This window comes from Zea mays, chromosome 9 (genome assembly GCF_902167145.1).
Source record: "Zea mays cultivar B73 chromosome 9, Zm-B73-REFERENCE-NAM-5.0, whole genome shotgun sequence".
Taxonomy (NCBI): Eukaryota; Viridiplantae; Streptophyta; class Magnoliopsida; order Poales; family Poaceae; genus Zea; species Zea mays.
The window spans coordinates 25,624,006-25,695,070 of record NC_050104.1 but is presented as its reverse complement, the minus strand read 5'-3'; the positions used below and the strand labels follow the sequence as shown (position 1 = coordinate 25,695,070).

General features: G+C 48.7%; 3 protein-coding genes across 5 annotated transcripts; 1 reads left to right on the top strand and 2 right to left on the bottom strand.

The window, feature by feature from the left end:
- The first annotated feature begins 37,908 nt into the window (after nt 1-37,908).
- LOC100273963 (BBR/BPC transcription factor) lies at nt 37,909-43,391 on the top strand. 3 transcript variants are annotated; one of them, XM_035962155.1, is made up of 3 exons: nt 37,909-38,205; nt 40,510-40,631; nt 41,952-43,391. In XM_035962155.1, exons 2-3 carry the CDS (start codon nt 40,563-40,565, stop codon nt 42,873-42,875), a joined length of 993 nt encoding a protein of 330 aa, XP_035818048.1. In that variant the 5' UTR covers nt 37,909-38,205; nt 40,510-40,562; the 3' UTR covers nt 42,876-43,391. The 3 variants fall into 3 exon arrangements, with proteins under 3 accessions (XP_035818048.1, XP_008658294.1, NP_001141822.1); XM_008660072.4 differs by having other exon boundaries at nt 37,921-38,083; NM_001148350.1 differs by having other exon boundaries at nt 37,999-38,153; nt 41,952-43,258.
- On the bottom strand, nt 43,383-44,303 carry LOC100280578 (uncharacterized). The gene is made up of 3 exons (NM_001153497.2): nt 44,231-44,303; nt 43,902-44,138; nt 43,383-43,800 (listed from the first exon to the last, which is right to left on the bottom strand). The coding sequence occupies exons 1-3, from the start codon at nt 44,231-44,233 to the stop codon at nt 43,558-43,560; spliced, it is 483 nt and encodes a 160-aa protein (NP_001146969.2). The 5' UTR covers nt 44,234-44,303; the 3' UTR covers nt 43,383-43,557.
- A 14,903-nt stretch (nt 44,304-59,206) lies between these two features.
- Nucleotides 59,207-60,237, bottom strand: LOC103638137 (histone H3.3). Its single transcript, XM_008661118.4, has 2 exons — nt 59,919-60,237; nt 59,207-59,817 (listed from the first exon to the last, which is right to left on the bottom strand). The coding sequence occupies exons 1-2, from the start codon at nt 59,988-59,990 to the stop codon at nt 59,479-59,481; spliced, it is 411 nt and encodes a 136-aa protein (XP_008659340.1). The 5' UTR covers nt 59,991-60,237; the 3' UTR covers nt 59,207-59,478.
- Between the last annotated feature and the right edge of the window lie 10,828 nt (nt 60,238-71,065).

Below are 71,065 nucleotides of genomic sequence, written 5' to 3'. Positions count from 1 at the left end.
GGTAGACCCGGTTTATGGCTTGGCAAGCCGTGCTCACGGCTTCCGTCCAAAACCGTTCGGGCGTCTTGAATTCACCAAGCATCGTCCTTGCCATGTCTAGTAGCGTCCTGTTCTTCCTCTCTACCACACCATTTTGCTGTGGTGTGTAGGGAGCGGAGAACTCGTGCTTGATTCCTTCCTCCTCAAGATACTCCTCCACTTGAAGGTTCTTGAACTCGGACCCATTGTCGCTCCTTATCTTCTTCACTTTGAGCTCAAACTCGTTTTGGGCTCTCCTTAGGAAGCGCTTGAGGGTCCCTTGGGTTTCAGATTTATCCTGCAAAAAGAATACCCAAGTGAAGCGGGAAAAATCATCAACTATAACAAGACCATACTTACTTCCTCCTATACTTAGATAGGCGACGGGTCCGAAGAGGTCCATGTGAAGTAACTCCAGGGGTCTTGATGTTGTCATCACATTTTTGGCATGATGAGAGCTTCCCACCTGTTTACCTGCTTGACAAGCTGCACAAGGTCTATCTTTTTCGAAAGTTACATTAGTTAGACCTATCACGTGTTCCCCCTTTAGAAGCTTGTGAAGGTTCTTCATCCCCACATGTGCTAAACGGCGATGCCACAGCCAGCCCATGCTAGTCTTAACAATTAAGCATGCATCTAGACCGGCCTCCTCTTTTGCAAAATCAACTAAATACAGTTTGTCGTCTAGTACACCCTTAAAAGCTAATGAACCATCACTTCGTCTAAAGACAGACACATCTACATTTGTGAATAAACAATTATATCCCATATTACAAAGTTGACTCACAGACAACAAGTTATATCCAAGCGACTCAACTAAGAATACATTAGAAATAGAGTGCACGGATGAAATAGCAATTTTTCCTAACCCTTTCACCTTGCCTTGGTTCCCATCACCGAATATAATTGAATCTTGGGGATCCTTGCTCTTGACGTAGGAAGAGAACATCCTCTTTTCCCCTGTCATGTGGTTTGTGCATTCGTTGTCGATAATCCAGCTTGAGCCCCCGGATGCATAAACCTGCAAGGCAAATTTAGGCTTGGGTCTTAGGTACCCAACTCATGTTGGGTCCTACAAGGTTAGTTACAATAGTCTTAGGGACCCAAATGCAAGTCTTGTCTCCCTTACATTTGGCCCCTAATTTTCTAGCAATTACCTTCTTATCCTTTCTACAAATAGCAAAGGAAGCATTGCAAGCATAATAAATTGTAGAAGGTTCATTCATTACTTTCCTAGGAACATGAACAATATTTCTTCTAGGCATATGATGAACAACATTTTTCCTAGCCAAATTTCTATCATGCATAATCGAGGAACTTGAAGCAAACATTGCATTTGAATCACAAGCATGTGAACCAATATCATTGCAACTTCTATCATGATGAACATTCCTAGAATATCTCCTATCATGGTACATGAAAGCATTGTCGGCGTTTCGAAACCCGGGGGTCCCTGGACCGACGAGTAAACTGTCGCCGCGTGGCCCAGCCCAGATGGGTCGGCGCGAGACGGAGCGCGAAGGGGGGAGGCAGCCGGAGAGGAGACGGGCGTGAGAGGTGGAAATCCCGCGGCCTTCGTGTTTGTCCCGCGCCCAGGTCGGGTGCGCTTGCAGTAGGGGGTTACAAGCGTCCACGCGGGAGGGAGCGAGCGGCCTCACGCGAGCGCCCATCCCGTCCTTCCCCGCGCGGCCAACCCTCTGTAAGAGGGCCCTGGTCCTTCCTTTTATAGGCGCAAGGAGAGGATCCAGGTGTACAATGGGGCGTGTAGCAGTGTGCTAACGTGTCTAGCGGAGGAGAGCTAGCGCCCTAAGTACATGCCATCGTGGAAGCCGAAGAGGTTTTGGCACCCGGTTCGTGTGGTGTCGTGGCCGTCGGAGGAGCACCGGAGCCTGACGGAAAGACAGCTGTCGGGGCTGTCGAGTCCTTGCTGACGTCCTCTTGCTTCCGTAAGGGGGCTGAGAGCCGCCGTCGTCATAGAGCGTGCGGGGCGCCATCATTACTTGTCTGGCGGAGCGAGCCAGATGGGACGCCGGTCTTGTTCCCCGTAGCCTGAGTCAGCTTGGGGTAGGGTAATGATGGCGCCTCCTGTTGACGTGGTCGGTCTGTGCCCTGGGTTGGGCGATGTGGAGGCTCCTCCGAGGTCGAGGTCGAGTCTGTCTTCCGAGGCCGAGGTCGAGACCGAGCCCCTGGGTCAGGCAAGGCGGAGACCGTCGGCTAAGGCCAGGGCTGAGTCCGAGCCCTGGGGTCGGGCGAAGCGGAGTTCGTCGTCTTCCGGGGCTGAGCCCGAGTCCGAGCCCTGGGGTCGGGCGAAGCAGAGTTCATCGTCTTCCGGGGCTGAGCCCGAGTCCGAGCCCTAGGGTCGGGCGAAGCGAAGTTCGTCATCTTCCGGGGCTGAGCCCGAGTCCGAGCCCTGGGGTCGGGCGAAGCGGAGTTTCCTATGGCGCCTGAGGCCGGGCCTGGCTGCTGTCAGCCTCACTCTGTCGAGCGGCACAGCAGGCGGAGCAGTGCAGGCGGCGCTGTCCTTTTGTCAGACCGGTCAGTGGAGCGGCGAAGTGACTACGGTCACTTCGGCTCTGTCGACTGGAGGGCGTGCGTCAGGATAAAGGTGTCAGGCCACCTTCGCATTAAATGCCCCTGCGATTTGGTCGGTTGGCGCGGCGATTTGGCCAAGGTTGCTTCTTGGTGAAGGTGGGCCTCAGGCGAGCCAAAAGTATGTCCGTTGCTGGAGGGGGCCTCGGGCGAGACGTAGATCCTCCGGGGTCGGCTGCCCTTGCCCGAGGCTGGGCTCGGGCGAGGCGTGATCGAGTCCCTCGAATGGACCGATCCTTGACTTAGTCGCACCCATCAGGCCTTCGCAGCTTTGTGCTGATGGGGGTTACCAGCTGAGAATTAGGAGCCTTGAGGGTACCCCTAATTATGGTCCCCGACAGTAGCCCCCGAGCCTCGAAGGGAGTGTTAATACTCGCTTGGAGGCTTTTGTCGCACTTTTTTGCAAGGGGACCAGCCTTTCTCAGTTGCGTTTTGTTCCGGTGGGTGCGCGCGAGCGCACCCGCCGGGTGTAGCCCCCGAGGCCTCGGAGGAGTGGTTTGACTCCTCCGAGGTCTTAATGCCTCGCGCAATGCTTCGGCTGGTCTGGTCGTTCCCTCATGCGAGCTGGCCGTAGCCCGGGTGCACGGTCGGGTCCCAAGTTCTCGGACTGGTATGTTGACACTGTCAACGGTTTGGCCGGAGCCGGGTTTGCGAGAGCAGCCCCCGAGCCTATGCACAGGGCGAGAGGACAGTCAAGGACAGACTCGACTTTTTTACATACGCCCCTGCGTCGCCTTTCCGCAAGGAGGAGGGGGGAAAGCGCCATGTTGCCCTCGGAGGGCGCCGAACATGGTGTCTCCGGTGAGCTGCTGGCGGGTAATCCGAGTGGACGCTCGTGCCCCATTTGTTAGGGGTCGGCTAGAGGCCCGGAGGCGCGCTCAAAAGTACCTGCGGGTGATCTGCCGGACCCGGTCCCCTTTCGACGGGGTCCGAGGGCTCGATGCCTCCCTCTGATGGGATTCCGTTACAAGATCGTTCCCTCTGGTCTCGGAAATGTCCTAGGGTACCTCGGGAGCGTAGCCCGAGCCTTGGTTATGTATCGAACGTACCCAGGGTCATCCCTCGCTCTGTGTCTGAGGCGGCTGTGAACCCTTCGAGGGCCAGCCTACGAACCCCTGATCAGTAGTGGGCGCGGAGCCCGAGTGGCCTGAGGTGGCCGTTGAACCCTTCCGAGGGGTCGGCCTTCGAACCTCTAACCAGTAGTGGGTGCGGTGCCCACGCGCTCTGAGGCGGCTGTTGTTTCTTTCACGGAGAAGTATCCTTTTCGGGGTATCCCCCTTTCCCGGTCCCTATTGCAAGAGAGAGAAAGAGGAAAAGGAAAAGGATACGAAATCGAATGACGTGGCGTACCTTTTTTGACGCGGACCTTATGGCGAAGGTGAAGCGTCGCTCGCTTCCCCTGCCAGAGGCGCCAACTGTCCCGTCGCGGAGTTAATGCGACGGGGCGAGCGGTTCGCAGGGCGGCCGTTGCGCATGCGCGAGCCGTTCGAGGAACGGTCGTTTCGCTTTGAGTTTTTGAATTCCGCGGCGGGTCCGAGCGAAACGTTGAACGGGTCTCGCCTTGGTCTTTATATACTTGGGGGAGGGTCTGGTGATGGTTCTTTGCTCCGCTTCCCGCCTCCTTCTTAGGTTTTCGCAACCTGAGAGATTTAGCCAGAGAAAAGGAAACCGCCCACCCAGTCCTTTCCGCCGCCACCCCTTTTGCTCGGTGATGGCCGACCGGGTGACCATTGTCTCGCCGCGCGACCCATGGCCTTTCTCCACAGTCACCGGATGACCTGGAGGATCTTGTTGCTGAGGGTTTACTTCACCCTCTCTCTGATGAGAGGCAGCCGGAGTGGATTCCCCCCACGAGCAGAGCCGCTCCGTCCCCGCCGTCGGGGTACGTCGTGAGCTTCGTCTCCTTCCACGAGCGGGGATTCGGTGTGCCGGCAAGCCACTTCATGCGGGCGATCCTGCACAACTATGGGGTGGAGTTGCACAACCTCAGCCCCAACTCCATCTCGCAAGCCGCCATCTTCGTAGCGGTGTGCGAAGGATACTTGGGGATCGCCCCCCACTAGGACTTGTGGACTCATTTCTTTTCCGTGGAGCTTTTTGCTTCACCGACGGGGGAGAGAAGGGTCCGCGCGGCAGTGCGGGCCGGCGGCTGCATCCTCCAGCTGAGGCAGTCGCGGGTGTCGCAGTATATTCCCGTCGTTCTTGCGTCCTCGAATAAAGGGTGGCAGCGCCGGTGGTTCTACCTCCAGAATGACGGTGAGATGCTCCCGCCGTTTTCTCAGCGAGTGGTCACCGTCGCCACCGATGCTTGGCGCTACGAGACCCCGCACGACAGACAGAAGAATCTCGAGCCCCTTTTCAAGGCCCTGGAGGCGTTGCAGAAAGGAGGGCTCACCGCCGAGGGAGTGATTGCCGCCATTCACCGCCGGAGGGTGCTTCCCTTGGCGGAGCGGCGGTTGCCGCTTTGGGAGATGACGCCGAAGGCTGACTTGGAGGGCTCGCGGATGTCCTCGGATCCCCTTCCCATCGACGTTCTCCACGGGCGGGTGGCCGTCGCGTTGGGAAAGTCGGACGCCAGCGCCTTCTCTCAGCCCCTGATGCGCCCCGACCACGGGTGTGTGACCCTGGTGAGTGTCCGCTCCTTCTTTCTCCTTGCGTCGGATTGCCCTTGGTCCTTACGGTCGAGACTTTTCATCTGTCTCCAGGAGGTAGGGTGGCACAAGCCTTCCCGGCCACGGGTCCCGGAGGACGCGGTGGACCGAGCAGCGCGGCGGGTTGCCGCGGAGGAGAAGAAGAAGAAGGACGCGGAGAAGGCTCGGGCCCACGAGTGGACGCGAGCCCGAGACGCCTTGGAAAAGCTCCGTCGTCGGCAGGAGAGGGATGGACTCCCGAGGGAGCCGTCGCCGGAAACGCCTGACGACGACGACGATGATGAAGACGATGACGAGGATGACGACATGGCTGCCCGCCTCGGCCTCAGTCCGGGTTTGAGGCTAGGCCAGGAGTCGTCAAGCCAGCCCCCGAGCGGGCTGGCACCGTCAGTTCCCGGAGTCGGGACGCCGAGGTCTCGGCCCAAAGAGCGGGGGCAGACCGAGGGGGTACTCGACCCCTCGGCTGGGGAAGTTGAGGTGACCCCGGGGAGTCAGGCCGAGGCGCCTGTTCCTCGAGAGCCGTCGGCCACGCCGGTAGCGCAGGAGAGCGACCCTCAGGTCGCCGTGGCACCGCCTGGGCAGTCCGTCTCCCGGGCGTCCAAGGTGCCCAAGGCGAGGATGGTACCGAAGCTGGTGGCGAGGCGGACCTCGGCGGTACCTTCGGGGGTCGAGATCCGAGAGACCTCTCCTCAGGCACGGTTGATCATGGCCCGGAGCGGGTAAGTACCTTGGAACGTCTTCGTCCTGGCTCCTCATTCGTATGTCCCGACCGCGACTTTCCTTTCCTCCTCAGCAAGCGAAGCCATGGCCTGACCGATCTGGCTCCCCGAAAAGCCCTTAAGATGGCATCGGCTTCCGCAGCCGGTGCCGCGCCGGGCCTCGCCGTTCAGCTGACCTTCTCGCAAGGCGCTCCACAGCGGGGGGCTCAGGCGGCACCAGTCGCCGTGGAGCGAGTTCCCGAGGCCGGCTCTTCTGTCGAGGTGGCCGTCGCGCTGGGGGAGGCGGCTGGCGCGGACGTGGCGTCGGGCCCACCAGACATGCCGCCGGCGCTGGCGCCAGCTGCTGCTGAAGCCGCTGTCGTCCCAGTCGGGGAGCGACCTATCGCTGCCGACGCTGAGATGGCCGAGGCGTCGGCGCTCGGTGCCTCGAAGGAGGGGGGCGTGGAGACGCGATCCGTCCCGCTAAGCGGCAGCCTTGTCCCTGCGCGGCGGAGCTCCGAGAGGCGGTGCCAGTTGCTCCGGTTCCGGACCCGTGAGGCTTTGGATCCCTTCTTCGTTCTTGACGATGAGCGGGAGGAGCAGTCTTGGGACGAGCTCCGCGAATGTGCCAAAGCAACGGTGGGGTCGCTCCGGTCATCCTTGGAGGTCTTTTGCAGGGACGTCCCCAAGATCCTCCAGGTAATGATTTCAGGCATACCTTTTTTTTGTGACCAAGGCATCTTTTGTGACGCCCCGCTTCCTTCCCTCAGGATCTGACGGATCTGAGCGCCGCCAAGTCGTCGTTCATCCACCACGAGGTCGATATCTGGGGCTCGCTGCGATCCCTGAGGACCTCGCTCGTTGGGGCTACTGCGCGCCTCTCCCAGCAGGGCGCCGAGGTGGCGGACCTTCGGTTGCTCTGCGCCGATCTGAGAGCAGAGGCGGCAGCGGCACGCGTAGAGGTGCAGCGACGGCAGTCGGAGTTCGACCAGGTCGTCGATGAGCGAGATCAATCTCGGGGCCGGGCTGCCGAGGCCGAAAGCTGGGCCGGAGCCCTTGCAGCAGACCTAGCCGTAGCCAAGGCCGCAGCCTCGGAGCAGTGTGCCCGAGCCGGAGTTATGTCCTGGCTATTTTCGGTTTTTGTTTCAGCTTGTTTCCTCCACTTGTGTTTGAGGCTTTGCGCTCTGGCTGCTCGCAGAGCTCGAGTCTGCCCTTGATGAGTCCGCCAGGGCGCTCGCCCAGGCGGCCGAGCAGAGGGAGGCCGACCACGCGGCCATGTCCGAGGCCATCTCGGACTTCTGTCGGGTCTTCGGCTTCGGCGACATCCCCTCAGGAAGCTCCCCTCAAAGTCGCCTGCAGGCCTTGGGTGACCACGTGCGCGATAGACTCCGCGAGGCGCTACACCACGGCGTCAGGCGGGCCTTCGCCGTGCTCGCTTCCCACTACGTCGTGGATCTGGAGCGGGTCAGCGAGGGGTATTGCCTCCCTGACGAAGATGAAGCCGCCCTGGATGAAGTCCAGAGGCTCGACGCGGCCGCCGCGGGCCCAGGCGCAGAGCTGGTGACCACCTTCGAGGCAGAGATCCTCCCGCCTGCGCCGTCGTCCGAAGCCGGGGTGGATTCTGCCGAAGGCGGGGACAAAGCCGAAGGCGCGGCTCCTTCCCCGGGCGACGTCTGATTCTGCCGGAGCAGTTTCCTTTGAATGCACGTGTGTCTTTTGCGGCCGCTGAGGCCCAAAACACTTTATTATCGTAGCATAAATTCGTGCCCCTTTTCCTTTCATTTTGCGTGCCCGGCCCCGTTCGTCAGTAGCAGGGTGGCTTGCCCAAGGAGGAGTCATTTTTCGTGGTAGGTGACGAGTGAGGTATCCGTAACCCAGAGGCGTAGGAGTCCCTCGGCTCAGTCAGCCTTGCCACTTACATGCACCCGCGTTCGCTTCTTGGGGTCCTGCTACCGACATAGCCGGGGGGATGCGGAAGCCTTTTTGATTGAAAATTTTGACGCAGAGAGGGTTCCCCCCTTTTAGCCCCCGAGGGAGGGTCGGGCTTTGCCGAGGCAAGGCTGACCCTTCCTTGATGACCAAATTTTGCGTGGGAACGAGGTATACGAACAACTTGAAAACATCTTAAGGGTAGAAGCGACGTAGCTGTTGGATGTTCCAAGCGTTGCTGTAGACCTCGCCTTGACTGTCGGCCAGCTTGTTCGTTCCGGGCTTCAGAACTTTGGTGATGACGAACGGCCCTTCCCAGGGGTGCGTGTAGCCCCTGGGTGCCTTCTGCAAGGGGCCGACGAGGTCCAGACCCCACACGGCAAAAGGCCAAGTGACGGGTATCGTCTGCAGGGCCTGAGCGGGCAGGTGGGTCTGCCTTGCATAGAACTGACACCCTTCGCAGGTGCGGACAATTCTAGTGGCGTCGGCCACCGCCGTCGGCCAGTAGAAACCTTGTCAGAAGGCGTTTCCAACAAGGGCTCGAGGTGCTGCGTGATGGCCGCAAGCCCCCGAGTGTATCTCTTGTAGGAGCTCCTGGCCTTCGGCGATGGAAATGCATCGCTGGAGGGCGCCTGAGGGGCTACGGTGGTAGAGTTCCTTCCCGTCCCCCACCAAGACAAACGACTTGGCGCGCCGCGCCAATCGACGAGCTTCGGCTCGGTCGAGGGGTAGCTCTCCTCGGTGGAGATATTGCAGGTACGGGGTCTGCCAGTTTCGATTAGGCGTGACCCCGCTCCGCTCCTCCTCGACGCGCAGTGCCTCACCCTCGGGGGCCGAGGGTACCTCGGGCCGAGCTGAGGGTGCCTCGGGCTGAGCCGAGGGTGCCTCGGGCCGAGCCGAGGGGACCTCGGACCGTGTCGAGGCCTTCTTGGGCTCGGGCGTGTCGTCGGTCTTGACGGAGGGTTGATGCAAGTCTCGGGAGAAGACGTCCGGGGGAAACGTTGTTCGCCCCGAGGCTATCTTAGCCAGCTCGTCCGCAGTCTCGTTGTAGCGTCGGGCGATGTGGTTGAGCTCGAGCCCGTAGAACTTGTCTTCCAGGCGCCGAACCTCATCGCAGTAGGCTTCCATCTTCGGGTCGCGGCAGTGGGAGTTCTTCATGACTTGGTAGATGACGAGCTGCGAGTCACCGCGAGCGTCGAGGCGTCGGACCCCTAGCTCGATGGCGATGCGCAAACCGTTGACCAGAGCCTCATACTCAGCCACATTGTTGGACGCCGGGAAATGGAGGCGTAGCACGTAGCGTAGGTGCTTTCCGAGGGGCGAGGTGAAGAGCAGGCCTGCGCCTGCTCCTGTCTTCATCAGCGACCCATCGAAGAACATGGTCTAGAGTTCCGGTTGGATCGGAGCTACTGGGAGCTGGGTGTCGACCCATTCAGCCACGAAGTCCGCCAAGACCTGGGACTTGATGGCCTTCCGAGGGGCGAACGAGATCGTTTCGCCCATGATTTCCACCGCCCACTTTGCAATTCTACCCGAGGCCTCTCGGCACTGGATGATCTCCCCCAGGGGGAAGGATGACACCACAGTTACCGGATGAGACTCGAAGTAGTGTCGCAACTTCCGCCGCGTCAGGATCACCGCGTATAGCAGCTTCTGAATTTGTGGGTAGCGGATCTTGGTCTCGGACAGTACCTCTCTGATGAAGTAGACTGGCCTCTGGACGAGCAATGCATGCCCCTCTTCTCGTCTCTCAACCACAATCGTGGCGCTAACCACCTGAGTGGTCGCGGCGACGTAGATCAAGAGGGCTTCTCCGGCAGCGGGGGGCACCAAGATGGGCGCGTTTGTGAGGAGCGCCTTCAGGTTCCTGAGGGCTTCCTCGGCCTCAGGGGTCCAAGTGAAGCACTCGGCCTTCCTTAAGAGGTGGTACAGAGGCAGGCCTCTTTCGCCGAGGCGCGAGATGAAGCGGCTCAGAGCCGCGAGGCATCCCGTGACTCTCTGTACGCCTTTCAAGTCCTTGATGGGTCCCATGCTGGTGATGGCCGCGATCTTCTCCGGGTTGGCCTCGATGCCCCGCTCGGAGACGATGAACCCCAAGAGCATGCCTCGGGGAACTCCGAAGACACACTTCTCGGGATTAAGCTTCACGCCTTTCGCCTTGAGACATCGGAATGTCACTTCAAGGTCGGAAAGGAGGTCAGAGGCTTTCCTCGTCTTGACTACGATGTCATCGACGTAGGCCTCGACCGTTCGGCCAATGTGTTCGCCGAACACATGGTTCATGCACCGTTGGTACGTTGCACCCGCATTCCTCAAGCCGAACGACATGGTGACATAGCAGTACATGCTGAAGGGTGTGATGAAAGAAGTCGCGAGCTGGTCGGACTCTTTCATCCTGATTTGGTGATACCCTGAGTAGGCATCGAGGAAAGACAGGGTTTCGCACCCAGTAGTGGAGTCCACGATTTGGTCGATGCGAGGCAGAGGGTAGGGAACCTTCGGACATGCTTTGTTTAGACCAGTGTAGTCTACACACATCCGCCATTTCCCTCCTTTCTTTCTCACAAGCACAGGGTTGGCAAGCCATTCGAGATGGAATACCTCTTTGATGAACCCTGCCTCCATTAGCTTGTGGATCTCCTCGCCTATGGCTCTGCACTTTTCTTCGTCGAATCGGCGCAGAGGCTGCTTCACGGGTCAGGCTCCAGCTCGGATATCCAGCGAGTGCTCGGCGACATCCCTCGGTATGCCGGGCATGTCCAAGGGACTCCACGCGAAAACGTCGGCGTTCGCGCGGAGAAAGTCGACGAGCACTGCTTCCTATTTGGGATCGAGCTCGGAGCCGATCCGGACCTGCTTGGAGGCGTCGCTGCTGGGGTCGAGGGGGACGGATTTAACCGTCTCCGCTGGCTCGAAGTTGCCGGCGTGGCGCTTCACGTCTGGCACCTCCTTAGAGAGGCTCTCCAGGTCGGCGATGAGGGCCTCAGATTCGGCGAGGGCCTCGGCATACTCCACGCACTCCACGTCGCATTCGAACGCGTGTCGGTACGTAGGGCCGACGGTGATGACCCCGTTGGGGCCCGGCATCTTGAGCTTGAGGTAGGTGTAGTTGGGGACGGCCATGAACTTCGCGTAGCATGGCCTCCCCAGTACTGCATGGTAGGTTCCTCGGAACCCGACCACCTCGAACGTGAGGGTCTCCCTTCGGAAGTTGGAGGGTGTCCCAAAGCAGATGGGAAGATCGAGTTGTCCGAGGGGCTGGACGCGCTTCCTGGGGATGATCCCGTGGAAACGCGCAGCGCCTGCCCGGACCGAGGACGGATCAACGCACAGGAGCCCGAGGGTCTCGGCGTAGATGATGTTGAGGCTGCTGCCTCCGTCCATGAGGACCTTGGTGAGCCTGACGTCGCCGATGACGGGGTCGACAACGAGCGGGTATTTCCCTGGGCTCGGCACGCGGACGGGGTGGTCGGCTTGGTCGAAGGTGATGGGCTTGTCGGACCAGTCTAGGTAGACTGGCGCTGCCACCTTTACCGAACAGACCTCCCGACGCTCTTGCTTGCGTTGCCGAGCCGAGGCGTTCGCCGCTTGCCCACCGTAGATCATGAAGCAGTCGCGGACCTCGGGGAACTCTCCTGCCTGGTGATCTTCCTTCTTGTCGTCGTCGCGAGCACTGCCACCCTCCGCGGGTGGCCCAGCCCTGTGGAAGTGGCGCCGAAGCATGGCACACTCCTCAAGGGTGTGCTTAACGGCCCCTGATGATAGGGGCACGGCTCCTTGAGCATCTTGTCAAAAAGGTTGGCACCTCCGGGGGGTTTCCGAGGGTTCTTGTACTCGGCAGCGGCGACAAGGTCCGCGTCAGCGGCGTCGCGTTTCGCTTGCGACTTCTTCTTGCCTTTCTTCTTGGCGCCACACTGAGTTGACGCCTCAGGGGCATCTTCCGGTGGGCGGCCCTGGGGCTGCTTGTCCTTCCGGAAGATAGCCTCACCCGCCTCCTGGCTAGAGGCGAACTTGGTGGCGATGTCCATCAGCTCGCTCGCCCTGGTGGGGGTCTTTCGACCCAGCTTGCTCACCAGGTCGCGGCAGGTGGTGCCGGCGAGGAAAGCGCCAATGACATCTGAATCGGTGATGTTGGGCAGCTCGGTGCGCTGCTTCGAGAATCGTCGGATGTAGTCCCGGAGAGACTCTCCCGGCTGCTATCGGCAGCTCCGGAGATCCCAGGAGTTCCCAGGGCGCACGTACGTGCCCTGGAAATTGCCGGCGAAGGCTTGGACCAGGTCGTCCTAGTTGGAGATCTGCCCCAGAGGCAGGTGCTCCAACCAGGCGCGAGTGGTGTCGGAGAGGAACAGGGGGAGGTTGCGGATGATGAGGTTGTCATCGTCCGTTCCACCCAGTTGGCAGGCCAGCCGGTAATCCGCGAGCCACAGTTCTGGTCTTGTCTCCCCCGAATACTTTGTGATAGTAGTCGGGGTTCGGAACCGGGTCGGGAACGGCGCCCGTCGTATGGTGCGGCTGAAAGCCTGCGGACCGGGTGGTTCGGGCGAGGGACTCCGATCCTCCCCGCTGTCGTAGCGTCCCCCACGCCTGGGGTGGTAGCCTCGGCGCACCCTCTCGTCGAGGTGGGCCCGACGGTTGCGGTGATGGTGCTCGTTGCCGAGGCGACCTGGGGCCGCAGGCGCTATGTTGCGCGTGCGCCCGGTGTGGACCGAGGCTTCCCGCATGGATCGGGAAGTCGCGGCGCGATGTTCCGAGGGGTACCCCTGCCTTCGGGAGGCGGAGCTTTCGGCCCGTCGGACCGCGGCGTCCTCCAGGAGATTCTTGAGCTCTTCCTGAATTCGCCGCCCCTCGGTGGTTGATGGCTCCGGCATCGCACGGAGAAGTATTGCTGCTGCAGCCAGGTTCTGGCCGACTCCACTGGAAGTGGGTGGCGGCCTCACCCTGACATCGTCGGCGATGCGGTGCTGGAAACCCTGGGGGAGATGACGTACTTCTCCGGCCGGAGGTTGGCCCGCCCATTCCTGCCCGACGTCCCGGCGGATCGGCTCAAGTGTTCCTGCTCCCTCGTCGAGCCTGGCCTGCACCCCGCGGATTTGCTCGAGCAGTGGGTCATGACCCCCCGCCGGAACGGGGACCACAGCTAGCTCCCGTAGGATGTCAACGCGAGGCACAGGCCTAGGGAGGTCACCGTTCTCCGGCATACCAAGATGGTTGCCTTCATTGGGACCCCCTAGATCGACGTGGAAACACTCACGACTTGGGCCGCAGTCCTCGTCGCCGAGGCTGCGGCTACCGTCAGAACAATCGGAAAGGCAGTAGTCGCATGCGGTCATGAAGTCTCGCATGGCACTGGGGTTACCAAGTCCGGAGAAATCCCAACAGAAGTCGGGCTCGTCATCTTCCTCGGACCCCGAGGGCCCATAGGTCGAGACGTCCGTCAGCCGGTCCCAGGGTGACCGCACACGATACCCCAGAGGGTTTGGACTCGTCTCTACGAGATCGCCCGCCAAAGCGAAGCCGCTTGGCGGGTCGAGGCTGAATCCAAAAGGCGTGAGATGGGAATCGGTTGGTACCTCTTGGTCGACGGGCGGTGACGAAGTCACGTCAGGGACTGACTGCACCGTCGTCTCAGGTACGAGGGTGACACCCAGCAAGTCCTTCGCGAGCGTGCTGGCGTCGTCCGTTTGCTTGGGATTGGCTTGTCACGGGGAGACGACGCTCGTCTTCGTCTCAGACGCGAGGTTGAGGCCCGACGTGCCCCCCGTTGGGGAGCCAGCGTCGTCGACTCGCTCGACAGCCGACGAGGTGCCGCCTCCTGCTTGGCCTTGGTTGCCCCGCCTCCTCCTCCGTCGGCGGGGGAGGGGACAGGGTGAGTTCGAATGTTGTTCTTCCACCACGCGGGGAAGACGTCGTCGATTCCGCCGCCGGTGGGCGGGCTGTTGGCCGCCATTGTCGCTGTCGCACGGCGGGGGAAGGAGTATCATGCCGTAGCTGCCGTCGAGGGACATGAACTCAAGACTCCCGAAACGGAGCACCGTCCCAGGCTGGAAAGGTTGCTGGAGACTGCTCATCTGGAGCTTGACGGGAAGCTGTTCGTCAACACGCAGCAGGCCCCTACCTGGCGCGCCAACTGTCGGCGTTTCGAAACCCGGGGGTCCCTGGACCAACGAGTAAACTGTCGCCACGTGCCCCAGCCCAGATGGGTCGGCGCGAGACGGAGCGCGAAGGGGGGAGGCAGCCGGAGAGGAGACGGGCGTGAGAGGTGGAAATCCCGCGGCCTTCGTGTTTGTCCCGCGCCCAGGTCGGGTGCGCTTGCAGTAGGGGGTTACAAGCGTCCACGCGGGAGGGAGCGAGCGGCCTCACGCGAGCTCCCGTCCCGTCCTTCCCCGCGCGGCCAACCCTCTGTAAGAGGGCCCTGGTCCTTCCTTTTATAGGCGCAAGGAGAGGATCCAGTTGTACAATGGGGGTGTAGCAGTGTGCTAACGTGTCTAGCAGAGGAGAGCTAGCGCCCTAAGTACATGCCATCGTGGCAGCCGGAGAGGTTTTGGCACCCGGTTCATGTGGTGTCGTGGCCGTCGGAGGAGCGCCGGAGCCTGACGGAAGGACAGCTGTCGGGGCTGTCGAGTCCTTGCTGACGTCCTCTTGCTTCCGTAAGGGGGCTGAGAGCCGCCGTCGTCATAGAGCGTGCGGGGCGCCATCATTACTTGTCTGGCGGAGCGAGCCAGATGGGACGCCGGTCTTGTTCCCCATAGCCTGAGTCAGCTTGGGGTAGGGTAATGATGGCGCCTCCTGTTGACGTGGTCGGTCCGTGCCCTGGGTTGGGCGATGTGGAGGCTCCTCCGAGGTTGAGGTCGAGTCTGTCTTCCGAGGCCGAGGTCGAGTCCGAGCCCCTGGGTCGGGCAAGGCGGAGACCGTCGGCTAAGGCCAGGGCTGAGTCCGAGCCCTGGGGTCGGGCGAAGCAGAGTTCGTCGTCTTCCGAGGCTGAGCCCAAGTCCGAGCCCTGGGGTCGGGTGAAGCGGAGTTCATCGTCTTCCGGGGCTGAGCCCGAGTCCGAGCCCTGGGGTCGGGCGAAGCAGAGTTCGTCGTCTTCCGGGGCTGAGCCCGAGTCCGAGCCCTGGGGTCGGGCGAAGCGGAGTTTCCTATGGCGCCTGAGGCCGGGCCTGGCTGCTGTCAGCCTCACTCTGTCGAGCGGCATAGCAGTCGGAGCGGCGCAGGCGGCGCTGTCCTCTTGTTAGACCGGTCAGTGGAGCGGCGAAGTGACTGTGACACCCCAGTGTCACCTAGGGTTTCTCTTAAAAAGCCAAACCAAGAACCATTATTTCATGTGAACCAAAGTAAGCATGAGCATCAAAATAACTTAAGTAAGAAAGAATTCACCAAGTATATGCTTAAAAGTGTCATGATCAAGACAATTGAGTCTCTTAAAGGATAAGAATGTGCAACCCTAATTAAGAACCCTAAGTGAACCCCATGAACAAAATTCAAGAAAATAAGCAAAAGGGAATGAAAAGTTTAAAATTTTGAGTTGAGCCAATTATATAAGTTAAAGTATATTTGATAAGCAATAAGATAGATTGAGAAAGCTTAGCCAAAATAATTCAAGAAAACCCCCAAATCAAGCTTCTTTTGTTAGGACTCATTGGGAATTCTGAATTTCAGAATTCTGAAATTCAGACCTTGAGCCAAAGATCAGGGATGTTCACCTTGATCCCTAACTCGAATCCTAATGGCCCCATTGACAAAATTGTGTCTAACTAACCCCTCTGTCGTGTGCCAGAAGATGGCATTGGGACGCGAGCCCTAGACACGACAAAACTTGGGATTTGCCTCGGGTTTGGGCAGGGAGACATACCAGATTTTCTGGCTCCATATCTCTGCAACCAGTAGGCAAAATCCTACGACCTCCACACAAGAATGGTAGCTTGTAGGGAGGAGAAGAGGTTTTGTGCACTGACCAAGGCGAGAGCAGGCTCGGATGAGCGACCACACGCGCCAGAGCTTGGGCAGAACGCACGGGCACACGTGTTCGACCCTGGTCGGCACGCCAGAGCTCGCCCAACCCGCGCGCGCGCTCGCCCCGGCGTCCGGTCAAGTCCGCCGCGCGCCCACGCCCTCGGCCGTGCCCGCCCGCGCCTATAAAGCCTCCCCGGGCGCACCTCTCTTCGCCCCGCACTCACCCTCACCGGCCAGCCACTTTCCCTTAGCTCCGGCGAGCTCATTTCTGCCCGCCATTGCCGCCAGAGCTACGGCCGCCGTGGCCAGCCCACTCCAGCCACCCTCCAGCCCAACCAGTGCTTCGGCTAGCTCCGCCAGTAGCCCGTGAAGCTTGCCAAGCCCTCGGACCCGACCGGACTTCACCGGAGGCCCGAGATCAACCTCACCGGACTTCGGTCTTCCGCCGCCGCGCGTGGACCGAGCTATCCAGTGAGTCTCCGCCCGATTCCTTTCGCTCATGTCTTCTCTGGCATCCCGTGGACCTCCCTGACCTATTTGATTGAACTATCTCGCCGTGACCAGGCCGGTCTCCTCGCCGCCGACGAGCATCCCCGCCTGCGCGCGTGGACCGACCGACTCCGGCCACCTCCGACGGTGTTCCGCACACCGTTGTGATCCCCGCGACCTCCCCTTCACCCTCGACCACTTCACCGGAACAGTCTCGCCGCCGGTAAGCCCCTCCGCCCTTTTCTTCGCCGCGGCTACTGTTTAAGGTAGAAGAAGGACCTCGGGTTAGGTTCTGTAGAACCCGAGGGGTTTTTCGTAATGTCAGCGACTCATGTGAATAGTAACCTAAGGACTGAATTGCGAGGAAAACTTAGAAAACCGCCAGGGACCCCAGTGCAAAGTGGATTTCCATTTAATCAATTTTGTTATTTCTTTTTAAAATGACCAGAGAACTTAGAAAATCCATAACTTGATGAAATCTTAATGAAAAGCTCTCAAACCAATTTTGCTAGCTCTGGAATTTTATGACCTATCATTTAAAAATAGTGAACCATATGCTTTCTGTTCTAAATTTTAGAGTTTAAAATTAAAAACAGAAACCCCCTAAACCTTGTTTAATTAAGGAAAATTAGTTTTTCTTGTGTGCTGAACTTAAGAAAATTTGTAGATGCTTATACCTTAATTAGACACTGTTTAAAAATAGTAGGAGCCTCAGCATTAGAGATTATGATGTAGTTATTCATTTAAAGCCATTTTGTCCAAAACTTAGAGAAAATCAGAAAGGCCTTAGAGATTAATGAACAGTGATTAGTAATATTTTTCCTAGATTACTTATGCAACAGAGAACCTAGGAAAAATGCAGAGACCATTAATTTGGACCAGTTTCTAATTAAGATGCTTTAATTAGCATTATGTAGACTGAAAATCAATTATTAGAATTGCAAAACTATAACCAAAGTGGTTAACAAAAATCCAGTGAACTTATAACCACCAGAGCCCCACTACAAAAATACAGAGCACCCCAGCCTAACTTTTTAAGTAGGGAAAATAAATACAGAATGATAATAAGGCATTTTCCCACTAAATCATGAGCAACCCCAAATAATGTGATAATAGGCAACCAAAATTTTGCCAAGTCCATGATGAGATAAACCACCAGAGAAAAATACAAACCCATGAAAAAGAAGTGAACCCATGCCTTTTGCTAGTAAGTTGTGAGAAAGGCCATTTAGCTCAAATAATGCAAACCACCCCTTCCCTTAGGCAAAAGGTAGCCAAACTCCAGAATGATTGCTCTTGCACAAAATGCTAGCTAAGAAAAATAAGAACTCTGTTGTTTGATGTTTTTCAAGTACAGTGGTAGTAGAAAGCACCCCTTTGGCTAGAAACCTTAAGAAAATCTTAGGGAAAGAATTAAAGGGTATTAAAGACTAAAAATTTGTATCAAGTCATGTTATAACACCTAAAAGCCAGCAAAAATAAGTTTTTGAGAATTACCCACTATTAAACAATAGTTGTAGTTCAAAGTACCCTTTCTGCCCTAAAATTTGGTAATTTTGTCCAGAGAAAACCCTTCACTTTCTGAACCCCAAATTTTGAGACAGAGAATCATACACCAGTAACAAGCCACTGTAATTTTTGCAGAATTTTTGGAATTTTATAAGAGCAACTTGTAGTTCAAACCTACTCCAAAACATTAAAGAGAATAAAAGAAAAGAGAAGAAGAAATAAACCTCATCCCAATAAGACTAACCCAATTTACCAAGTATACCACTAAAGGGTTTTACATAAGTAAAGTTAACTGGTTTTAACTCAAAAGATCATACATCTTTAAAGTTATAAATTCTAAAGCACATATCATATCATGCATATATCTTACGCATTGCATTCATTAGATTGTAATCTTGCCGACGGAGAGTACGTGCTCATCCCCGAGCAAGGACCTATCCAAGGGGAGGACCAGGAGCAGGCTTCAGAGGCTGCTATTGAGGATCTCCCCGCAGCCCCAGCAATTGAAGGCAAGCCCCGGTTTTATGCATAACCATGTTATTATATGCTACTTTACTACACTTAATGCTTGTAGGATTGCAATGTGCACTTAAGTGTAGGAGTTGCTTGAAACCTCTAGCTGCATGAACTTAGGATTCCTTTTTGAGATGAATACTAGTATGCTAGGTCGAGTAGCTGCTTGCTAATCAGGATCTCGGTAGAAGTCGAGTGATTTTTCTAGCACTCGCGCGAGGTCAGGAATTGATTGTATTCATCTTGATAACGGGATTTATGTTGGTCTATGGACTTGGATCTAGGGAGGATGCCATGTCCATGAGACGGGAAAAAAATGAATTAAGGATTAATGTGTGGATACCTGAGTCAAGCTTTTGAACGTACTAAGCACATGCCGGGAAAAATGGTAACCGGTAAACCTAGTACCTGAGTGAAGCCGGGCGCGGACTTTATCCCTCATGCGACCTGAGACAGGGTCTCCCATGCTAGCTATGGTGGGTACAAGTGCGGCCACTGCACGACGGCAGTCGGGGTCAGTGGAGCATTGTATGCCAAGGCGGTGAGGCCTGGACGCGAACGGGGAATCGATGGGGACGGTTGTCATGTGTGGGGTCGGAGTACCCTGACATGCCGTGTGTTTAGGTTTACCTTGCAAGGTTTAAAAACTCGATTCGAATCGTCTGCTTCTCGCAGCTAATGAGACTGCTTGATTCCTTGTACTGCATCGAGTAAGAAGTGAAATGTGGATTATATGAGATAACTTGTTGATTGAACTAATTGATTGTTACCATGTATGCTTAGAAGGAGCAAATCTAGCTAAGTTAATGATGGTAGAATTTGAAAAGCTAAAAGTTGAATTTAGAAACAGCTAGTGCTTTTGGCAAACCAAACCCCTCAGCCAAACAGCTGCATAGTCTAGAGGTAGAGGAGTAGACTCCTCACACCGGTTAAGTCTAGCTGAGTATTAGTATACTCAGCCTTGCTTGTGGCACCATTTTTGCAGGAACCATGCAGGATGTAGTTGATGGTGTGACTTGGCCTACCACCCTGCCACCGGGTTGGACGGTCGAGTGGGATGTTGCTCCGGCAGGAGAGGAGCATGAGGAGTAGTGGGCTAGGCCTTGCCCATTTCCTCATTACCGACGACATCGATTATCCGCTGCACTTTAATTTATGAACTTTATTCGCTACTCAAAAACTCCGATTTATGTAATAACTCAGTACTTAATTTGAGGTTTCCTGTTTTATTGTGTTTCTTCTGTGACTCACCTTCGAGTGAGATTGTGGGATTTGATCCTGGTTAAGTGGCTTCATCAGACTAGATCTGAGGGACTGACGGGTTATTCCGATTTAAGTGTGTTACGGCCCCTGAGGCGTGACTTAGGCACTTAAGCTGGAATAATTCGGGCGGTTCTGCCACAGCTGGTATCGGAGCAAATTCCGCCACAGAGAAGGGCAATAAACCAAGAATACCAATTTTCAAAATCTAAAACCTGCCTAGAAGCTGCTACAGATCGTCAGGACTAGACCGCTAGACCTAGGACGAAAGGCCTTAGGCATAGAGGGAGAAATAGGTGGCTAACTAATTAGGCCCTGTGGGCCAATACTTATATTTTAGGATGCCCTAAAAAGGGACCCTGTTTTCCTTTTGAGAGGCAACGTTTCTTTCCGCATGCATGCATTATAAAAAAAACAAGGAGGAATTAAAATTTGAGCTAACCCCTTTTCTTCGAACCATCCGGCTCTCTTTTTATTTTTCCTTCCACCGTAATCTTTATCTTTGATTCCCTTCCGCAGATGAATTCACCCACCCCCGCCAGTGGAGGAGACTCTCGTTTCAGTTCTGACTTCCTTTCTCGCGATGGCTTCCCTTCCATTTTGTGGGAAGTGCTTAATTCCGCCGGTTACCCTACGCCCCCTTTGTACACGGTGCAGTTGTATGAGGAGCATCGGGTACCTCGTTGTCGGGTCTGGCTAACTTTGGAGGCTCATCCCCTTCAGCCGGGTTGGCGTTCTCTTGACTCTGAGACGATTGGACTCAGGACGGACGACACCGTTGAGGCAGCAGCCATGAAGACTCTCACGACTTTTTGTGGCTACCACCCCCTGGAGATGGTGATGCACCCCTTGGGACTCTTCCCCGCTGAGAAGAAGGATGATCCCATGTGGTGTAACCGCGTGAGCCATGTGAAGGATGTGTGGGCAATGTATCCTGACTTGGTTGGGAGGGTCACTGTTCAGTGCATGAGTGCGCTGTACCGCCTTCAGGCCCTTCAGAGCGATGCTATGACACTTCTTGCTAACACCGCTCAGGCTGCCAAGCTCACCCTCGATAGTCGGGAAGATTTTTTGGTCGACCTATCCACAGAGTTGGTGGAAAAGGATCTGCAGGTGGAGAGGCTGAACCAGCGTATTACCACCCTGGAGCAGCAAGTGGAGATCCGAGATAACACTATTGATGTCTTGGAGAACCAGCTTCACGACGTGCAGAGGGAACTCGAGGAAGCAAATGACCACTTGGACATGCACCACCTGGAGATAGAGGCCAATGAAGCAGGAAGCGAGGGAGAAGAGGCTCCCGAGGAGCTAGGACCAGCCCCTGGTGCCAATGGGACTACCTCCGCGATACCTCCTTCACCCGTATCCAGTGTCGCTTCCACCGCTCAGGGTTAAGCAGTCGCTTTGACATTTTTAGGCGGATAGAAACCTATGCGAGCTTAGTGGTATCACATTTTGGACTAGGCTTGTGGGTACCTTCCCCTGATTAATGTAACCCTGTAAACTTTTGATATCTGTGGGATCCTTGTCACCATGTTATCTTCATTCGAACCTAATATTATGATTATGGCATTTTCCTTCCATATGAGATGATATCTTGTCGTTCGGAAATATGAATTGGGATAACAATGGCGACAATCTCTGTTTTCAGATGGCAGCGAGGCAGCGTCGCGGGCAAAATGAGCAAGCTCCCCCGCCACCTCCTCCAGCTCCCACAGTGCAGGAGCTGATGGCCCAGCAGAATGAGATTCTGCGACAGCTCTTGCAGCGCCAGCCCCACCAACAGCATCATGGTGGAGGCCAGCATCAGCGACCTCCGGCTATGGCAACATACCAGGAGTTTCTGAGCACGCAGCCGCCCTTGTTCACCAAGGCAGAGGATCCGTTGGACGCCAACGTGTGGCTTCGCGTCGTCGAGTCCAAGTTTCCCCTCCTCACAGGAGACTGCCCTGATGAGGCCAAGGCTCGCTTCGCCGCACAGCAGCTTCGCGGCCCTGCTCGGACTTGGTGGGATCACTTCCGTGCTATGCTCCCCGATGATCGTGAAGTATCTTGGGAAGAATTCAAGACTGCCTTCAGAGGGCACCACATTCCAGCTGGCATTCTTGATCGGAAGTTGAACGAATTCCTGGCCCTCAATCAAGGAACCCGCACGGTACTGCAGTATGCGCAAGCCTTCAACGACTTATGCCAGTATGCAGGTTATCATGCTGATTCTGATGAAAAGAAGAGGGATCGCTTCCGCAGGGGTCTCAATACCAAGCTGCGGGAACGACTCAACACTGTCCGGGCCGATAGCTTCAATGAGTTGGTCAACATGGCCATCTCTCAGGAGGATTGCATTGTTGCTCACCGGGCAGAGAAGAAGAGAAAGGCACCAATGGCAGCACCATCCGCTCAGGCTCAGAGGTTCCGGATTGTTTCTCACAATCAGAGCAGGGGTTTTCAGCAGCAGGCAGGCAGATGGGTGATCAGGCCACCTCAGCAGCAGCAGCAGCCGGCACCCAACCGCTATCCAGCTCTCGCCCCAAGAAACAATCAGCCTCCGCAGCAGCAGCAGTTCCGCCAGGGCAATGGGAACAAGTGTTTCACTTGTGGCAATGTGGGCCACTATGCCAAGAATTGTCCCAGGAACCAGCAGAGGCAGATGCCAGCACCAAATCAAGACAAGGGAAGAAAGCAGAAGGTGCAAGTCAGGCAAGGGAAGCTCAACTTCACTGCTCTAGAGGAAGTGCCAGAAGGAGCTCCTATCATGACCGGTACCTTTTCAGTTTATAATCAACCTGCTTTAATTCTGTTTGATTCTGGTGCATCTCATAGTTTCATTAGCCAAAAGTTCAGTGCTAATTGCAAACTGCCATTCTTTCACTCAAAAGGGTCATTCATGATAGTCACACCTGGGGGTAAAATTGCAACTAATCAATTAAACCAAAGTGTGCCTATTCAACTGGGAAGCCACATTATCAAAACCACTCTTCTTGTGTTGGGATTGGAAAATGTGGACATTATTCTAGGAGCAAATTGGATGACCTTGCACCAAGTTGTGCTCGACGTAGCCAGTCGTACCGTGGAAGTTAATTCTCCCTTCTGCGGGAATTTCACTTTGATTCTGCCTAGTCAGGGTTCTTCTCAGTCATGTGCTTTCTCTATGACGGAATTACCCCTGAAGAAGATCCCAGTGGTCTGTGAGTATGCAGATGTCTTTCCTGATGAATTGCCAGGAATGCCACCGGACCGGGATATTGAGTTCGCCATCGAGTTGCAACCGGGAACGGCCCCAATTTCCAAGAGGCCCTACCGAATGCCACCCGCTGAGTTGGCAGAGTTGAAGAAGCAGTTGCAAGAGTTGCTGGATAAGGGATTTATTCGCCCAAGCACTTCGCCTTGGGGCTGTCCAGCACTGTTTGTGAAGAAGAAGGATGAAAGCTTGAGGTTGTGTATAGATTACCGCCCTCTTAATGCGGTAACTATCAAGAACAAGTATCCTTTGCCTCGTATTGATGTTCTCTTTGACCAGTTGGTCGGGGCCAAGGTGTTTTCCAAGATAGACCTTCGCTCTGGCTACCATCAGATCAAAATACGAGCAAGTGATATTCCGAAGACGGCATTCTCAACCAGATATGGGCTATATGAATTCTTGGTGATGTCATTCGGGCTGACGAATGCACCAGCATATTTCATGTATCTGATGAATTCTGTTTTCATGCCAGAATTGGACAAGTTCGTGGTGGTTTTCATCGATGATATTCTGGTGTACTCAAGGAACGAAGAAGAACATGCCGGGCATTTGCATGTAGTACTTCAACGTCTGCGAGATCACCACCTTTATGCCAAGTTATCCAAATGTGATTTTTGGCTAAAGGAAATCAAATTCTTGGGTCACACTATCTCTCAGGCTGGAATAGCTGTTGATCCTGATAAAGTGCAAGAGGTGATGAACTGGAGGCCACCAACGACTGTTCGCCAAATTCGGAGTTTTCTGGGATTGGCTGGTTATTACCGAAGATTTATTCCGGACTTCTCTCGAATTGCGAAGCCTATTACTGAGTTGCTGAAGAAAGAAGTCAAATTTGTGTGGAGTCAGAAGTGCGAAGATGCCTTCCATGCATTAAGGCAGCATCTGACCACAGCACCAGTATTGGCGCAACCCGACAGCAGCAAGCCTTTTGATGTATATTGTGATGCCTCTGGCACCGGGCTAGGTTGTGTCTTGATGCAAGACAACCGAGTCATTGCTTATGCCTCAAGAGCACTCAGGCCTCATGAGCAGAATTATCCCACTCATGACCTTGAGTTAGCAGCAGTGGTTCATGCATTGAAGATGTGGAGGCACTATCTAATGGGAACCCACTGCAACATCTTCACTGATCATAAGAGCCTTAAGTACATTTTTACTCAGGCTGATCTCAACATGAGGCAGAGAAGATGGCTAGAGCTGATCAAGGATTATGACCTGGAGGTACATTATCACCCAGGGAAAGCTAATGTGGTAGCAGATGCCTTGAGTCGGAAGTTGCAGTGCAACTGTATTCTGATGGATTCTCGTGTTAACACCTTGTGTGATGAGTTGAGCAAGATGCAAATTGAAGTGATTCCTTCTGGTTCTTTGTCTCACATTGTTGTTGAGCCAGCTTTGCAAGACCAGATCATCATGGCCCAGCTCAGTGACAAGGGAGTACAAATTATCAAGAAGAATCTCCATCAGAAGGTTGAGAAGTATAATTGTTTCCGCCAGGATGAGAAGGGTGTGTTATGGTTCAAAAGCAGATTGGTAATTCCTAAGGACCAGGATCTCAAGAAGAAAATTTTGGATGAGGCTCATCTCTCCAAATTCTCTATGCATCCGGGAAGCACCAAGATGTACCATGATTTGAAGCTTTTGTACTGGTGGAACAGAATGAAGAGGGAGATAGCCCAGTATGTATCAGAGTGTGACACCTGTCAGAGGATAAAGGCAAGCCACTTGAAGTCCGCTGGAGCTTTGCAACCACTGTCCGTACCTTCGTGGAAGTGGGACGACATCAGCATGGATTTCATTGTGGGTCTACCCAACACCTCTCGTCATCATGATTCGATTTGGGTTATTGTGGACCGATTGACGAAAGTGGCACATTTCCTTCCTGTGCACACCACTGATAAGGCTCAGAAGTATGCAGAATTGTATATCGACCGGATCGTGTGTTTGCATGGATTACCTCGGACCATTGTTTCTGACCGAGGAGCCCAATTTGTTGCCAGATTTTGGGAACAATTGCAAGAGTCTTTGGGAACTAAGCTAATCAGGAGTTCAGTTTACCACCCACAGACTGATGGTCAGACGGAAAGAGTAAACCAGATTCTGGAGGATATGCTGAGAGCTTGTGCGATCGATTGTGGCAAGAACTGGGATAAGCACCTCTCCTTGGCAGAGTTTGCTTATAACAATAGTTACCAATCCAGCCTAAAGATGGCACCTTTTGAAGCTCTCTATGGAAGAAGGTGCAGGACACCACTCAATTGGTCTCAGCCTGGTGAAAGAGAAGTTTTTGGACCTGATTTGGTGACTGAAGCCGAAAGGAGGGTCAAGTCAATCAGGAAGAATCTAGAAGCTGCTCAGGCCAGGCAGAAGAGCTATCATGATAGAAGAAGGAAACCTCTCCAGTTCGAGGTGGGAAGTTTCGTATACCTCAAGGTATCACCCACCAAGGGAGTGCAGAGGTTTGGGATCAAAGGCAAGCTAGCCCCTCGTTACATTGGACCTTATGAGATCATAGAAACATGTGGACCCGTGGCATACAAGTTGAAGTTACCTTCAAAGATGTCTGCCATTCACAGTGTATTCCATGTATCTCAGCTGAAGAAGTGTGTTCGATTGCCGACTGAGATCATAGCAGAGCCAGAATTGGAGATAGAGCCAGATCTCTCGTACCAAGAGTACCCCTCCAAGATTCTGGACTGCAAGGAGAGATCAACTCGGGCTAAATCAATCAAGATGTTCAAGGTCCAGTGGAGTAATCACTCAGAGGAGGAAGCTACTTGGGAAACCGAGGAATTCTTAAGATCCAACTTCCCCGATTGCCTACCTAAGGAAGCTGGTATGTAATCACCCCCAACCCCTCCTCCTGCCTTTCGAATCTAATTTCCAAAAATATGATCTTAATTCAGAATGAAGTAACTATAAAGTAAAACTTAAAAGGACTTCCTTCTGAAGTTGCAAAGAGAATGACATTCGAAGAGCAGTTTTGCCCTAATAATAACAATCCCCACCCTTTTCCTATCAGTCTCACCCTTCGCTTCACCTCGAAAGGACTCTGGCCCGAATCTCGGGACGAGATTCCCTTAAGGGGGGAAGGCTGTGACACCCCAGTGTCACCTAGGGTTTCTCTTAAAAAGCCAAACCAAGAACCATTATTTCATGTGAACCAAAGTAAGCATGAGCATCAAAATAACTTAAGTAAGAAAGAATTCACCAAGTATATGCTTAAAAGTGTCATGATCAAGACAATTGAGTCTCTTAAAGGATAAGAATGTGCAACCCTAATTAAGAACCCTAAGTGAACCCCATGAACAAAATTCAAGAAAATAAGCAAAAGGGAATGAAAAGTTTAAAATTTTGAGTTGAGCCAATTATATAAGTTAAAGTATATTTGATAAGCAATAAGATAGATTGAGAAAGCTTAGCCAAAATAATTCAAGAAAACCCCCAAATCAAGCTTCTTTTGTTGGGACTCATTGGGAATTCTGAATTTCAGAATTCTGAAATTCAGACCTTGAGCCAAAGATCAGGGATGTTCACCTTGATCCCTAACTCGAATCCTAATGGCCCCATTGACAAAATTGTGTCTAACTAACCCCTCTGTCGTGTGCCAGAAGATGGCATTGGGACGCGAGCCCTAGACACGACAAAACTTGGGATTTGCCTCGGGTTTGGGCAGGGAGACAGACCAGATTTCCTGGCTCCATATCTCTGCAACCAGTAGGCAAAATCCTATGACCTCCACACAAGAATGGTAGCTTGTAGGGAGGAGAAGAGGTTTTGTGCACTGACCAAGGCGAGAGCAGGCTCGGATGAGCGACCACACGCGCCAGAGCTTGGGCAGAACGCACGGGCACACGTGTTCGACCCTGGTCGGCACGCCAGAGCTCGCCCAACCCGCGCGCGCGCTCGCCCCGGCGTCCGGTCAAGTCCGCCGCGCGCCCACGCCCTCGGCCGTGCCCGCCCGCGCCTATAAAGCCTCCCCGGGCGCACCTCTCTTCGCCCCGCACTCACCCTCACCGGCCAGCCACTTTCCCTTAGCTCCGGCGAGCTCATTTCTGCCCGCCATTGCCGCCAGAGCTACGGCCGCCGTGGCCAGCTCACTCCAGCCACCCTCCAGCCCAACCAGTGCTTCGGCTAGCTCCGCCAGTAGCCCGTGAAGCTTGCCAAGCCCTCGGACCCGACCGGACTTCACCGGAGGCCCGAGATCAACCTCACCGGACTTCGGTCTTCCGCCGCCGCGCGTGGACCGAGCTATCCAGTGAGTCTCCGCCCGATTCCTTTCGCTCATGTCTTCTCTGGCATCCCGTGGACCTCCCTGACCTATTTGATTGAACTATCTCGCCGTGACCAGGCCGGTCTCCTCGCCGCCGACGAGCATCCCCGCCTGCGCGCGTGGACCGACCGACTCTGGCCACCTCCGACGGTGTTCCGCACACCGTTGTGATCCCCGCGACCTCCCCTTCACCCTCGACCACTTCACCGGAACAGTCTCGCCGCCGGTAAGCCCCTCCGCCCTTTTCTTCGCCGCGGCTACTGTTTAAGGTAGAAGAAGGACCTCGGGTTAGGTTCTGTAGAACCCGAGGGGTTTTTCGTAATGTCAGCGACTCATGTGAATAGTAACCTAAGGACTGAATTGCGAGGAAAACTTAGAAAACCGCCAGGGACCCCAGTGCAAAGTGGATTTCCATTTAATCAATTTTGTTATTTCTTTTTAAAATGACCAGAGAACTTAGAAAATCCATAACTTGATGAAATCTTAATGAAAAGCTCTCAAACCAATTTTGCTAGCTCTGGAATTTTATGACCTATCATTTAAAAATAGTGAACCATATGCTTTCTGTTCTAAATTTTAGAGTTTAAAATTAAAAACAGAAACCCCCTAAACCTTGTTTAATTAAGGAAAATTAGTTTTTCTTGTGTGCTGAACTTAAGAAAATTTGTAGATGCTTATACCTTAATTAGACACTGTTTAAAAATAGTAGGAGCCCCAGCATTAGAGATTATGATGTAGTTATTCATTTAAAGCCATTTTGTCCAAAACTTAGAGAAAATCAGAAAGGCCTTAGAGATTAATGAACAGTGATTAGTAATATTTTTCCTAGATTACTTATGCAACAGAGAACCTAGGAAAAATGCAGAGACCATTAATTTGGACCAGTTTCTAATTAAGATGCTTTAATTAGCATTATGTAGACTGAAAATCAATTATTAGAATTGCAAAACTATAACCAAAGTGGTTAACAAAAATCCAGTGAACTTATAACCACCAGAGCCCCACTACAAAAATACAGAGCACCCCAGCCTAACTTTTTAAGTAGGGAAAATAAATACAGAATGATAATAAGGCATTTTCCCACTAAATCATGAGCAACCCCAAATAATGTGATAATAGGCAACCAAAATTTTGCCAAGTCCATGATGAGATAAACCACCAGAGAAAAATACAAACCCATGAAAAAGAAGTGAACCCATGCCTTTTGCTAGTAAGTTGTGAGAAAGGCCATTTAGCTCAAATAATGCAAACCACCCCTTCCCTTAGGCAAAAGGTAGCCAAACTCCAGAATGATTGCTCTTGCACAAAATGCTAGCTAAGAAAAATAAGAACTCTGTTGTTTGATGTTTTTCAAGTACAGTGGTAGTAGAAAGCACCCCTTTGGCTAGAAACCTTAAGAAAATCTTAGGGAAAGAATTAAAGGGTATTAAAGACTAAAAATTTGTATCAAGTCATGTTATAACACCTAAAAGCCAGCAAAAATAAGTTTTTGAGAATTACCCACTATTAAACAATAGTTGTAGTTCAAAGTACCCTTTCTGCCCTAAAATTTGGTAATTTTGTCCAGAGAAAACCCTTCACTTTCTGAACCCCAAATTTTGAGACAGAGAATCATACACCAGTAACAAGCCACTGTAATTTTTGCAGAATTTTTGGAATTTTATAAGAGCAACTTGTAGTTCAAACCTACTCCAAAACATTAAAGAGAATAAAAGAAAAGAGAAGAAGAAATAAACTTCATCCCAATAAGACTAACCCAATTTACCAAGTATACCACTAAAGGGTTTTACATAAGTAAAGTTAACTGGTTTTAACTCAAAAGATCATACATCTTTAAAGTTATAAATTCTAAAGCACATATCATATCATGCATATATCTTACGCATTGCATTCATTAGATTGTAATCTTGCCGACGGAGAGTACGTGCTCATCCCCGAGCAAGGACCTATCCAAGAGGAGGACCAGGAGCAGGCTTCAGAGGCTGCTATTGAGGATCTCCCCGCAGCCCCAGCAATTGAAGGCAAGCACCGGTTTTATGCATAACCATGTTATTATATGCTACTTTACTACACTTAATGCTTGTAGGATTGCAATGTGCACTTAAGTGTAGGACTTGCTTGAAACCTCTAGCTGCATGAACTTAGGATTCCTTTTTGAGATGAATACTAGTATGCTAGGTCGAGTAGCTGCTTGCTAATCAGGATCTCGGTAGAAGTCGAGTGATTTTTCTAGCACTCGCGCGAGGTCAGGAATTGATTGTATTCATCTTGATAACGGGATTTATGTTGGTCTATGGACTTGGATCTAGGGAGGATGCCATGTCCATGAGACGGGAAAAAAATGAATTAAGGATTAATGTGTGGATACCTGAGTCAAGCTTTTGAACGTACTAAGCACATGCCGGGAAAAATGGTAACCGGTAAACCTAGTACCTGAGTGAAGCCGGGCGCGGACTTTATCCCTCATGCGACCTGAGACAGGGTCTCCCATGCTAGCTATGGTGGGTACAAGTGCGGCCACTGCACGACGGCAGTCAGGGTCAGTGGAGCATTGTATGCCAAGGCGGTGAGGCCTGGACGCGAACGGGGAATCGATGGGGACGGTTGTCATGTGTGGGGTCGGAGTACCCTGACATGTCGTGTGTTTAGGTTTACCTTGCAAGGTTTAAAAACTCGATTCGAATCGTCTGCTTCTCGCAGCTAATGAGACTGCTTGATTCCTTGTACTGCATCGAGTAAGAAGTGAAATGTGGATTATATGAGATAACTTGTTGATTGAACTAATTGATTGTTACCATGTATGCTTAGAAGGAGCAAATCTAGCTAAGTTAATGATGGTAGAATTTGAAAAGCTAAAAGTTGAATTTAGAAACAGCTAGTGCTTTTGGCAAACCAAACCCCTCAGCCAAACAGCTGCATAGTCTAGAGGTAGAGGAGTAGACTCCTCACACCGGTTAAGTCTAGCTGAGTATTAGTATACTCAGCCTTGCTTGTGGCACCATTTTTGCAGGAACCATGCAGGATGTAGTTGATGGTGTGACTTGGCCTACCACCCTGCCACCGGGTTGGACGGTCGAGTGGGATGTTGCTCCGGCAGGAGAGGAGCATGAGGAGTAGTGGGCTAGGCCTTGCCCATTTCCTCATTACCGACGACATCGATTATCCGCTGCACTTTAATTTATGAACTTTATTCGCTACTCAAAAACTCTGATTTATGTAATAACTCAGTACTTAATTTGAGGTTTCCTGTTTTATTGTGTTTCTTCTGTGACTCACCTTCGAGTGAGATTGTGGGATTTGATCCTGGTTAAGTGGCTTCATCAGACTAGATCTGAGGGACTGACGGGTTATTCCGATTTAAGTGTGTTACGGCCCCTGAGGCGTGACTTAGGCACTTAAGCTGGAATAATTCGGGCGGTTCTGCCACAGTGACTACGGTCACTTCGGCTCTGTCGACTGGAGGGCGTGCGTCAGGATAAAGGTGTCAGGCCACCTTCGCATTAAATGCCCCTGCGATTTGGTCGGTTGGCGCGGCGATTTGGCCAAGGTTGCTTCTTGGTGAAGGCTAGGCCTCGGGCGAGCCGAAAGTATGTCCGTTGCTGGAGGGGGCCTCGGGCGAGACGTAGATCCTCTGGGGTCGGCTGCCCTTGCCCGAGGCTGGGCTCGGGCGAGGCGTGATCGAGTCCCTCGAATGGACCGATCCTTGACTTAGTCGCACCCATCAGGCCTTCGCAGCTTTGTGCTGATGGGGGTTACCAGCTGAGAATTAGGAGCCTTGAGGGTACCCCTAATTATGGTCCCCGACAAGCATGGTTCTTTTGAACACTACTAGTCATAGGGGCCTTCCCTTTCTCCTTGGCGGAGAAGGAAGCCTTATGGCTTGTTAAGTTCTTGACTTCCCTCTTGAAGCCAAGACCATCCTTAATTGAGGGGTGTCTACCAATCGTGTAGGCATCCCTTGCAAATTTTAGTTTGTCAAATTCACTCTTGCTAGTCTTAAGTTGGGCATTAAGACTAGCCACTTCATCATTCAAATTAGAAATTGAAACTAGATGTTCACTACAAGCATCAACATTAAAATCTTTACACCTATTGCAAATTGCAACATGTTCTACACAAGATGTTGATTTATTAGTTATTTCTAACTTAGCATTCAAATCATCATTTATGCTATTTAAGCTAGAAATAGAGTCATGGCATGTAGACAACTCACAAGAAAGCATTTCATTTCTTTTAATTTCTAAAGCAAGGGATATGCCTCTACAAATTTATCATGTTCTTCATACAAAAGGTCCTCTTGCTTTTCTAATAACCTATTTTTATCATTCAAGGCATCAATTAATTCATTAATCTTATCAACCTTAGTTCTATCTAGGCCCTTGAATAAACATGAATAGTCTATTTCATCATCGCTAGATTCTTCATCACTTGAGGAAGCGTATGTACTAGTATCACGATTGCTTACCTTCCTTTCCCTTGCCATGAGGCAGGTGTGATGCTCGTTGGGGAAGAGGGCCGACTTGTTGAAGGCGGTGGCGGCGAGTCCTTCGTTGTCGGAGTCGAACGATGAACAATCAGAGTCCCACTCCTTTCCAAGGTGTGCCTCGCCCTTAGCCTTCTTGTAAGCCTTCTTCTTTTCCCTCTTGTTCCTGGTCACTATCATTATCGGGACAGTTAGCGATAAAATGACCAATCTTACCACATTTGAAGCATGAGCGCTTCCCCTTCGTCTTGGTCTTGTTTGGATGCTCCTTGCGACCCCTTAGCGTCGTCTTGAAACACTTGATGATGAGGGCCATTTCTTCATCATTAAGCCCGGCCGCCTTAATTTGTGCCACCTTGCTAGGTAGCGCCTCCTTGCTCCTTGTTGCTTTGAGAGCAATGGTTTGAGGCTCTTGGATTGGGCCATTCAACGCATCGTCAACGTATCTTGCCTCCTTGATCATCATCCGCCCGCTTACGAACTTTCCAAGGATCTCCTCGGGCGTCATCTTGGTGTACCTAGGATTCTCACGAATATTGTTCACAAGATGTGGATCAAGGACAGTAAAAGACCTTAGCATTAGGCGGACGATGTCGTGGTCCGTCCATCGAGTGCTTCCATAGCTCCTTATTTTGTTGACGAGGGTCTTGAGCCGGTTGTACGTTTGGGTTGGCTCCTCGCCCCTGATCATTGCGAATCTCCCAAGTTCACCCTCCACCAACTCCATCTTGGTGAGCATGGTGACATCGTTCCCCTCATGTGAGATTTTGAGGGTGTCCCAAATCTGCTTGGCGTTATCCAAGCCGCTCACCTTATGGTATTCATCCCTGCACAATGAAGCTAGAAGAACAGTAGTAGCTTGTGCATTTTTGTGAATTTGCTCATTAATGAACATGGGACTATCCATACTATCAAAGTGCATTCCATTTTCTACTATCTCCCATATACTTGGATGGAGAGAGAACAAGTGGCTACGCATTTTGTGACTCCAAAATCCGTGGTCCTCTCCATCAAAGTGGGGAGGTTTACCGAGGGGAATGGAAAGCAAGTGAGCATTGGAACTTTGCGGAATACGAGAATAATCAAAGGAAAAGTTTGAATTAACCGTCTTCTTTTTCTCGTAGTCGTTGTCGTCGTCCTTTTGGGAAGAAGAAGATTCGTCGCTGTCGTAGTAGACTATCTCCTTGATGCGCCTTGTTTTCTTCTTCCTCTCGTCTTTTCTTTTGTGGCCCGAGCCTGAGTCAGTAGGCTTGTCATCCTTTGGATCATTGACGAAGGACTCCTTCTCCTTATCATTGACCACCATCCCCTTGCCCTTAGGATCCATCTCTTCGGGCGATTAGTCCCTTTCTTGAAGAGAACAGTTCTGATACCAATTGAGAGCACCGAGAGGGGGGGTGAATAGGTGATCCTGTAAAACTTAAAACTTAACACCACAAACTTGATTAAGAGTTAGAACAATGAAATCAAGTGAGTAGAGAGGAGAGCTCTTGTGAAGCACAATAGACACAATAAGGACAAGCACAAGAGACACGAGGATTTATCCCGTGGTTCGGCCAAGTACAACACTTGCCTACTCCATGTTGTGGCGTCCCAACGGACGAGAGTTGCACTCAACTCCTCTCAAGTGATCCAATGATCAACTTGAATACCACGGTGTTCTTCTTTACTTTACTCTTTCCCGTTTGCGAGGAATCTCCACAGCTTGGAGTCTCTCGCCCTTACAATAAGAATCACAATGAAGCACTAGAGTAAGGAAGGGAAGCAACACACTCAAATCCACAGCAAATACGCACACACAAGATCAAGACTTGAGCTCAAAAGAGTATCACAAGGTTCTCACTAGAACGGAGCTCAAATCACTAAGAATGTCAAAAAAGTGTGCAAGAATGAAGTGTGAATGATCAACAATGCTCAAAGGTTGCTTGGTGTCTTCTTCCATGCGCCTAGGGGTCCCTTTTATAGCCCCAAGGCAGCTAGGAGCCGTTGAGAGCATTTCAAGAAGGCAATTCTTGCCTTCTGTCGCCTGGCGCACCAGACAGTCCGGTGCGGATTTCTTTCCTTCTTTGGCGAAGCCGACCGTTGGCGCTTTGGAGCCGTTGGCGCACCGGACAGTTCGGTGCCCCTTCTGACCGTTGGCTCTTGCCACGCGTCGCGCGCGGATTATGCGGCCGACCATTGGCCCGGCTGACTGTTGGCTCACCAGACAGTCCGGTGCACCACTGGACAGTCCGGTGATTTATAGCCGTACGCCGTTAATTGCTTCCCGAGAGCAGCCAGTTGACAGACACCGGCCTGGCGCACCGGACACTGTCCGGTGCACCACCGGACAGTCCGGTGCACCCAGACCGAGCTGTCTTTGGCTGAACAAAGCCATCTCTTTTCCAACTTGATTTCTCCTGTTTCCAGCACTTAGACACAATACATTAGTCTCCAAAATAATGTACTAAGTCTTAGAAACATACCTTTTCACTTGATTTGCACTTTGTCCATCACTTTGCCTAGATTAACATAAGTCCACTTGTGTTGGCACTCAATCACCAAAATACTTAGAAATGGCCCAAGGGCACATTTCCCTTTCAGTACTGCGCTTCCTTGGGGCCGCCGCAGAAGACATAGAAGGTAATTTTTCAAACCAATGCAGCGGTATCGAGGTGCCTCCCGCGTGGCCCGGTGAAACCATCATGCGTGGGGGTCGTGGGTCAGTCAGCCGCGGGGACAGACGTGGCAGTTGGCGTGACCGAAGGCGGACTGGCAATGATTACGTCAGCAAATGCACGGAAGCGGTGCGCCAATCGCCAGTCAAGTTTTGCCCCCATCTGCAGGCTCGTATTCTCCCTGAGGTGGGCCCGGGGGCCACTGTCGGTATCCTGAAATAGGGGTACCCCTTACTACAGTATGAAGGCACGGTGTCCATGCGGCTATCTCTAGTCGCGTGGCAAATAGCACCCGACTCCACCACACGGACGGCTCCGGGGCTGCCACGTGGCCAGAGAAGACGATATGCTCCAAGGCATCAACAGTGGGTCCGGACCCCCATGGGAAAGTGTCGGACCCCTGTATATACGGACCGGACCTCCAGGTAAGGTCCAGGACCTCCACGGGCGCGAACCGGACCCCTCTGTGTGGGGTCCGGGCCACTCACAACAGGGTCCCGGGATTCTGGGGCAAAGAGTACCCGGACCTTAATCAAGACCAGGCGGGGGTCCGGAGCCGACACATGTCCGGACCACGCCGTGTACGCTTCTGCTCCCCGCTTAGGCGGAGACCCGATGCTACCATGAGGCCCACTGCCCGTGACGTAAGCCAGCGGGCGGAGCCTGACATAAGGCCTCTGGGCCGCGCGGCCTCTGCATTTATTGCGGATAAGCCGCGCCGCCTGTCCACTCCACTGGCAGGCGATGTGCCGCCTTAGCATTTAATGAGTCCTGTCCACTCCACTGGCAGGCGATATGCCGCCTCAGCATTTAATGTGCCCTGTCCACTCTGCTGACGGGCGGCGACCAGCCATCCTGTAGGCGACGTGCCTGTCCATTCCGTTGGCAGGCAGTACGCCCGTGCTGCGGCATACACTATGCTCATCATCACTCGCGCGTTACCAAGGAAGCTGCGGCGACATATCGACACTTTATGCGCTACGGACATTATGGCGCTCGGAGTTCACCCTGGCGTTACAGGCATTAGTTGCTTCCTTCCATTTGTCCCTGGGCCCACATGTCGGGGCTCAGTATCCTTGTATGTGCCCCTTGATCTATAAAAGGGAGGGCACACGACGTTACAAGGCAGGCTCACTCAGATCCAACTTAGACTCTCACACACACTTACAAGCTCTCAAGCTCAATACAGCACACAGTGGAGTAGGGTATTACGCTCCGGCGGTCCGAACCACTCTAAACCCTCATGTGTTCTTATGTTCTTCCTGATTCCATCTAGCAGGCAAAACGCTTAGGCCCCTCCTCATCTTAGAATTTAGGGCGGATGCATTCCGCCACCCGGCCGAAGAATTCCCTCTCCGACAGTACTCATGAACTAAATGTTTGAATATTTTTTAGTAGGAAAAGGAAACCACGGAAGAACACCACCAAAAATTGGATTCCGAAAGAGTTGCATACTTCTTCTTCACATACAGTACCTGAACAGCCAGAGCTAGAAGAGCTTGAAGAGCCAGAAGGGGTACTACAAATATACAGTAGAAGGGGTACTACTACATCACAGCCAGAGCTTTCAGAGCCAGAAGAATTTTGGGCAACTGCATCACAGCCACAGCCAAAACAATTGGGTCTTCTACTCGGTGAGCCAGTCGGTGCACAAATCACTTCACAAGTGGCTGATGCAACAGCCCAACAGACTCCACCAACTTCTCCACCACCAATAAGGAAATGGCTCGTTAAGAAGATCAACCCCAAGAAGAGACTGAGGATTAGTGTTCACAAGAACCAGCATTAATTCACTATGTTGTACTGTACTAGTCAGTTTGGTCAGTTAGTTTCAGTCTTTGTACTGTACCAGTTAGTTTCAGTCTGTTAAGAAGAACCAGTCTGTTGTACTGTACCAGTTAGTTTCTGTTTCTATTGTTGCCTGAACAAGTGTACCACTTAGTTCATTTCTGTTTTTGTTGACCAAACCAGATGTTTCTGTTTCTGTTGTCGCCAAACCGAATGAACTAAGTTTGTTTCTGTTGACCGAATGAACAAACTTCTGTTGTCGCCTGAACAATTCTGTTGACCGAATGAACTAAGTTCATTTCTGTTTCTGTTGTCGCCAACCTAGTTTCAGTCTGTTGTCGCCAACCTAGTTTGTGTTAGGTCCTGACCGAATGAACTAAGTTGTTGTCGCCAACAGAAAAGAGAATAATGTTTGGTCACCAGACATAATTCTTTTGGTCACTAGACAGGACCACCACCAGAGAGAATAGACAAACAGAACCACCAGACAGACATAAACACCAGACAGAACAGACAAATGGCAATTCGAGATTAGAACAGACAAAATATATTACATAGAACAGACAAAACTGCATTTTGGTTCTACATAATACATTTGGAGCTCCAGACAAATAACGCTACTGTTTCATTACAACAACGGTTCTACATAGTACATTTGGAGCATTGCATACAAAATACCTTCATCCAAACCAAACAGGAGCTCACAAGTACATGGTACGATCATATATCTCTTTGAACCTGTAGTTTATGACACGATAATGCTCATCAAATGAGACATTAGCTTTATTCTCTTCCCACTTCAGGTCATCAAAAACAATTTCTCATAGCTCTGGATCTTCTGTACTGTAGCCATCACGAAGTTCATCATCATCTAAAGGATGTTCATCATCTACGGAAGGGTTGTCATAAAGGTCCCAACTCGGATTCTTTGTTTCCAAATCTTGTTCACAGACAATTGAAGTATTCTCTAGCATCTTGCACACATGTTCCAGATGGCCACAAACCTTTCCTATCTTGCCACCTTCTACTTCTGGGATAGTGGAACACATTTTATTAACCGAATGCAACAATGTAGATTGCCTCCTCATTTCTTGAATAGCGTATCTCAATGAATTCTTGATGTTCACATGATACTTGAAATCGATATTTTCCTGTTCAACAACCAGATGATGAAGTTAAAAAGGACATGGCAGAAGGTGATAACCCTGAACCCTAAACCCCTGCAAATCCACGCGAGACAGTTCTTGTACCCTATCTAGCAACAAAAAACACAGCGTACAAACATAGGAGTGCATGAGTTTGATAATACGTACGACATTTGATGAGACCTTAACTGCTTCGACCTTATCGACAACAATGGCGGTGAACTGAACCGCAACGCTGGCCTCCTTCTCTACAATAATGGCCGCGCATCGCGCCTCCGAAGCCGCGACGGTAGCAGCACGAGCCGCTTCAACAGCATCGGCAACCACTTAGCTCAGAGGAAGATCCATTCGCAGAGGAGCAGAGAGACGGCGGCTAGGGTTTCTAGATTGGGGAAGACGGACAAGTACCCCGCGTGAGCAAGAAACGGCGGCGCCAGGTTTTTGACGGCGTGAGCACGGAGAGAATTAAATGGTGTCCGCAGACGCAAATGACTGATTGTTGTCCATATCAGTCATAGTCTGTCGGTTGTGTCTCCAAAAGATCGAAGACATCGACAACGGCTCCATTTAGTCGAAACATGTATATCTTGTTCCATAATGGCAATTCTCTAGATTGGCAGGGTGCATTTTCCATCTCCCATTCTACACATCTACCCCTGACTAGTGGGCCATCCCGTCCCCACGCACGGACGCACAATTTCCTCCGACTCTACACGGACCGCAAGTCCGCACTGCACTCCGCCACTCCCCCAATCCCCAGCAGCCTCCTCCAACCCACGAGGCCACGAGAGAGAGAGAGAGAGGCAGAGGCAGCCGCTGCCCCGGAGCCACGCCTCCCCTCGCCTCAGACCCGCGGCTGGTGCTCGCTCGCCGGCGGCGGAGCGCCGGGGCAGGTAAGCCGGCCCCCCCGTGCCCGTCCTTCGGAAGTGTCTCTGCAGCAGAGGAGGACACGCTGCTGACAGTGTGCGTAACCTCCCCCCACCCCCGTCCAACCCCATGACCGATTTATGATCCGGTGAGCAGCAGCGATTGCTACCGATTTCTTCAGCGTCGCGCGGGGGAGGCCGCATTGGATTAGCGCTCCCCCTCCCCCCCTCGCGGCGTTTGGGCCGGCCGATTGAGATGTTGTAGGGTTTACCGCTTCATCTGATTCGTGCCTCTGAGGTTCCGTTCCGTTACTGATGCGGCCTCCTGGCCTGATTTGAGGAGGCAGGGATGGGGGCAATTGAGGTCCTCGTCGTCTGTGGGTACCCTGAGCCTGCGGTGTGACTATGAGTGAGGTTTTTGGATGGTGCAGTGGCAGCAGACCAGTAGTGCCGCCGGTATCTGCTGCTGCTGCTGGAGCCGGTACTCGGTAGGATTGGGATTCGGTGCTTGAGTAGTCAGAGCTAGAGCCGCTGCAGCTCCCCGAGCCTAGCTGGGTTGTTGTCCCAATGGCGTTCGGTTAGTGTAGTATCAGCATGAGCATTGACTGGTTTGAGGCTTGACTGTCTGTTGGGGTTGTCGGTTAGCGCCGACTGGAGACCTTGCGGCGCTTTAGGTCTGTGAGAGGTTCAGTTCAGAGTCATGCCGATTGTTCTTCCACAGATAACAGTTGTTCACAAGTTCATCACTTTTAAACTTGGCCAGTTCTCTTGTGATAAAACATGTTTATCGGTTTCGCCTTGTTGACAGGTGTCCGGTAAACCTGCATGCCATTAGTTTGAGTGCACGCATACCGTATGTGGCCAGTGCATCTATGAATTGCATTTTGAATATTATGGCACTCCCCAAAGCCAGTTGCCGCTGCGATAGGATTTGCAAAAAGCTTCTACGTCTTTCAGTTGCTCTTATTCATTTAGCCATGCTATGGACATGGTGTATGATCTACTTAGCCACTGGAATTCCTGGTGAACATTTGGAACAAGAACCCTTTTAGACATTGCATGCTGTTTTACTGTTGGGATTTGGGAGTACGCATTACATACCTCCTGTTGCAAAGTGTATGCAACTGATGTTAGGTACTTCCGTACTAGCATATTCTGCTTCAAAACTTTTGTGACCATCCAGATTGAGCATGGGTGGACCCAGCCTTAGGCCATATAGGACTAGGCCTACCCTATATTTTGGCCAAAATTGTTAATACCGGTTAGTTTTAGAAGGTCCAAACTAAAAATGCCCAACGTCTTTAAGTACTCCAGTCTGTAGACCATCCATCCCTTGACCTCGTGGTACCTTGTGCTTAGTCTCCACCAGGTTCAGATCACATCTTGGATAATACCATATTTGAATGTGAGATATTTTTGCTAGTCATGTCTAGGTTCAAATTTTGGGTCCTCCACTGATCGAGGTCATGTTTCAGATAATAGAGTTTTTGATCCAGTACATATTAATTCCAAACATGTTTTAATAGTATAGTATGTGCATTGGTTGATAAGACACTTGACTGTCTGGCAGGGTTGTCATGCCCCACACTGAACCATCTGTAAATGATTGAAAGCACATGGTGATTGTTTGACATTGCTTCAGCTGGAGAATTTTCTGTACTTTAGACCTGTGAAAGTTCAGATTCAGACTCGATATCTATAATGCTAGCTCATACAGCCATCGTTCACAAGTTAATGGCTTTGTTAACAGATGTTTGGTTAACCTTTATGCCATTAGTCTGAGTGTACACTTACCATATGTGGTCGATGCATGCATGGATCGCTTTTGCTGGCACTGCATCTGCATAAACCCAGTTGCTGTTTAGTTAGTTTTGTTGTGAATATGACGAGTGATATACACCTGGTGACATTTGGAACAAGCCCTTCTAGATAATGCTCACTATTTTACTATTGTGGGGAGTACACTATACATGCATTTGTTCATGCCTCCTGTCACTAAGAGTATACAACTGATGTCAGGGACTAGTATATTTTGTGTCTTTTTTTGCCGCAGTCCCATTGAACTCTTGATCCGGAGTCAATCCATAGCTATGATCTTCTATTTTTTGTAGTCATAACTCAATAATTAACATGATATAAATGTTTTCTCATTCACCCATTGATCTATACCATGCCATACCCACTGGTGATAGGTGGGCCTAGATCCATACACGTGTAGTTTCTTGTTTGCCCATATCCCCAATTTTGCTGTGGCCTTCTGTTCTCACAAATTTCCTTTTTTGAAGTTTGAACTTGCTACCTTTGAGATAATATGTTCTTTATTCCTTTGTGCATTTCCTATCGTCCTTGTTCCAGATTTTCTGGAGCTATAAACTTCCGACAAGATAATCTAGCTACGTTTTGGTTTGGAAAATTCTTTTTTGTCGTTAATTTTTGTTACTTGTATTTTGCAGGTGATCCACTGCTATCATTACTGCCCTATTTTGCTGGCTGCAGGCTTGTGATAATGGACAACCTTGGGCATAGAGAAAATGGCAGGCAAAGGCCTGAGCAATATAAAGCGCTTCATACTCAGGTTTGTGTAATTCGCCATCTAGAACTTATGCAGCATTTCAGAAAAACAGACTAAATGTGGCATTGGCATCTATTTCAACTGTTATCACTAAACACTACTGGATGTTTTGGTGCATTGAACCTTGATTTTGAGGATGTGTCCCAAACATTTCTATGAACAACCAAAAAGTGTAATGCCTTTTCTGCATAAAAGCATATAATTCTAACTTTATTTGATAGCTTATGGTCTGATTATACTAAAACAGAGGAAGATAAAGGATTAACGACTGGTCTAGCAGTTCATCTTTATTGACCTATTAACTAAGGTTAACAAGTCTAAGAGGTTTTTGGGAGGAGTCAAACACTACAGAATTATATAATTGAAATGTTCATATGTTGCATTTTTTACATAGGGAAGCTTGTTATGATGGTGCATTTTTGGTTGCTTTTATTGTTCTTTCTGTATAGCTAAGGGCTTGTTTGGATCCCAGGAGCTAAAGCAAAAGTGACTAAAGTTTAGTCACTTAGGAGCTAAACATCCAAATAGAAAGAGCTAAAAGTGACTAAATTGATACCTTTTATCATTTTAGTCACTTTTAGCTCTTCTTGTTTGGATCTTTAGCTCTTGGGATCCAAAAATGCCCTAATTATAGGCTCAGATTTCTTGTGAGTATGAGGTTGCATCTGGGCCAATGTATCCAGTTAGTTCTGTCATATCTTTGCTGACTATATCTGGTAAGTTGTTTTGCAAGTTACTGTGTCAAAATCTGTAATGCATTTGCTGTTCCTCATTTTGGAATGAATTATTAGAGATGCAATCATGCAACTACCTGTGCCTTAATATTGATGGAGGGAAGTCAGAACTTGCAAACACTGATCATGCATTTTCTCTCAGTCATGTGGATTAGGCTTGGTCTAGTAATAGTTTCTTTCTGCCAGTCATATTCTATTGTCTTTGGCTTCTTTTTTGTTGGGAGCGCCTTTATCATGAGCCACATTTATTGTAACAATGAATACACGTTGGGAGTGCCTTTTATCGTCTGCCCATTTATGTAACTAACAACGAATACTCAGCCTCGATAGTGTGAGTTTTTATATAATCTAAATTTTGAAGTTATTTTGTGACAAGCAGTAACACCTTTTTTTTGTTTCTTTCATAAAATGTTTGGTTTCTTGTGCTATGTATTACTGTGTAACAATTATTAGGACTAAATTTGCAGTGTGGAACTTTGAGTTAATTTCAACATGCATGACTATTGGTAACCTGCTAGCTATTTTTGTCTGATGCAAGCATATTTTCCCTAAAGATCATGGAGCTTATAATTTTTGTTCTGTGTTTCAGTGGATGATACCTCAAAGGCAGCTAAAAGACCATCAAAGTATGAATCTCCTGGCACTGATGAATGAGAAGGACAGTGCCATCCGAGAAAGGGACCATGCTCTCGCTGAGAAGAAAGCAGCTATAGCTGAGCGAGATATGGCATTCGCCCAGCGGGATGCTGCAATGGCTGAACGGAATGCTGCAATAGTGGAGAGGGACAACGCCCTAGCTGCACTCGAACTCGCCCGTACAAATGGGTTTAATATGAATAGTGGGAATGGATTTCACCAAGGACCTCCTCTCAATGGAACAAAGAACATCCATCACCATGACCATCTGTCTCATGTCCAAACATCCCCGCTGCAGCTGGCCAATTCTCCATATGACCATGTCAGGGAGATGCACATATCAGAAGCATACCCTATCGCAACAGCTCCCGCAAGTGTTGGGAAGGCTAAGAAGCCAAGGAAGAGCAATTCTCAAGCTTCTCCATCGAAGAGGCCATCAGGTGTACTCCGAAAAACCAAGAAAGCAACCAGCGACTGGAAGAATGCGGGGACTACTGGTGGAGCAGGAGATTCAGCCCGCGCTTCTGTGATGAAGAACGAGTGGAAGGACCAGGATCTCGGCCTGAACCAGGTGGTGTTCGACGAGTCAACCATGCCCGCGCCTGCCTGCTCATGCACAGGGGAGCTCCACCAATGCTACAAATGGGGCAGTGGTGGGTGGCAGTCGTCTTGCTGCACCATGAACATGTCCATGCACCCGCTCCCGGTGATGCCCAACAGGCGCCACGCTCGCATGGGGGGAAGGAAGATGAGCGGGGGCGCGTTCGCGAAGCTGCTCAGCCGGCTGGCAGCAGAAGGTCATGACCTCTCGACTCCGGTGGACCTCAAGGACCACTGGGCCAAGCATGGCACGAACCGGTACATCACCATCCGGTAGCCAGCCGGCGGCCACGTTGAAGCCTGAGCCTGGAAGGGGGGAGAGATCACACAAACGTCGCCTTGCCCTGCATCCCCTAAACCCTCTCTTTTGCTATGCTCTGTAATGCCATTGGTTTGTAGTGGATGGAGCACTTCTGCGTTCATGAAACCACAGCGTTGTAGGTTCTCCCCTCCATTGTGCTGGACTAGTAAACTGTGCTCGCGAGCTGGAGTGCTGAAGTCCGCGAGAATCCATGTGTAATTGTAGCTCAGAAGTATTCGTCGCGTGATAGCTGTACAGTTTGACATCTGGATTCGAGTCGAGTGGTGGTAGTTGAAGGTCTACTGTATATAGTTGGCTTCAGTATCATGGCCGCCGTTGATCTGAAGCCGACGTTCCAGAAATCCAGACAGATACACAAAAAAGGTGGTGTCTGCTGCTGAATTATTCGCAGAACTATAGTCTCTAGGATACCCAGAAACAGAACTCGCAAATCTGAAGTTGTTCAGAAATGAGAATCTAAAGTTTTTTTTAGAGCTCTACAACTACAAGTGTTTAGAGAGCTACAGATCCATGTTTCAAAATCAATCAAAAGTGTCCTCGCGAAATTACTCTCCTCATCCTGATTTCCATGAGTAATAATAGTAATTAATAAGGCCACGGGACAGGACTGCAGGAGCAGGTGGAAGGCAGTAGTAGTTCAGAGGGCTAGCGGGTTGGCGTGGATGGTGACGCGGTTGAGCCTGATCTCGGCGAGCGGCCTGTCCCCGGGGCCGGTCTGCGCCTTCTCCATGAGGTCGAGGACCTCGAAGCCGTGGATGACCTTGGCGAAGACGGTGTAGTGGCCGTTGAGGTGCGGCTGCTTGGCGTAGGTGATGAAGAACTGGCTGCCGTTGGTGTTGGGCCCGTTGTTGGCCATCGACATGATCCCCCGTGCGTTGTGCTGCACCACCCAGCAAAACAAAAATTCGTTTCGTCGTCAGACACAGAGCAGAGGGCAGAAAGACCCAACCAAATCATCAACCGAAAAGAAGACCAACCAACCTTGAGGGACTCCCTGAACTCGTCCGCGAACTTGGTGCCCCAGATGGAGGAGCCGCCCTTGCCGGAGCCGGTGGGGTCGCCGCCCTGGATCATGAAGCCCTTGATGTTTCGGTGGAACACGGTGCCGTCGTAGTAGCCGCTGGCGCAGAGGGCCAGGAAGTTCTCCGCCGTGCGGGGCACCTGGTCGCAGAACACCTCGCACTTGATGTCGCCCAGGTTCGTGTGCAGCGTCACCGACTGCCACAGCCATCCGCGCGTCGACGCCGTCAGTACGGGATACGAATAGGATAGGATAGCACACAGGTCGGGCGGCGGGAGAGAAGGCTCACCATGGCTACGGGCGGCGGGTGGGAGGACGCGCGCAGCAAGGCTGGTGAGTGGTGACTTGGTGAGCGGGACGCAGCGGGTGGGTGGGCGATGTGCTTCCGGTCTGTGCTGTGCGACCCTAAGCAATTTTCCAGGGAGAAGGCGTAGACGAATCTTCTGGAAGGCGGGTATGGGCCGTGTTGGTCCCACAGGCTGTTGGGCCACGCTTTAGTGGACCCGACTGAACCCTAAAAACTCAGCCAAACATTTGTGTAATTAAGTAGAATTCCCGAGTAATTATGCAGGCCGTATGAGTTATTTTCTCGGTTAAAATAATTCCTTTGCCGTTCATCTTATTTAAATACTAGGTCAGTATCGGTGTGTTGCAACGGGGACATATAATATCTCAATAACTTATATATGCACATATGTGTTATATAATTATGAGATAAAGGATGACATATATGAGCTGTCCGAGATGACATCGAAGAGAAACTCGGGCCTGTGACGCACGTGCACTCACCTAGTGTATTATATAAGATAGGTCAGTGTCCATGCATTGCATCTGGAACATATAATATCTCGATAACTTATATATACAAATATGTGTTATACGATTATGAGATGGATGACAATATCCACAAGCCATCCGGAATGATATCAAAGAGAAACTCAGGCCTGTAACGCACGGACACTCACCTGATAGTGTATTATATAAAATTTAACAAGAAGATTTAATGGCAAAAATTCAAAATCAATAAATATAAAATAAACATAAGCATAACTATCTATTTCATCTAGTTTTTTCCATAATACGATCAAGGTACTCTTGTATATTTCCAGGACTGTTAAATCGAAGTGTTCCTCTCGTATGTCAACAGATCAATAAATAAATTCCTACGCAGAGTCGCACCATCATGTAAAGAAATGTTATAAGTAATATTATCCTTAACTACAAATTACATATATGCTATTATTCTCACCATACTAAGTTGCGCTCTTAAACCACTGTCCCACCACTCCATAATGTGCAGAGCAAAATGACCAGTATTAAGACTGAAAAAGTTGCCAACTTTGTTATATTATGAAATTATAAACATAACATCTATATATATGACATAATAATTTTAAGTAATTACCCTTTTAATTCGATTGGAGCATCAGATCGAATTGAATGTCACCACATATAAATGTCATGTGACCATCCAATACGTTTGACACCGTATGTAACCTTATATTTCTTCGAAATAAGAAGAATAGTTTCCCAAAATCTTTTTAGTGGTATATCTTTGCACCATTCTGGAGTAGGTGTGAAATTAAACACAGACACAAATTTGTTTGCATGATTAATACGAAAAGTACATAGCCTGTAGAGTATCTCCATGGCATAAGAACCTGCAAACCATGAGACATTAGAATTATATGTTTGCACAATTTATTTAACTATATAGATCAAAGGAATTCTGACTTACAAATTTACAAAGTGTGATGTAATAATTCATTTGAGGCCAATTATTTTATGTTTTTATCAACTCTATCGCGCTAGGATCCTTATATGACTTCGCTTCTTCGTCAAAACCACACATTTCCTAGAGAAAACATAATAATATAATAGAGAAGTGCCCGTGCGTTGCAACGGAACATATAATACCATGATAACATATAATAACACGATAACTCATGTAAAAATATGTGTTATACCATTATAAGAAAATGTTTCGTAATCCATTTGTGATCCTAGTCATACATAAATTTTGTTATTTTAATTGTTATTTCACCACTATATTGCAATATCATACAAACTTCTATATATGACAGTACAATACTCGTGTGTTGCAACAACATACAAATATTGGATGAAATGTTAGGATGCAACGATAAATAAACAATACATATACTATCATCAACCTCAATGTGTGTAAGTGTGTTATATGCAAAGGAAGCATTGCTCAATCCAGGCCCAAAGAAATGTAGGAAGGTCTGATTTTATTTTTGATAACAATAAACCTATAATTTCAGATGATATGCGATTATATTTTATAATAAACCTATCTTATGTCTCCTTTTTAGATGAATTAGATCCTTTATTCTTTATTTTTTCTATTTATTAGGCTTTGGTAACGAGAGTCATATACTCATATCGATGCCTTTATCGATTAATTCACAGATACACAAAAGATGGAAATAAGAAAAATAAAAGTACTCATGTAATCAAGCCACAAAATTGCATGAAGACTCCATCCGATGGGGTACAATATATTGCAAAAAAAAGTGCAAGAGTGCGGGGCTGCACCAACAAAATAACAACTGTGTGAAAGAGGAGCCACCTAAAGATAAATCTTGTACAAGAAATATGAAAATTCAATCATAGACCAACTAATAGAATAATCATATAAAAATAACTTTCGCCAGCAAGCAATGTTCTTAATTAAATATCCTGATGTTTGCAGCCATATCATTTAACATTATGACCAGATAAGAAGTGACTCAGTACCAGCAGTGGTGAGGTCACACGTTTCTCAATGGCGAGAACAACACCATCCTTCGTCTTCAACCCAATTGCAGTGGATCCCAACTGTATTAGCAAAACAAACAGCAACATAAGCATCACTTCGTCATGAACCCCCATATGAATCCTGCAACTAAAAGGGCCTAGCATTTTAATACAAGTACTTGTCCTTGAGCTATTCTCTACTTAATGCTAGTGGCACACAACAACCTGACTGACAAGGGATAAAAACTAAAAAAACTTGGCATTACATCTCAGATGACATAGTACCAAACTAACGAGACACACAACCATAAAACATTGCAAATCACAAACTTAAATTAGTAAGAACAAGTGAGACATCTCTAGAGTCCAGACTTCATCATACAACACCATCCATTCATAAATCACAATAATTTGTTAATCATAAGAAACCCACCTACTCCTTTTCAGGTTTTGCACTCACACAACTGCCAAACCCCCAAATCTGCCCCATCCAGCCACAAAAACACATAACTTCTGCTAACACACAACAAACCCACACACTGTCAGTCGACATCTTGGCATCCTCGTTGCTCAGATTCAATCGAGCGCCTAAACAGCAAACAACGGAAACCTATTCACTTTAGACCAATAGGCCATAAATAGCCCTGCAAACAGTCGACACAGACAATGTGGACGACGCACTAGGCAGTGTAACCAACGATCTAGAAACGAAGTGTTTTAGAGTTCTTGGAAATTTAATCACAAACCAAAGCAGCAAGCGAGGAGGCGAAAGGGCGCGTTGAAGGGATACCAGCTTGGTCGTCTCGGGTAGCACGAGCCACTGTGAATACAACACATCAACGATGGAGTTCTCACGAAGCGCGCCCGGGGCAAGCTCCACCAGCTGTAGCAGCTCCGGATGCAGCGCTGCCGCGTTCCTCCTCATCGGTCCCTGAAAAGGGGTGGAGGACTGAAAGGGAATTAGGCTTACACCTAGTTCCTAATTAATTTTGGTGGTTGAATTGCCCAACACAAATATTTGGACTAACTAGTTTGCTCTAGATTATATGTTCTACAGGTGTCAAAGGTTCATCTACAACTATACTAAATCGACTGTCCGGAATACCGTAGATTATTCCGGATAGGAGAAGCTTTTTGGAAAAACAGGCCAAGCGCGGACCGTCCGGGCCCTTGCGGCGGACCGTCCGCAACACCAGGATGACACTCGGACAAAACCAATGCAAAAATCCAAGTATGCACTACGGACCGTCCGAAGGAAAAGCAAGGACCGTCCGAGACCGTGCGCGGACCGTCCGGGCTCAGGCGCGGACCGTCCGGTAGGTGAGAAACCGAAAAACCCGAAGGTAACGGGTTCAGAAAAATGAATTATAGCGGCCTCGCGGACCGTCCGGGGTGCACGAAGGACCGTCCGCGACTAGGTCTGTCTGACATCTGACGACGCATTAAATGCAATATAGCCGTTACTGCTGACCGTTACATTTTCAGCCGTTGATCTACAGGGGCAGACCGTCCGGACCTGGCGGGCGGACCGTCCGCGCTCAGCAGAATGGAGTAACGGCTAGGAAGTAGTTGGTGGCTATAAATACAACCCCAACCACCTCCATTTATAGGACCCAAGCATTCCAACCTTCAACATTCAATACAAGAGCTAGCAATCCATTCCAAGACACATTCAAAGCCTCCATCTCTCCAAGTTTCACAATTGAGAAAAGAGATCATTAGTGATTAGTGACTTGAGAGAGAAAGTGATCTGTGTGTTATTTGTCGCTCTTGTCGCTTGGCTTTTGCAATCGTGCTTTCTGTCTTGATTCTTTCATTGCGATCAAACTCACTTGTAATTGAGGCAAGAGACACCAATCTTGTGGTGGTCCTTGTGGGAACTTTGTGTTCCAAGTGATTGAGAAGAGAAAGCTCACTCGGTCCGAGGGACCGTTTGAGAGAGGGAAAGGGTTGAAAGAGACCCGGCCTTTGTGGCCTCCTCAACGGGGAGTAGGTTTGCGAGAACCGAACCTCGGTAAAACAAATCCACGTGTCTCACTCTTCATTCGCTTGCAATTTGTTTTGCACCCTCTCTCGCGGACTCTATTATATTTCTAACGCTAACCCGGCTTGTAGTTGTGATTGTTTTTGAGAATTTCAGTTTCGCCCTATTCACCCCCCCCCCCTCTAGGCGACTTTCAATTGGTATCAGAGCCCGGTGCTTCATTAGAGCCTAACCGCTCGAAGTGATGTCGGGAGATCACACCAAGAGGGAGATGGAGACCGGCGACAAGCTCACTACGAGCCAAGGGAGCACTTCATCGGAAGAGTCCCGCACCAAGAGGAAGGAAAAGAAGAAGGACTCCTCCAAACGGAAGGAGAAAAGATCTTCTTCTTCACACCACAAAGAGAAGAAGGAAAAATCTTATTCCCACAAGTCGCATCGGAAAGGCGGCAAGCACAAGAGGATGAGGAAAGTGGTCTACTACGAGACCGACACTTCATCAACATCGACCTCTGACTCTGATGCGCCGTCCGTAACTTCTAAGCGCCAAGAGCGCAAGAAGTTTAGTAAGATCCCCTTACACTATCATCGTACACCTAGACATACTCCATTACTTTCCGTTCCATTAGGCAAACCGCCAACTTTTGATGGCGAAGATTATGCTAGGTGGAGTGACTTAATGAAATTTCATCTAACCTCACTCCACAAAAGTATATGGAATGTTGTTGAGTTTGGAGCACAGGTACCATCCATAGGGGATGAGGATTATGATACGGACGAAGTGGCCCAAATCGAGCACTTCAACTCTCAAGCTACAACCATACTCCTCGCCTCTCTAAGTAAGGAGGAATACAACAAGGTGCAAGGGTTGAAGAATGCAAAGGAGATTTGGGACCTTCTCAAGACCGCGCACGAGGGTGATGAACTCACCAAGATCACCAAGCGGGAAACGATCGAGGGGGAGCTCGGTCGCTTCCGTCTTCGCCAAGGGGAGGAGCCACAAGATATGTACAACCGGCTCAAAACCTTGGTGAACCAAGTGCGCAACCTCGGGAGCAAGAAGTGGGACGACCACGAGGTGGTTAAGGTTATTTTAAGATCACTTATTTTCCTTAACCCTACTCAAGTACAATTAATTCGTGGTAATCCAAGATATACACTAATGACTCCCGAGGAAGTAATCGGGAATTTTGTGAGCTTTGAATGTATGATCAAGGGCTCAAAGAAGATCAACGAGCTTGACGATCCCTCCACGTCTGAAGCACAACCGGTGGCTTTTAAGGCGACAGAGGAGAAGAAGGAGGAGTCTACACCAAGTAGACAACCAATTGACGCCTCCAAGCTCGACAATGAGGAGATGGCTTTAATCATCAAAAGTTTTCGCCAAATCCTCAAGCAACGGAAGGGGAAGGATTATAAACCCCGTTCCAAGAAGGTGTGCTACAAGTGTGGTAAGCCCGGTCACTTTATTGCTAAATGTCCATTATCAAGTGACAGTGACAGGGATAACGACAAGAAGGGCAAGAGGAGAGAAAAGAAGAGGTACCACAAGAAGAGGGGAGGTGAGGCCCACGTGTGCCGCGAGTGGGACTCCGACAAGAGCTCCACCGAGTCCTCCTCCGACGAGGACGCCGCCAACATCGCCGTCACCAAGGGACTCCTCTTCCCCAACGTCGGCCACAAGTGCCTCATGGCAAAGAACGGCAAAAGGAATAAGGTTAAATCTAAATCCTCCACTAAATATGAATCCTCTAGTGATGATAATGCTAGTGATGAGGAAAATAATTTGCGTACCCTTTTTGCTGACCTAAACATGCAACAAAAGGAAAAATTAAATGAGTTGATTAGTGCTATTCATGAGAAGGATGATCTCTTGGACTCTCAAGAGAACTTCCTTATTAAGGAAAACAAAAAACATGTTAAGGTCAAAAATGCTTATGCTCTACAAGTTGAAAAATGTGAAAAATTGTCTATTGAGCTAAGCACTTGCCATGAGACTATTGACAACCTTAGAAATGAAAATGCTAGATTAATTGCTAAGGTTGATTCTCATGTATGTAATGTCTCAATTCCCAATCTTAGAAATGATAATGATGATTTGCTTGCTAAGATTAAGGAATTGAATGATTCTCTTGATAGCCTTAGAGTAGAAAATGAAAATTTGATTGCTAAGGCTAAAGATTTTGATGTTTGCAATACTACTATTTCTGACCTTAGAACTAAGAATGATATGTTGCATGCTAAGGTTGTAGAACTAAAATCTTGCAAACCTTCTACATCTACTGTTGAGCACACTTCTATTTGTACTAGATGTAGAGATGTTGATATCGATGCTATTCATGATCACATGGCTTTAATTAAACAACAAAATGATCATGTAGCATTATTAGATGCTAAAATTGCCGAGCATAACTTAGAAAATGAAAAGTTTAAATTTGCTAGAAGTATGCTCTATAATGGGAGACGCCCTGGCATCAAGGATGGTATTGGCTTCCAAAGGGGAGACAATATCAAACTTAATGCCCCTCCTAAGAACTTGTCTAACTTTGTTAAGGGCAAGGCTTCCATGCCTCAGGATAACGAGGGTTACATTTTGTACCCTGCCGGCTATCCTGAGAACAAAATTAGGAGAGTTCATTCTAGGAAGTCTCACTCTGGCCCTAACCATGCTTTTATGTATAAGGGTGAGACATCTAGCTCTAGGCAACCAATCCGTGCTAAGTTGCCTAAAAAGAAAACTCCTAGTGCATCAAATGATCATGACATTTCATATAAGACTTTTGATGCATCTTATGTGCTTACTAACAAATCCGGTAAGGTAGTTGCCAAGTTTGTTGGGGGCAAACACAAGGGGTCAAAGACTTGTGTTTGGGTACCCAAAGTTCTTGTTTCTAATGCCAAAGGACCCAAGACCGTTTGGGTACCTAAAATCAAGAACTAAAATTGTTTTGTAGGTTTATGCATCCAGAGGCTCAAGTTGGATACTCGACAGCGGGTGCACAAACCACATGACTGGGGAGAAAAAGATGTTCTCCTCCTACGAGAAAAACCAAGATCCCCAACGAGGGATCACATTCGGGGATGGAAATCAAGGTTTGGTCAAAGGATTGGGTAACATTGCTATATCACCTGACCATTCTATTTCCAATGTTTTTCTTGTAGATTCATTAGATTACAATTTGCTTTCTGTATCTCAATTATGCAAAATGGGCTACAACTGTCTCTTTACTGATGTAGGTGTCACTGTCTTTAGAAGAAGTGATGATTCAATAGCATTTAAGGGTGTGCTAGAGGGTCAGCTATACTTGGTAGATTTTGATAGAGCTGAACTCGACACATGCTTAATTGCTAAGACTAACATGGGTTGGCTCTGGCACCGCCGACTAGCCCATGTTGGGATGAAGAATCTTCATAAGCTTCTAAAGGGAGAACACATTTTAGGACTAACAAATGTTCATTTTGAGAAAGACAGGATTTGTAGCGCATGCCAAGCAGGAAAGCAAGTTGGTGCCAATCATCCACACAAGAACATCATGACGACCGACAGGCCGCTTGAGCTACTCCACATGGATCTATTCAGCCCGATTGCTTACATAAGCATCGGCGGGAGTAAGTATTGTCTTGTAATAGTGGATGATTATTCTCGCTTCACTTGGGTGTTCTTTTTGCAGGAAAAATCTCAAACCCAAGAAACCTTAAAGGGATTCTTGAGACGGGCTCAAAATGAGTTCGGCTTAAGGATCGAGAAAATCAGAAGCGACAACGGGACGGAGTTCAAGAACTCTCAAATCAAAGGCTTCCTTGAGGAAGAGGGCATCAAGCATGAGTTCTCTTCTCCCTACACGCCACAACAAAATGGTGTAGTGAAGAGGAAGAATCGAACTCTATTGGACATGGCAAGGACCATGCTTGATGAGTATAAGACTTCGGATCGGTTTTGGGCCGAGGCGGTCAACACCGCCTGTTACGCCATCAACCGGTTATATCTTCACCGAATCCTCAAGAAGACATCGTATGAACTCCTAACCGGTAAAAAGCTCAGTATTTCATATTTTAGAGTCTTTGGTAGCAAATGCTTTATTCTTGTTAAAAGAGGTAGAAAATCTAAATTTGCTCCTAAGACTGTAGAAGGCTTTTTACTAGGATATGATTCAAACACAAGGGCATATAGAGTCTTTAACAAGTCCTCTGGACAAGTTGAAGTTTCTTGTGACGTTGTGTTTGATGAGACTAACGGCTCTCAAGTAGAGCAAGTTGATCTTGATGAGATAGGTAATGAAGAGGCTCCATGCATTGCGCTAAGGAACATGTCCCTTGGGGATGTGTGTCCTAAGGAATCCGAAGAGCCTCCAAATGAACAAGATCAACCATCCTCCTCCACGCAAGCATCTCCACCGACTCAAAATGAGGATGAAGCTCAAGTTGATGAAATAGAAGATCAAGCAAATGAGCCACCTCAAGATGACGGCAATGATCAAGGGGGAGATGCAAATGATCAAGACAAGCAGGATGAAGAACAAAGGCCGCCACACCCAAGAGTCCGCCAAGCAATTCAACAAGATCACCCCGTCGACACCATCCTCGGCGACATTCATAAGGGAGTAACCACTAGATCTCGGGTTGTACATTTTTGTGAGCATTACTCTTTTGTTTCCTCTATTGAGCCACACAGGGTAGAGGAAGCACTTCAAGATTCGGATTGGGTGGTGGCGATGCAAGAGGAGCTCAACAACTTTACTAGGAATGAGGTATGGCATTTGGTTCCACGTCCTAATCAAAATGTTGTAGGAACCAAGTGGGTCTTCCGCAACAAGCAAGACGAGCATGGTGTGGTGACAAGGAACAAAGCTCGACTTGTGGCTAAGGGATACTCCCAAGTTGAAGGTTTGGATTTCGGTGAAACCTATGCACCAGTAGCTAGGCTTGAGTCAATTCGTATATTATTGGCCTATGCTACTTACCATGGCTTCAAGCTTTATCAAATGGACGTGAAAAGTGCCTTCCTCAACGGACCAATCAAGGAAGAGGTCTATGTTGAGCAACCTCTCGGCTTTGAAGAAAGTGAGTACCCTAACCATGTGTATAAACTCTCTAAGGCGCTTTATGGGCTCAAGCAAGCCCCAAGAGCATGGTATGAATGCCTTAGAGATTTCCTTATTGCAAATGGATTCAAAGTCGGAAAAGCCGATCCTACACTCTTTACCAAAACACTTGAAAATGATTTGTTTGTATGTCAAATTTATGTTGATGATATCATATTTGGGTCTACTAACGAATCTACATGTGAAGAGTTTAGTAGGATCATGACACATAAATTCGAGATGTCTATGATGGGGGAGTTGAAATACTTCTTAGGATTTCAAGTGAAGCAACTCCAAGAGGGCACCTTCATCAGCCAAACGAAGTATACTCAAGACATTCTAAACAAGTTTGGGATGAAGGACGCCAAACCCATCAAGACACCCATGGGAACCAATGGGCATCTCGACCTCGACACAGGAGGTAAATCCGTCGATCAAAAGGTATACCAGTAGATGATAGGCTCATTACTCTATTTATGTGCATCTCGACTGGACATTATGCTTTCCGTATGCATGTGTGCAAGATTCCAAGCCGACCCTAAGGAAGCTCATCTTACGACCGTAAAACGAATCTTGAGATATTTGGCTTATACTCCTAAGTTTGGGCTTTGGTACCCTCGGGGATCCACATTTGATTTACTTGGTTATTCCGATGCCGATTGGGCGGGTTGTAAAATTAATAGAAAGAGCACATCGGGGACTTGCCAGTTCTTGGGAAGATCCTTGGTGTCTTGGGCTTCAAAGAAGCAAAATTCCGTAGCTCTTTCAACCGCCGAAGCCGAGTACATTGCCGCAGGACATTGTTGCGCGCAACTACTTTGGATGAGGCAAACCCTCAGGGACTATGGTTACAAATTAACCAAAGTTCCTCTTCTATGTGATAATGAGAGTGCAATCAAAATGGCGGATAATCCCGTCGAGCATAGCCGCACTAAACACATAGCCATTCGGTATCATTTTCTTAGGGATCACCAACAAAAGGGAGATATCGAGATTTCATACATTAATACTAAAGATCAATTAGCCGATATCTTTACCAAGCCTCTAGATGAACAAACTTTTAACAAACTTAGGCATGAGCTAAATATTCTTGATTCTAGGAACTTCTTTTGTTGATTCGCACACATAGCTCTTTTATATACCTTTGATCATGTATCCTTCATATGCTATGACTAATGCGTTTTCAAGTCTATTTCAAACCAAGTCATAGGTGTATTGAAAGGAAATTGGAGTCTTCGGCGAAGACAAAGGCTTCCACTCCGCAACTCATCCCTCGCCGTCACTCCGAGCATCACTCCGTCTTTGGTATAATCTTCACTCCCTTATTTATGACCAAAGGGGAAAAGAGTAATTCTATGGGCTCTAATGATTCGGTTTTTGGCGATTCATGCCAAAGGGGGAGAAAATATGAGCCCAAAGCAAAAGGACCGCACCACCACCTAATTTTCAAATTGGAGATTTTCAATTGGTCAATTTCAAATTGGTATCTTACTATGTTCAAAAGGGGGAGGAAGTAGTATTTCAAAAATGATATATCAAAACCCTCTTGAACACTAAGAGGAGGATCTCATTTAGGGGGAGTTTTGTTTTAGTCAAAGGAAAAGCATTTGAAACAGGGGGAGAATTTCAAATCTTGAAAATGCTTCTCGAAATCTTATTCATTTACCTTTGACTATTTGCAAAAGGACTTTGAAAAGGATTTACAAAAGAATTTGCAAAAACAAAACAAGTGGTGCAAGCATGGTCCAAAATGTTAAAAATAAAGAAACAATCCATGCATACTTTATGGGTATTTATATTGACTCAATTCCAAGCAACCTTTACACTGACATTATGCAAACTAGTTCAATTATGCATTTCTATACTTGCTTTGGTTTGTGTTGGCATCAATCACCAAAAAGGGGGAGATTGAAAGGGAATTAGGCTTACACCTAGTTCCTAATTAATTTTGGTGGTTGAATTGCCCAACACAAATATTTGGACTAACTAGTTTGCTCTAGATTATATGTTCTACAGGTGTCAAAGGTTCATCTACAACTATACTAAATCGACTGTCCGGAATACCGTAGATTATTCCGGACAGGAGAAGCTTTTTGGAAAAACAGGCCAAGCGCGGACCGTCCGCAACACCAGGATGACACTCGGACAGAACTAATGCAAAAATCCAAGTATGCACTACGGACCGTCCGAAGGAAAAGCAAGGACCGTCCGAGACCGTGCGCGGACCGTCCGGGCTCAGGCGCGGACCGTCCGGTAGGTGAGAAACCGAAAAACCTAAAGGTAACGGGTTCGGAAAAATGAATTATAGCGGCCTCGCGGACCGTCCGGGGTGCACGACCGGACCGTCCGCGACTAGGTCTGTCTGACATCTGACGACGCATTAAATGCAATATAGCCGTTGATATAGCCGTTACTGCTGACCGTTGCATTTTCAGCCGTTGATCTACAGGGGCGGACCGTCCGGACCTGGCGGGCGGACCGTCCGCGCTCAGCAGAATGGAGTAACGGCTAGGAAGTAGTTGGTGGCTATAAATACAACCCCAACCACCTCCATTTATAGGACCCAAGCATTCCAACCTTCAACATTCAATACAAGAGCTAGCAATCCATTCCAAGACACATTCAAAGCCTCCATCTCTCCAAGTTTCACAATTGAGAAAAGAGATCATTAGTGATTAGTGACTTGAGAGAGAAAGTGATCCGTGTGTTATTTGTCGCTCTTGTCGCTTGGCTTTTGCAATCGTGCTTTCTGTCTTGATTCTTTCATTGCGATCAAACTCACTTGTAATTGAGGCAAGAGACACCAATCTTGTGGTGGTCCTTGTGGGAACTTTGTGTTCCAAGTGATTGAGAAGAGAAAGCTCACTCGGTCCGAGGGACCGTTTGAGAGAGGGAAAGGGTTGAAAGAGGAGTAGGTTTGTGGCCTCCTCAACGGGGAGTAGGTTTGCGAGAACCGAACCTCGGTAAAACAAATCCACGTGTCTCACTCTTCATTCGCTTGCAATTTGTTTTGCACCCTCTCTCGCGGACTCTATTATATTTCTAACGCTAACCCGGCTTGTAGTTGTGATTGTTTTTGAGAATTTCAGTTTCGCCGTATTCACCCCCCTCCTCTAGGCGACTTTCAAGGACATCAGACAACACGACAACAGCCCCATGCGCACGGGAGGCTGCTGGCGGCGGTGGAGGCTCGACCACGGCAAAAAAAATATTTCACATAAGAGTAGACCTAGAAACATCATTCATTCAATCGATCAAATGGAGAGCAGCGGTTGTTTTACAATGTACAAATAACGCGAGACAGCAGGCACCACTACAGCTAGCTACACATCACCATCCCTTGTAAACTTAGCAAACAAACGAACAAATCAACCAGCGTATCGGATTACCACTACAAATCAAACTCTAGGTAGCATGCTAGATTTACTAATCAAGTAGCATACAATTCACATGGTATTTAAGTCAAGGAAAGATTCTACAAGGTGATCAGTTTTTGTAACCCCTTGATATGATAATATTGGGAAAACATTATACAAAATCGGATAGATTTAGTTTCTCAACAGTGGCATGTGCATTTGCTTGAGACAAAGAATAGTCTCATATATGTTACTCAGTTTAAATGTTGACCTGATAAATAAGACAGAGTCACATGCTTTAAGCCGTTTCACACCCACAAAAAGACTCCATCCAATTGTTAGAAGATGTCAGCTTGGCTTGCCTACAAGGAACATCATGGCAAGAAACATTTAGACAATATGTTTAACTATTTGGTTATATTGATTTTTACAAAATACTATTCAGTAAATGGTAAGCACCTTGTTCATCATATTCCAATACCCAACTCTAGGCAAGCAGTCATTCTCTCTGCCAGTTTTATTATACTTGAGCTTCATCATAAGTAAAATATAAAATACTAAATATGTTGCAAGAAAATACGACTGGTGTTAGTTATCAAACCCACAAAGAGTTGCTCCAGTTTATAAAACAGGAGTTCATTCTAAAACAGGAGTATATTAACTATGACAAAGAAGGGTAATATGAACATTAAAAAATGCTTCAAAAGCCACTGCTGCAATAAGAGTGGAGCGACATTGGATCTCTTACCCTTTATATTGTTCTTTTCTCTATAATTTATCTTCATACTCGATAGGATTTTCCCCCACTGTTTTCGCTAAAAGAATCACGAGTGGGTTTCAACCTACCCGAGGAGCAAGTAAAATTTTTGCCTGGATTGAAGCCAACGTTCGACTGTAAAAATAAATAAACGACCACCATGTAACACAAAACAACTGTAGTTGGCTTGGTTAAGCGTGTGCTTCTCTACCGAATCGGTCACAGTTTGATTCCTGCTCGCCACATATTTTTGCCGCGCGGGAGGGAGGCCACGGCTGGTGGCAGAACAGCGAGAGGCAGGCTACCCTTACGACTTTAATAACTCTTATATCTTCTACTATAACATCAAAATAATATGTGGTGTGGTGGATATGTTGTCTCTAATCTAGCAGGGCAAAACAGGAAATGAAAAAAAGGCAGAACGGCAGACTACCCTTACCGCCTTAATAAGTAGTAGAGATTTTACGAGGGATGAGGGCAAAACAGGAAATGAAAAAAGGCAGAACGGCATGTTACCCTTAATAAGTAGTAGAGATTTAACGAAAAAATAATATCAAAGTAAAAATTAATAATAATCATAAAAAATAAATAAGATGAGCTAGTCAAACTTAGGTAAAAAGATTTAAATGAATTCTAAATTAGAACGGAGGGATTATATTCTAAATTCTTTGGACTGTATAAAGCGGCACTTAGGATTAATTTAGCTGGATTACAAATCAGTTGTGCCAATTAGAAAATTTGAGCTTTGAACGAACGATCTAATTCATTTCAGAGATTTGCGTCAGAATCAGTGGACAGTGCCTATGTGATCACCTATTCGACTGTTGTTTACTTTTTTTTACTACGTATCTAAACCGAAATAAATTTGGACAAACAAAATTTACAGCAATAAATTATGGTCAGTGATGTTCTAAATTATATTGAGCTATTTGTTTTCACCGGGGCGCCAATTTTACGGAGATTCCGAAAGTGGAAAGAGTCTTTAGACCGTGTCATCTGCTCTATAGAAGAGTAGAAGAGTTTGAATATCGGGGAAACTCATTTCCCTGTTAGCTGCAGAGTCCACGGAAACGGAATTCAAAACCGACCTCAAAAAGACCATCGTGTTGCACGTGTATCCGGGGTTCGCGTCCTATTAGAAGAGAAAAAAAAAGACAATTTTGTTCCAAAATCCGGACTAACACCACATTTTTCAGACCGGACAGCCCTCCAACGCAACGACTGCTAATTGCCTCATTGTCTTGCGTCTGAGGGCAATTACAGTACATCGATTAGGTCTAGCTGCTGATTCCCGTGCCCTCGATATTTACCCAAACGGGCACACAGATTTCGGTGAACCATTCCAATAACAACAAACCGTGTTCTACACGGCACACAAAAAAATACGAATTGTGTCGTTTGGCAACACGAATGATCAGTCTTTTACCAAGATCGCTTCGGGACGAAGCGGCCTACACGAACTACCGCACAAAATAGACTTGTAAAGCCGTTTTTACACTACTTCTTCGCCGCGCCGTCTAAAAGCGAACAAACAGCATAAAGTTACAAATTGCACTCCTCCATCCCTCCGCCGCCACTGGGGCCGGGCGCGAGATACGCCTACGCGCGCTCGCCGCGGATGCGGCGGGCGAGCTGGATGTCTTTGGGCATGATGGTGACGCGCTTTGCGTGGATGGCGCAGAGGTTGGTGTCCTCGAACAGGCCGACGAGGTAGGCCTCGGCGGCTTCCTGGAGGGCCAGGACGGCGTGGCTCTGGAACCGCAGATCCGTCTTGAAGTCCTGAGCGATCTCACGGACCAGGCGCTGGAAGGGCAACTTCCGGATCAGCAGCTCCGTGCTCTTCTGGTACTTGCGGATCTCGCGCAGCGCCACCGTCCCGGGCCTGTACCTGTGGGGCTTCTTCACGCCGCCGGTCGTCGGCGCCGACTTCCTCGCCGCCTGCAACAAAACAACAACCGCCGCCGCGTCAGCGCCGTCTTACAACGGGAACCATCGAGGGGATCGGAACAGCAGATCGGTACGGGTAGGTAGAGACGAACCTTGGTGGCGAGCTGCTTGCGCGGGGCCTTGCCTCCGGTGGACTTGCGGGCGGTCTGCTTCGTACGAGCCATCTTCTCCTCTCCTTGGCTGCTCGATTTCTTCCTTGCCTGGACGGAACGAATTTGAGGGCGACGATGCGGTGGCTAGGGACGGGAACTGGGGCGCGGGGGGAGTTATATAGATCACGGGAGAGGTGCGGGAGGGCGGGCGTGGACCAAGGCGGTCTCATGTGACCGTTGGGAAAGTGGATTCGGGATGCGAGGCGGGATCGGACGGCGCGGGGCGGGCGAGAGAAAACACACGATCCGTGGAGAGGTGGAATTGAGGCTGTGATTGGTGGGCGGGACGGGAAGCACGGATCGGTGACGTGGCGAAAGACGTGGGGCCCGGGCTGCCAGCGACCGAGGGCGACGTGGGTTTGGAATAGGCGGGCTTCGCGGCGGAACGGGCACCTAGTCGGTTTTGCACTCCGTGTCGAAGAGGCAATGGGTACGCCAAACTGGTATGGGTAGAGTGGTAGTGGGATGGAGCCATTGGCAATTTTGCCATTATCATTTGTGGGCTTCGCCAGTATGCCATCGGACCCACAAATCATAGACACAGACGGTCCCACCAGTCATAGACACGGGATGGCATAATGACAGGCAGCCAAAATTGAGAGTGACAAAATAGCAAATTTCTCAGTGGGATGGGCAGTGGGTACGTCGAACTTGAGGTCGGATGGGTAAAAATTCTATTATAGTATGGATATAGCGAATTTTGATATGATGACCTTGGTAGGGTGTAAGAGTAACTTCACTAGTTTTTGAAAAAAAATAGCTCCTTAAAAAATAGCTGTTTACGAAGTTGATAAATATAGTTTAGAAGTAAAACATCATTTTATCTACAACAGTTCTTGATATGTAGGCACTAATTCACTGCATATGAGTTCGTTCCTCGGACCAACTCACATATGATGCATCCATCCATCCATGGACAGATGGTCTTCTCTTCTTTAATTTCTGTAGCTCACTCTTCCATGAATATTGTAGCTAACTGTTTCCCATTTATTTGTTGCGCGCTGCTGTAAATTGCTTATGTAGAGGAACTAATTGAACGGAAAGGCATGGTGAATTGGTGAGCGATGAGCGGGTGACTCCTATAGAGATGATTGCATTGGTCTCTCTTGCTTAGTCAACTGGCGACCGGTAAAGAAAAGATCTAATTTTTCGAGAGGGGAGAAAAAAAGTAAAGATCTTGTTCTCTCTCTAATTTCCCTTGATTGATTTTTTTTGTTTTGTGTTAAACTGGAGCTGGAGTCTAGAGCCTTTTCACTTCATTAATTGATCCTTTCCTTTCTCTGCCCTACCCTCAGAGGTTGAGCCCTGAAGAAGAGAAGAACAAGCTATGCACCTAAAAAATACCAATTGCAATGTATTATATCTGTTTGACCGACTGATGGAAGCAACTCAATAACAGTGCAAAAGACATCCATGCTCCTGAGTCCTGACTGGGTACTGGGAATATAGTACTAGCACCACCTAGCTACCAGTCAAAGAGCAATACATACATCTACTTAGTTAATAGAATCAATCATATACGATGAAATGGTGCACGACCTTTAGTATTATTCATGTGGTGTAGTAATAGTACTGGCTCTGCAGGTTGACTGGCTCCATTTATGTATAGATGATCAGAGATGCATGAGACTACCAGGATAGATGTCGATTTTGGAACAATCAGAGATGGAGCTAGGTCAGACCATCATTATCATTGGAGGGAGAGGGAGAGTGAGAGCATGAAAGAATGAAGCCAACAACACACAACACACTAGACGCCAGTAGCATAGCGTGGTCCTTGCTTGCAATATTGCAACAAAGCTATAGAGTGCACACACTCCATCTATAGCTAGCGATAGCCAATAGCAAGCATGGTGGTGTTGGTGCTGCTGTACATGCATGTTGTGTTTGCCCTTAGCAGGCAGCAGACAGAACTAGACTAGACACTAGATGAGAGGGAAGCAGCAACACCAGTAATATTGTGCCATCGGCCAGCCGTCAATGCCCTCTTCTGCTCTTCATATAGTACTACTCCTAAAATCCTAAAGCTAATCCCGCGCGGAGTGGTGCGCGAAAAAATAACAGATTCGCTGAACAAAGAAGAAAAAAGGTGCCGGGTACCATAATTGGGGGTACCCCCAATGCTCCTTAATCCGGCTAGAAAACATCTTCAGAACAAACCATACACAGCTGATAAAGCGTGGTTCAAGTCAGGGTCTCGTCTACCAAGGGACGCAACCTCATCCGAGCCCAGCCTCGCCCTCGGGCGGGAACAGTGGTCCCGGGCGGATTCACGCCTCGCCCGAGGGCCTCCTCAGGCAGTGAGCGCACCCTCGGCTCGCCTGGAGCCCAGATCGTATCGCCCTATCAACCGACTGTATCGCATGCGCATTTAATGCGGGGATCGCCTGACACCTTATCCTGACACGCGTGCCTCAGTCGGCAAGGTCGAAGTGACCGCAGTCACTTCGCCCCTTCACTGACCGATCTGACAGGAAAACAGCGCTATTCACCCCGCTCCGGCTACTGTGCCAACCACCAAGGCAAGACTAGCAACAATAAGTCGTGACCTCTCCCGAGTTCAGCCTCGGCGCAGCAGGGAGCTCCGCCTCGCCCGACCTCAGGCCTCGGCCTCAGCCGCGGCCTCGAGAGGAAGTCTCCGCCTCGCCCGACCCCAGGCCTCGGCCTCAGCCTCGGCCTTGGGAGGAGTCACAGCCTCGCCCGACCCCAGCCTCAGCCTCAGGAGAAGTCTCCGCCTCGCCCGACCTGGGCCTCGGACCGACTATGCTACAGGGGATGTGAAAGTCGCCTAGAGGGGGGTGAATAGGGCGAAACTGAAATTTACAAAGTTAATCACAACTACAAGTCGGGTTAGCGTTAGAAATAGAAACGAGTCCGAGAGAGAGGGCGTAAAACAAATCGCAAGCGAATAAAGAGTGTGACACACGGATTTGTTTTACCGAGGTTCGGTTCTTGCAAACCTACTCCCCGTTGAGGTGGTCACAAAGACCGGGTCTCTTTCAACCCTTTCCCTCTCTCAAACGGTCCCTCGGACCAAGTGAGCTTTTCTTCTCAATCACTTGGAACACAAAGTTCCCACAAGGATCACCACACGATTGGTGTCTCTTGCCTCAATTACAAGTGAGTTTGATCTCAAGAAAGAATGAGAAAGAAAGCAATCCAAGCGCAAGAGCTCAAAAGAACACAACAAATCACTCTCACTTAACACTAAAGCTTTTGTGAAATTGGGAGAGGATTTGGTCACTTGGGTGTGTCTTGTATTGAATGTCTAGCTCTTGTAAGTGGTTGGAAGGTAGAAAACTTGGATGACTTGAATGTGGGGTGGTTGGGGGTATTTATAACCCCAACCACCAAACTAGCCGTTTGGTGGAGGCTGCTGTCGCATGGCGCACCGGACAGTCTGGTGCGCCACCGGACACTGTCCGGTGCGCCAGCCACGTCACCAGGCCGTTGGGTTCCGACCGTTGGAGTTCTGTCGTGTGGGCCCGCCTGGCTGTCCGGTGGTGCACCGGACAAGTCCTGTAGACTGTCCGGTGTGCCACCCGCGCGTGCTCTGCTCCTCTGCGCGCGCTGGCGATGAATTATAGCGAAGCGCCTCTGAGAATTCCCGAAGGTGCGAAGTTTGGCTTGGAGTCCCCTGGTGCACCGGACACTGTCCGGTGGCACACCGGATAGTCCGGTGCGCCAGACCAGGGCTGCCTTCGGTTATCCCTTGCTCTTTTTGTTGAACCCATTTCTTGGTCTTTTTATTGGCTAAGTGTGAACCTTTGGCACCTGTATAACTTATACACTAGAGCAAACTAGTTATTTCAATTATTTGTGTTGGGCAATTCAACCACCAAAATCAATTAGGAAATAGGTGTAAGCCTAATTCCCTTTCAATCTCCCCCTTTTTGGTGATTGATGCCAACACAAACCAAAGCAAATATAGAAGTGCATGTTTGAACTAGTTTGCATAATGTAAGTGTAAAGATTACTTGAAATTGAGCCAATATAAATACTTATAATATGTGCATGGATTGTTTCTTTAATTTTAACATTTTGGGCCACGCTTGCACCACATGTTTTGTTTTTGCAAATTCTTTTGTAAATTCTTCTCAAAGTCCTTTTGCAGATAGTCAGAGGTAAATAAATAAGATTTTGCGAAGCATTTTCAAGATTTGAAATTTTCTCCCCCTGATTCAAATGCTTTTCCTTTGACTTAAACAAAACTCCCCCTTGATAAAAATTCCTCCTCTTAGTGTTCAAGAGGGTTTTAAGATATGATTTTGAAAATACTACTCTCTCCCCTTTTTGAACACAATGAGATGCCAATTTGAAAAATCATACCAATTGAAAAACTCTTTTTAAAATTAGGTGGTGGTGCGGTCCTTTTGCTTTGGGCTAATACTTTCTTCCCCTTTGGCATGAATCACCAAAAACGGATACTTGAGTGGAATATAAGCCCTTTCCTAACTACTTTCTCCCCTTTGGCAGATAAAACATATGAGTGAAGATTATACCAAAGACTGAGAGTTGCTCGGAGCGACGGCGAAGGATGAGTGACGTAGTGGAAGCCTTTGTCTTCGCCGAAGACTCCAATTCCCTTTCAATATACCTATGACTTGGTTTGAAATTTACTTGAAAACATATTAGTCATAGCACATGAAGGATACATGATCAAAGGTATATGAATGAGCTATGTGTGCAAATCAACAAAAGAAGTTCCTAGAATCAAGAATATTTAGCTCATGCCTAAGTTTGTTAAAAGTTTGTTCATCAAGTGGCTTGGTAAAGATATCGACTAATTGATCTTTAGTGTTAATGTATGCAATCTCGATATCTCCCTTTTGTTGGTGATCTCTTAAGAAATGATACCGAATGGCTATGTGTTTAGTGTGGCTATGCTCAACGGGATTATCCGTCATGCGGATTGCACTCTCATTATCACATAGAAGAGGAACTTTGGTTAGTTTGTAACCGTAGTACCTAAGGGTTTGTCTCATCCAAAGTAGTTGCGCGCAACAATGGCCTGCGGCAATGTACTCGGCTTCGACGGTAGAAAGAGCTACAGAATTTTGCTTCTTTGAAGCCCAAGACACCAAGGATCTTCCCAAGAACTGGCAAGTCTCCGATGTGCTCTTTCTATTAATCTTACACCCTGCCCAATCGGCATCGGAATAACCAATCAAATCAAATGTGGATCCCCTAGGATACCAAAGCCCAAACTTAGGAGTATAAACTAAATATCTCAAGATTCGTTTTACGGCCGTAAGGTGAGCTTCCTTAGGTCGGCTTGGAATCTTGCACACATGCATACGGAAAGCATAATATCCGGTCGAGATGCACATAAATAGAGTAAAGAACCTATCATCGACCGGTATACCTTTTGATCGACGGATTTACCCTCCGTGTCGAGGTCGAGATGCCCATTGGTTCCCATGGGTGTCTTGATGGGTTTGGCATCCTTCATCCCAAACTTGCTTAGAATATCTTGAGTATACTTCGTTTGGCTTAGGAAGGTGCCCTCTTGGAGTTGCTTCACTTGAAATCCTAAGAAATACTTCAACTCCCCCATCATAGACATCTCGAATTTTTGTGTCATGATCCTACTAAATTCTTCACATGTAGATTCGTTAGTAGACCCAAATATGATATCATCAACATAAATTTGGCATACAAACAAATCATTGTCAAGAGTTTTAGTAAATAAAGTAGGATCGACCTTTCCAACTTTGAAGCCATTAGTGATAAGAAAATCTCTTAGGCATTCATACCATGCTCTTGGGGCTTGTTTGAGCCCATAAAGCGCCTTAGAGAGTTTGTAAACATGGTTAGGGTACTCACTATCCTCAAAGCCGGGAGGTTGCTCAACATAGACCTCTTCTTTGATTGGTCCATTAAGGAAGGCACTCTTCACGTCCATTTGATAAAGCTTGAAGCCATGGTAAGTAGCATAGGCCAATAATATACGAATTAACTCAAGCCTAGCTACGGGTGCATATGTTTCACCGAAATCCAAACCTTCGACTTGGGAGTATCCCTTGGCCACAAGTCGGGCTTTGTTCCTTGTCACCACACCATGCTCGTCTTGCTTGTTGCGGAACACCCATTTGGTTCCTACAACATTTTGATTAGGACGTGGAACTAAATGCCATACCTCATTCCTCGTGAAGTTGTTGAGCTCCTCTTGCATCGCCACCACCCAATCCGAATATTGAAGTGCTTCCTCTACCCTGTGTGGCTCGATAGAGGAAACAAAAGAGTAATGCTCACAAAAATGTGCAACACGAGATCTAGTGGTTACCCCCTTATGGATGTCACCGAGGATGGTGTCGACGGGGTGATCTCGTTGGATTGCTTGGTGGACTCTTGGGTGTGGCGACCTTTGTTCTTCATCCTCCTTGTCTTGATCATTTGCATCTCCCCCTTGATCATTGTCGTCATCTTGAGGTGGCTCATTTGCTTGATCTTCTCCCTCATCAACTTGAGCCTCATCCTCATTTTGAGTTGGTGGAGATGCTTGCATGGAGGAGGATGGTTGATCTTGTGCATTTGGAGGCTCTTCGGATTCCTTAGGACACACATCCCCAATGGACATGTTCCTTAGCGTGATGCACGGAGCCTCTTCATCACCTATCTCATCAAGATCAACTTGCTCTACTTGAGAGCCGTTAGTCTCATCAAACACAACGTCACAAGAAACTTCAACTTGTCCAGAGGACTTGTTAAAGACTCTATATGCCCTTGTGTTTGAATCATATCCTAGTAAAAAGCCTTCTACAGTCTTAGGAGCAAATTTAGATTTTCTACCTCTTTTAACAAGTATAAAGCATTTGCTACCAAAGACTCTAAAATATGAAATATTGGGCTTTTTACCGGTTAGGAGTTAGTATGATGTCTTTTTGAGGATTCGATGTAGATATAATCGGTTGATGGCGTAGCAAGCGGTGTTGACCGCCTCGGCCCAAAATCGATCTGAAGTCTTGTACTCATCAAGCATGGTTCTTGCCATGTCCAATAGAGTTCTATTCTTCCTCTCCACTACACCATTTTGTTGTGGGGTGTAGGGAGAAGAGAACTCATGCTTGATGCCCTCCTCCTCAAGGAAGCCTTCAATTTGAGAGTTCTTGAACTCTGTCCCGTTGTCACTTCTAATCTTTTTGATCCTTAAGCCGAACTCATTTTGAGCCCGTCTCAAGAATCCTTTTAATGTCTCTTGGGTATGAGATTTTTCCTGCAAAAAGAATACCCAAGTGAAGCGAGAATAATCATCCACAATAACTAGACAGTACTTACTCCTGCCGATGCTTATGTAAGCTATCGGGTCGAATAAATCTATGTGTAGGAGCTCCAGTGGCCTGTCGGTCGTCATGATGTTCTTGTGTGGATGGTGAGCACCAACTTGCTTCCCTGCTTGGCATGCGCTACAAATCCTGTCTTTCTCAAAATGAACATTTGTTAATCCTAAAATGTGCTCTCCTTTTAGAAGCTTATGAAGATTCTTCATCCCAACATGTGCTAGTCGGCGATGCGAGAGCCAGCCCATGTTAGTCTTAGCAATTAAGCAAGTGTCGAGTTCAGCTCTATCAAAATCTACTAAGTATAGCTGACCCTCTAACACTCCCTTAAATGCTATTGAATCATCACTTCTTCTAAAGACAGTGACACCTACATCAGTAAAAAGATAGTTGTAGCCCATTTGACACAATTGAGAAACGAAAAGCAAATTGTAATCTAAGGAATCTACAAGAAAAACATTGGAAATTGAATGGTCAGGAGATACAACAATTTTACCCAATCCTTTGACCAAACCTTGGTTTCCATCCCCGAATGTGATAGCTCGTTGGGGATCTTGGTTTTTCTCGTAGAAGGAGAACATCTTCTTCTCCCCTGTCATGTGGTTTGTGCACCCGCTATCGATGATCCAACTTGAGCCCCCGGATGCATAAACCTACAAAATAATTTTAGTTCTTGACTTTAGGTACCCAAATGGTTTTGGGTCCTTTGGCATTAGACACAAGAACTTTGGGTACCCAAACACAAGTCCTTGACCCCTTGTGTTTGCCCCCAACATACTTGGCAACTATCTTGCCAGATTTGTTAGTCAATACATAAGATGCATCAAAAGTTTTAAATGAAATGCTATGTTCATTTGATGCACTAGGAGTTCTCTTCTTAGGCAACTTAGCACGGGTTGGTTGCCTAGAACTAGATGTCTCACCTTTATACATAAATCCATGGTTAGGGCCAGAGTGAGACTTCCTAGAATGAATTCTCCTAATTTTGCTCTCAGGATAACCGGCAGGGTACAAAATGTAACCCTCGTTATCCTGAGGCATGGGAGCCTTGCCCTTAACAAAGTTGGACAATTTCTTAGGAGGGGCATTAAGTTTGACATTGTCCCCCTTTTGGAAGCCAATGCCATCCTTAATGCCAGGGCGTCTCCCACTATAAAGCATACTACGAGCAAATTTAAATTTTTCATTTTCAAGTTCATGCTCGGCAATTTTAGCATCTAATTTTGCTATATGATCATTTTGTTTCTTAATTAATACCATATGATCATGAATAGCATCAATATCAACATCCCTACATCTAGTGCAAATAGAAGTATGTTCAACGGTAGATGTAGAGGGTTTGCAAGTTTTTAATTCTACAACCTTAGCATGCAATATATCATTTTCACTTCTAAGGTTGGAAATTGTAACATTGCAAACATCTAGTTCTTTAGCCTTAGCAAGCAATTTTTCATTTTCATTCCTAAGGCTAGCAAGAGTAATGTTTAATTCTTCAATCTTAGCAAGCAAATTATCATTATCATTTCTAAGATTGGGAATTGAAACATCACAAACATTTGAATCAACCTTAGCTAACAAATTAGCATTCTCATTTCTAAGGTTGTCTATAGTCTCATGGCAAGTGCTTAGCTCACTAGATAGTTTTTCACATTTTTCTACTTCTAGAGTGTAAGCATTTTTAACTTTAACATGCTTCTTGTTTTCTTTAATAAGGAAGTCCTCTTGGGAGTCCAAGAGATCATCCTTCTCATGGATTGCATTAATCAATTCATTTAATTTTTCTTTTTGTCGCATGTTTAAGTTGGCAAAAAGAGTACGCAAATTATCTTCCTCATCACTAGCATTATCATCGCTAGAGGACTCATATCTAGTGGAGGATTTGGATTTAACCTTCTTCTTTTTGCCGTCCTTTACCATGAGGCACTTGTGGACAACGTTGGGGAAGAGAAGGCCCTTGTTGATGGCGATGTTGGTGGCGTCCTCGTCGGAGGAGTCGGAGGAGCTCTCGTCCGAGTCCCACTCGCAGCATACATGGGCGTCGCCACCCTTCTTCTTGTAGTATTTCTTCTTCTCCTTTCTTCTCCCCTTCTTGTCGTCGCCCCTGTCACTGTCACTAGAAATAGGACATTTTGCAATAAAGTGACCGGGCTTACCACACTTGTAGCAAACCTTCTTGGAGCGGGGCTTGTAATCTTTCCCCTCCTTTGCTTGAGGATTTGGCGGAAGCTCTTGATGACGAGCGCCATTTCCTCATTGTCGAGCTTTGAGGCGTCGATTGGTTGTCTACTTGATGTAGACTCCTCCTTCTTCTCCTCCGTTGCCTTGAATGCAACCGGTTGTGCTTCGGATGTGGAGGGATCATCTAGCTCATTGATTTTCTTTGAGCCCTTGATCATATACTCAAAGCTCACAAAATTCCCGATTACTTCCTCGGGAGTCATTAGTGTATATCTAGGATTACCACGAATTAATTGAACTTGAGTAGGGTTAAGGAAAATAAGCGATCTAAGAATAACCTTAACCATCTCGTGGTCATCCCACTTTTTGCTCCCGAGGTTGCGCACTTGGTTCACCAAGGTTTTGAGCCGGTTGTACATGTCTTGTGGCTCTTCCCCTTTGCGAAGCCGAAAGCGACCGAGCTCCCCCTCGATCGTCTCCCGCTTGGTGATCTTGGTTAGCTCATCTCCTTCGTGCGCGGTCTTGAGCACGTCCCAAACTTCCTTGGCGCTCTTCAACCCTTGCACCTTGTTATACTCCTCTCGACTTAGAGAGGCGAGGAGTATAGTTGTGGCTTGGGAGTTGAAGTGCTCGATTTGGGCCACCTCGTCCTCATCGAAATCCTCATCCCCTACGGATGGTACCTGTACACCAAACTCAACAACATCCCATATACTTTTGTGGAGTGAGGTTAGGTGAAACCGCATTAAATCACTCCACCTAGCATAATCTTCACCATCAAAAGTTGGTGGTTTGCCTAATGGGACGGAAAGTAAAGGCGTATGTTTAGGAATGCGAGGGTAGCGTAGGGGGATCTTACTAAACTTCTTGCGCTCATGGCACTTAGAAGTTACGGAGGGCGCGTCGAAGCCGGAGGTGGAAGGTGATGAAGTGTCGGTCTCGTAGTAGACCACCTTCCTCATCTTCTTTTTCTTGTCGCCACTCCGATGCAACTTGTGGGAGGAGGCTTTCTTCTCCTTCCCTTTTCCCTTTTTGCGGGACTCTTCCGATGAAGCCTTCCCGTGGCTTGTAGTGGGCTTGTCGCCGGTCTCCATCTCCTTCTTGGCGTGTTCTCCCGACATCACTTCGAGCGATTAGGCTCTAATGAAGCACCGGACTCCGATACCAATTGAAAGTCGCCTAGAGGGGGGGTGAATAGGGCGAAACTGATATTTACAAAGTTAATCACAACTACAAGCCGTGTTAGCATTAGAAATAGAAACGAGTCCGAGAGAGAGGGCGTAAAACAAATCGCAAGCGAATAAAGAGTGTGACACACGGATTTGTTTTACCGAGGTTCGGTTCTTGCAAACCTACTCCCCGTTGAGGTGGTCACAAAGACCGGGTCTCTTTCAACCCTTTCCCTCTCTCAAACGGTCCCTCGGACCGAGTGAGCTTTTCTTCTCAATCACTTGGAACACAAAGTTCCCACAAGGATCACCACACGATTGGTGTCTCTTGCCTCAATTACAAGTGAGTTTGATCTCAAGAAAGAATGAGAAAGAAAGCAATCCAAGCGCAAGAGCTCAAAAGAACACAACAAATCACTCTCACTTAACACTAAAGCTTTTGTGGAATTGGGAGAGGATT

Bases quoted from the DNA above. Each gene is read 5' to 3' on its own strand.
- LOC100273963 (XM_035962155.1), top strand. From the start codon at position 40,563: ATGGACAACCTTGGGCATAGAGAAAATGGCAGGCAAAGGCCTGAGCAA. The intron at 40,632-41,951 runs GTTTGTGTAATT...TCTGTGTTTCAG, and splicing joins ATAAAGCGCTTCATACTCAG to TGGATGATACCTCAAAGGCA.
- LOC100280578 (NM_001153497.2), bottom strand. The intron at 43,801-43,901 runs GTTGGTTGGTCT...TGGGTGGTGCAG, and splicing joins AGTTCAGGGAGTCCCTCAAG to CACAACGCACGGGGGATCAT.
- LOC103638137 (XM_008661118.4), bottom strand. From the start codon at position 59,990: ATGGCTCGTACGAAGCAGACCGCCCGCAAGTCCACCGGAGGCAAGGCC. The intron at 59,818-59,918 runs GTTCGTCTCTAC...GTTTTGTTGCAG, and splicing joins GCAAGCAGCTCGCCACCAAG to GCGGCGAGGAAGTCGGCGCC.